This window comes from Boleophthalmus pectinirostris, unplaced genomic scaffold (genome assembly GCF_026225935.1).
Source record: "Boleophthalmus pectinirostris isolate CB_2022bp ecotype Guang Dong unplaced genomic scaffold, ASM2622593v1 HiC_scaffold_2, whole genome shotgun sequence".
NCBI lineage: Eukaryota > Metazoa > Chordata > Actinopteri > Gobiiformes > Gobiidae > Boleophthalmus > Boleophthalmus pectinirostris.
Window position 1 is genome coordinate 7,333,328 of NW_026571152.1, and position 72,089 is coordinate 7,405,416.

Below are 72,089 nucleotides of genomic sequence, written 5' to 3' on the forward strand. Positions count from 1 at the left end.
TGCAGAAGTGCCAACATTAAATAACAACTAATACCTGGTCAAGAGCACAGACTGGGTTAGAGATATTTAATGTCATTATACTTTTTGTAACTGTTTAAATGTCGATTGAATTGATTATGCTATTTTTGTATTCTATGTTTTTGTGGTGGATAACTCTGCCACCACTCCAGAGTGTCAGTATAATTTAATTTCATTTTATTTACATTAGGTTAATTACCTTACACATAATTTAATTCCTTTATTTAGACTTATATTCTAATTTCGGTGCACACATTTTAGTTAATATAAAGGGTGAAGTATAGTTCTGCGTCGACTCAATGCGCACTGCCGCCGTCGCCTTGTCGCCGTCGTTTTTGATTTATGGATCTGCGTCGAGGTCTGTGCATCGCAAAGTAATTCACTGCCAATACGCTAGGGGGCGACGATATCTGTCCATTTATAAATACGGTCTGTGTGTATGACCCGCAGACGTATAATCTCTGAAAAGTTTAACATGAATCATCACTAACGCGAAAAAAGCACAGAACAGACTCACCATTAGTACAATATCCCTCTGTCACAGATGAACACGCATATTCCACTGAGTCATGTCCTTTTTAAGTCTGAGAGAAGCTGACCCGTACCAGGAGCGAGCCGTTTTATGAGCGCTTTGTTTATGCAAGTTAGTCATGCGGTTTTAAGTTTCGTTTCTGTAAAACGTAAACACATATGCGCAAAGCGTCATTAAACACATTATTTTTCAAAATATACTGAAAAAAAGGAAAGCCGACGGGAAATGTAAACAGAGCGGTGGTACGGAGGACCAATCACAGCTCTTATCGTCTGTGTCACTTCCCCTGCTGTCTGCGTCGTTTTGAAGTAGTTAGAAAATTTCGGAGGTGCATGTTGGTCGACGCAGAGGCTCTGCGTAGAGGGTACATGTCGATGCAGACTCTCTGCGTCATTACGCAGATGATTTGACGCTGGACCGTAAATTGGCCTTAGGTCTGATTTACTTACACTTGTTCTTTTTATTTTTTTGAGCACCGGATGGAGGACCCTTGGGAGAGACCATCATGATTTAACGAGGGTTTTACTAAGTTAGTTTGTTTAGTTTGCATTTAGTTTGCTTTAAGGTCACTTTATTATAACTTATTATTTCTGGATTATAATTATTTGCCTTTTTGTTACTTTGATTAAGTTAGTAGTTTAGTTAATTATTTAGTTTAATTCCTCCCTCTTGTGTTCAGTTTTCGTTGGCCCTCATGTATTTCAACACCCCTGTTCCTTTGTCTGGTTGGGTTAGTTTTGTTCTGTTCAGTTTGATTTAACCCCAGTTACCCCAGTTGGGCCTGGCTTTTTTTTTTTTTGGTAATAATTTGCCTAATTTGAGCCTTTGTTAAATTATACCTTTTTTGACTTTATTAAATTTTAACTTATTTTTTATACCTTCTCTTTGCCTTTCTGTTTGGTCCACTACAGTTTTGTGTGTCTTATAGACTGCAGATGGAAATTTGCTCCGAAAGCTAGAGTCTTGTACAAAGCATCTCTTCAGTGTTTGCTTGATTAATGCTCTTGTACATGGTCCCTGTAAAATAAACTAAATAAACTGAACTTTATCATCAAGATAAAGCCCCTCTGGTCTCTAAAGAGTTGTGTAAAGAGCTTACAAACTCAATGAGGTGAATAATTAGGATGTTCGGAATACATAAGGTAAGTGAGGAATAACTTAGGGCCACTGCAAACTGATTTAAATGAAGTAGTTCTGTTTTTCACAGTTTGAAAACAGTAAAAATCACCTTTCAGTTCAAGTGCCATAGAAGAAGTGATTTAACCATAAAATTAACCACCTATACCACTTTATACTTTTGTTTGGAAGATTACCCCTCAAATTACCCTCATTGCGCTTACATGCACGGCAGTAAAACTGGTCAACTGGCCCATTCCAATTTAAACAGGACACTTTTCTGGCAATACAACCACCTACAAAATGGTTGAAAGAGCAGAGAAATATCAACTGCTGTTTTGACGAAAATAAATCCCCCAAATCACAAACCAATTTCGTTGCAAGATGGATTTAAACATTATCCAAACTGGTTTTCGAAACATCAGCTGGGGCTAATGCGTGTAAGCCACCAGCTATTGATACTTTGCAGATGATGAATGTGATGAATGTTATCAACACTTTTTGGGGGCGTGATGCTAGCTGGAGGCACTGCTCTGTCTGAAGATCGGTAAAACAAGTTAGACTTTAATCTGAGTGTATGGACTGAAACTATGGACTGCAACACTTCAGGTCTCTTCATGATGGCGAGCTTCCCAGATCTGCCTGTGTGGTAGGATAAAACACACCTGCACACATCCTACCATGGACCACTGGAACTTATAATTACTAGGACTATTATTCTTTTGGATTCAACAGCTGCTACGACTGGGGTTTCTTGCCTATTCCACATCCCTTCATTACGACATGCCTCTATTTAAACGTGCCGGTTTTCCCACTTTTTTAGTATCACTTTAAACTCAGCATAATCTAAGCACTCCAAAGAAAAACAAATCACATGAGGCAAAATATAGTTAAAAGGCCTTTATTTAGATGACCAAAACCAACATGTTTCGGGCAAACTGGTCTTCATCAGGGCTTAGTTAAAAACAGGGCATGGGCATGGCCTTAAACATACCAACCAACAGTAGGGACTGGGTTGATGAGAGGATAGGTCTTAGACAATTCATGTCGGTGTTCTCCGCAGATCGCCTACATGACGAAATGCATGAAACAGGCCCATTGCATTCGAGATTAGATATTTTCCCAAAGTCTGGCCTGTTTTTTTTTTTTTTAATGCATTGACTGTTTTGCCACTGTCTGATATCCTATGTGGACAAAGTATTCTCTGATCAAGTTTTGCATCAGCCCAAGCATTATGATATGGGAGCAAAGCAAAGATAATAAAATATTATTATGTCAGAAAAGCGGAAATGTTTGAAAAATGGCACCACCTACTCTGCTCAATGAATTTCTCCTCAGCGACTAGGTTCAGAATCAGAATACACTAGACAGTTCAAAAAACCAGTTTAAGTGAAAGTTTGGGCTTCCGCCATCAGCGAAGAGCCATACATAATTCTGTTGTTGGCAACGATTCCGAGATGGAATGATTTAAAGAACATTAAAGCGAATGTTTGGTAAATTCAAGGGGGAAGCCCTATCTACTTTAAAACTTAATATATCTGTTGAGGTCATAAGGTACACTAAGACTACATGAAAAAAGCAATACGTCTCTGCCCTCTGCAAACGAAGTAGTGGGCACGTCTAAAACACTTATGGGACACTCGACTATTAGACGTCAATGTCTAAATAGCGGCATGTTGGAATAGCAGCATGTAACCGCTTCGATCAATAATACAAATACTAAATACCGTCTATTATTATTTTAAAACAATCTGACCATAAAGAACTGTCATCTCACCTTTTTGCTGAAAATCAAACTCCTTAACAGGACCATACACACTCGTTTTGATCACAGGCTCCTGAAAATGTGTTTAAATTCATGTTATTCTTTTTCTTGAGTTTTCAGACATTCTTAAAACTTTTTTTTGACAGTGTTTGCCAGTGTTTGCATTGTGTCACCATGGTAACTCCTAAACATTCCACCATTAGAGAGAGATACATGTAGAACACCCCCAGCGGGATGTCAGTGCAGAGTATCAACTGAAGCTGATGGTAATGTTACACAGGCTTTCTACATATTGGCGCCGTTTTAGCAGAGAGAAGAAGTGAGGGTGCTTGATGTAGAATTACACAGTGAAATCCTCTTTGTGCAGAGACAGTGGTGTTCTGTGCTCTGTGTGCTCCATGGGCCTGCTGAGATTTCACTGCACAGTTCTACGAGTGCAGAGCTCCAGTTTAGAGACAAGACCAATGCACCACATCTGCCACGAATGATAGGTTTAAGTAGAACAACATGTCTTTCTCTAGCAAGTCCAGATTGATATGACTGGATTTTCTACATTTTATTTTCCGTAAACGCAACTAAACTGTGGTTTCATTGTGGTGACTCTTCCGGTTAAATGAGAATCCCATCCATTTCAAATGAGAATTTGGGAAAAGTTTCACTCATAAAATATGATATAAAGTAGATTGATTTTAGGGATGCATCATGCAACAATATGGTTTTCCCACGATTCGATACGTTTCTAGATACACGGGTCACAATATTTTGATGCGTTTAAAGATGCAAAAAAATTATCTGCTAATGAGTATAATATAATAACGCTATCCTGTTTATGAAACATTGCATACAATACATTACAGTACGACTACTGTACAGTTGTAGTTTATATGTGAAGTGTTTAGTTCATTTGGTTCAATGATTTACAGCTCTGAATGTTTATTTAGTGATAATAAGAACAGAGTGTCTCAGGTTATTTAATGTTTTATAATATAGCCGGTCTACTCTTAATATATACTGTAGAGGAGTTACACTATCAGACTTTTCCTTCTTTGATGATGATTTGATGGTTTATTTTTCTTCTGAGTCTCACTGTGTGCACTTGCTTGTGTCCGTGCTGCTCTGCCTCCTACAGTACGCAGCTCCTCCCACACTGCCCGGCTACAGTCTGTGACACCCTGCACTCTCCCATCTTCTTACTGGACACTAATCTATGTTATGTTACATAGAATAGTAAATAGTTACATAGATAGTTTTCTGTCTAAAACTTATGAGACAGAGTCTGAGAAAAAGATCATGTATATCCCAAGTCGCCAAAAGCAATTCTAAAGTATTTAAAAGTTCATATTTTCCTGGATCTAGCAACGTAATATAAAAAAGTGACTGAAAGATAAACCCCCCCTCTGTTAGAATACTGTCACCGTTTTCCTTTTGGACCACAATACATGACAACACAGTGCACAAGGAAGGATCGAACGAACACGTGTATCGAATCATGAGACCAGTATTGAACGATTCAAAATTATATTGAATATCGTTGCATATTTTTTATCTAATTGATTAGTGTAAAATGTTCAAAGTTCATGTGCCCCAACAAGTCGACGCTGCACTTTCTGGAAGGCTTTAAAACAGTTTTGCATTGAACTTATTTGCTATCAAGGTCGGCTGCCCCATGTAATTGAATTCAACCTCTATGACGATGGCGACTCCTATGGCGAATTGTGGAATAAGGCGAATACAGAGGGATATCAGTCTGGTCATCGCTCTCTTCACCACGCCTTGAGCCAGAGCCAAACATATTCATCCAATCAGATTTGTTTATTTCACTGATGCAGGTGAAGCAAAGGAGCTCATTGGGCACCCATTATTTTAAACAAACTCAAACTCCTGTCACGTCAGATGAACAGATTTGAATCCTTCACTTGTTATCTGCTGAAATCTGATGTGATGTTTGTTTATTTGTTTTGATATGGGTCATGCCTGTCCCCGATTGGCTAATCCACCTGTCAATCATACCCATCTGAACTCGGGGAGGTTCACCGGTGACCAGACTCACATCTCGGTAAAGTACTGGAGAAGTGTGTATTTTGGAGGCAGAAGATGTATTCAAAATCAGGAAAAATATGCGTTATGTTTTTGAGTAAAATTATTCACGAGAGTTCCTTCAACAAAAGCTTTTTTACTCTGACGTCCTATGACAGCACCAACTACAGCTCCGTGCAATTCAGTTCGACAAACAGGAAGATATTGTCTAAAGCAGTTCTATCACCCAGAAAGAACTGAGCTCCTCCTGTCAGGAAAGCCTCTCTTTGTGTCTTACCAAAATCTGTCTGTTCAAAGGGTTTTGTGCAATTAATCTGTGTTAATTAATGTGTAATGTGTAAAGATTTCTTTAATTAATCACAAGAGTTAATGTGTTAACTTTGGCAGCCCTAATTTATTTATTTGCATTGACCATTTGTCTTTGTAATAACAACAGTCAGTGTCAGTATCAGAAGAGCACTGCGGCTACTCACTCAGGACTCACAGCAAGAAGGTTCCAGGTTTGATTCCCAGGTCGCCTTTCTGTGCAGAGTTTGCATGTTCTATCTGTCAGGTTACCCCAGCAGCATAGAAGGATGGGTCAAATGCAGAAGATAAATTCCCTTATCATTACCATACTTTACCTAGAGGTGGTCTGTAGTAGGAGTAGGGCCGTACTGATACCGACGCTGGTATTGAATATCGAACACCTATCCAGGAAATGTGGCTGGATCAGGAATCAGTCGATATCCTGGTTGGACCTATTCATACAAAGATGTTCAGTAATTACTTGTGTAATAAATAACACTTGCATCAGAGTGCCGCACCCAACGGATACCCTCAAATAGTTGCTGAAATGGGCGGGTTTTAACGTTATGGAATTTTATGGGCGGGTAGTGATTACACAGAGGCGGATCAGGTGAATCAAATGAACGACGAACGGGAGAAATTACTTGATGCGCATCTAGTGCATCCGCAGCCCCGGAAACAAGTGCCATTTTCCCGGAACGACGGCAGATCAGGCTAACAGAGAGACTTTAGTGTGTTTATTACATAAAAACATCAGCGGAGGCGGCTGCGCTCCTGGTTTAGTCCTGTTTAGACCTGGTCCAGTCTTGGTGTAGTCCCAGCGATTGGCTCAGTGGTTGTGGTGTTTATATATTTATGCTAATGACACTGGTTTAAACCTGGTTTAGTCCTGGTTTAAACCTGGTTTAGTCATGGTTTAGACCTGGTTCAGTCCTGGTTTAGACCTGGTTCAGTCCTGGTGTAGTCCTGGTGTTCGGCTCTGCGGTTTGCGGCGTGTATATATTTATAATCCGCTAATGACGCGACGCAGGTTCAGTTTTGGTTTTGTCCTGGACTATTGGGCTGTCGGACTAATGGGCTGACCCTAATTTATCACAAGCATGAGCGGGTAATGGGTGGAACGGGTCCGGGCGGGTGCGGATTTAACTTTGATTTAATCACGGGTTAACGGGTGGGTGTGGAGCTGTACTGCGCGGGTGCCGGTGGGTGCCGGTCTCCAAAAATGGACCTGTGCGGGATTCTGATTTACATACTACAACTGGATCAATTTTGTAATAACTGTGGGGTTTCTTTGAGGAAAAAAAAGCCATTCTCAGTCATTACGCTCGTATCGGCTAATGTTGGGCAGATAATTCAAGCCAAAGTATCAATGTCGGTATCAGCAGGAGTAAAAGTAATTGCGCTAGGACTTGAGGTGTATGAATGAACCATTACTGAAACCCCCTGTTGAGCTGCAGTTGCTGTTTTATTTACAATAGCGCGGCCCTAATCTCAAGGCAAACTGTTGACTCTTTCCCAAGGTCCCGCGGGACTCTGTACAAACCTGTTTTCTTCCCACACAGCAAATGATGAATGCACTATTTCTTCTGACACCAGCTCTTGATAAGCCAACAGAAATTGCCTTTCCTTCGTCGCTACGTGCACGCTAGAGTAAATACGGGCTAAAGGTGACTTAATTAATAAGCTATTGCCATGAAGGAGCAGTGACAGCCCCAGAGTTACACAACAGGAGCTGGGGAAAGGAACAGGTCCCTAAGCGTTCTGCATTGGCGTGTGGGTGGGACTAAGGCTGGCTCTGTGCTGTATATATATATGTGATTTTATGTGTTTTTGTTCATTAGTTATGGCCACCTACACTGAAGCACGTCAAATTCAATGAATACATGAAATAGTGGATCATTAAAAAACAGGGTATTGATGAGCTCGGAATGTTTCACAGTATGGCAATGCACACATCTATTTATAATGTATTTAATTACCTGGTTTTATAACTCAGAAATACCTTAAAGGTGCTCGATCTGATGTCTTAATCTCTTCTTGGACTCGAGCACATTTGGACTCAGTTTTGTCTCGGTTTTGATGGCGCTCGGTCTCGGTCTTGTCTCAGACTCAAGATCTGACACTCAACGACTCCCATTGTATTTCATTACAGACGGTGAATGTGCAGAGGCTGCTAAATATCACTCAAAACCAGTAAGACAATGTAACTGTAAATGTTATGAACTTGGAAAAAAAAAACACTTGATTAACATTGAAGCTGTTTTCTGTAAAGTCTCAGTGGAAGTGGGACTAAAGAACAGGTTCTCAAACTGTGGGTGAGGGTCCAAAAAAAGGCCGCAGAGTGTTTAAGTACAACCGATTTTAAGCCTAAATGAACATTAATCAGATCAAATGGAGATAGATTTATTAAAACATTGATATATATGTGCCAAAATAACTGTAAAATACAAATAAATGTAGAAAATGACAAAGATGGTCTTGATTTGGTCCCGATGGGCCTTGGTCCCAGTCTTGTCTTGCTATTGACCTTTAAAAGTGTTGGTCTTCCCCTGGTCTTTGGACACTGTGGTCTCGGACTGGTCTTGGTCTCGATTAGTGCGCTCTTGACTACAACACTATTACTGTCTTAAAACATTAAAAAAATAATCATAATAAATCGGAACTAGTTCATTTTTAACAGTTTAGAATGGTCCAAAGTTCTTCCTCCGTAACTCCTTAACTACGCATTCAGAGCATCCTAATTATACACAGTGAGTTTATAAGCACTATTTACAACTCTCAGAGACCAGAGCAGAGTTTTTTTGTGTGTGTGTGTGTGTGTGTTATGGTAATGCTAACAACTAGCATGCAAACTGCACAATTCCTGACTCTCAGACAATAAAACGGTCATATTTTCATCTAGCGCTTTTCCACCTTTAAGGCACTCAAAGTTTTTCAATAAAGAACTACTCACCCATTCACACACCAGTGTACACAAACACTGGGGGCGGGTTGGGTTAAGTAAGTGTCTTGCCCAAGGACACAACAACAGCATTTATCTGTGGGAGCTGGAATTGCAGCGCCAATCAGTGGGTTAGTAGATCTGACCTCTCAACCAATGATGTTTTTTATTTATTTATTTTTTTATGTCGAGAGCGGGATTCGAACTGCCAACTTTCAAATAAGTGGACAGACTGCCGCACCATGCCTCATACTGAGTTGCAGACAGCCTCCAGCCGACTAATTTGGACCTCAAGACCTAGATATTGCTCAAATACATGAATAGTACACCATGCAACCATTAAAGGTTCACAAGGTTCTTACTGTGGGTGAGGTTGCATAAGTCTCCACAGATCCAACGTGTAACTTAGTCTTTTGGTGTCACCTGCTTGATGTTTTTTTTTTTTTTTAATGAAACCTTCGATCCATGCTAATAAAATCTCCAGCGCCACTTCATCCACTTGTTTCTGGGTTTGTGTTTTGTTCGTCGGTGAGGTTGTCAGCACAAAATAGCTGCTTCTTTATATCTAAAAATATCTTAAAAGCTTCTTTTCAGACAGAAAATTATAGTGGGAGACATGTTTCCTTTACGTTGACTCTTCTCAAGTAAACTGCAGTGGTCTTTCAAAACATGTCAAACATCACATTTACATTTGTCTGTAAATTCTATACCTGAGATTCAAGGGGCAATATCCATACAAGTGTGTAAGACCTGTGAATGGTACATAAGACCGTCCAGAGAGAGAAAGAAGACCTGGTGTGCTTTATCTGCTATATTTTTATAATTTATAACACTCGTGGATCATTGTGTTATCATTTTAGAAAAACTGTGGTGACACATGTGGTTTTGGGTACTCTGTTCCTTTACCCTTGGTTGCTTGCCACACCCTATTTAAGATGGCACCTGAGCTGTCACTCGATTTGATGAAGGCCTAGTGCTGAAATGTTGTATGTCCTAATAAATCTCACATTTTGCAAGCAATGCCGGACATACACTGTGCAGTATTTTCGATCGTTTCACTCAGCCCCGGCTCAAAGTATACGACCAAATTGAAGGGTTTAAAAGTTTCACAGCTCGTGGAACTACTTCAGCAGTGCGAAACCCTCCCGAGAGGTGACTGGATTTTAGACAGGTTTGATATTCTTGCAACCTATGATTGTCGACTGGGAGCTGGCCATGATGTAAACACGACAAAATATTTTATTGCAAGTGCCTTTCGTTTAGACGGTAAGGGCGTCGTGAAACCACCCTCCAGAAGTTGAATACACTCCGCCGTAGCTTTTCTGTCTACTTTGCCCAAGACGCAAAACTCTGGCCAGATCTGCTCATGTTGCATACGCGTTTACGTAACATACTTACAGTACACAGAAACAAACATGTCGGATGACGTGCATGCCCAATCGAATTCCACACACTTTTGCGTCACTGTATGAACATACATTTCCTCCCGAAAACGCTCATCTAGACGTGGAATAAAAAGTGAAGACACAATGCCACTTTTGCGTCTTCTGTTCAGACCGTCATCATATAAACGTAGCCATATACTACATGAAGGATGACACATGATGAATCCAAAACTCAGATCGAAAAACAGTCATAGGAGTGAAAAATCAGCTCAAAAAGGGCCAAAGATCGCACAGTGTACATCCAGTTTAAGGAGGTGTGCGGGATTATTCTCTATCTAAACTAAAAGTGCAATGTCCTGATCTTCGTTTTACTCTAGATAGGAAACAGATGATAAGACTGTGTAAAATTAAAAGTGCATCGTGTAACTTTTCTGGTGCAGGATCTTTCAAATGCTTTTCAGTATGGTATTAAACATTTCTATCTTTACAGAGACCAAACCAGACCAAGTTACAGGTCAGATCTGTGGAGAGGTGACCCCGCTCACAGCCAGAATCCTGATGTTATGTTATTCTAGGTATTTTTGAGCTATAAAACCACTTGGAATTAAATAAATGTAAGGCACAGCTGTTTAAAGTCATACTGTGGAACATTCTAGGCAGAGTAAAGATATATCTGTTGAAAAAAGCAGGGGATGGATCCTAATCCATTTGTTCATTTGTTTTTAATATAAAACCAAAAATAAGAAAACGAAAAAAAAAACAACAACTATTTCCTCCATTATTTGTCTCCAAAACCAAAATGAAAAAAACAGATAATGATCTGTTTTTTCAGTTTTTGATTTTGTGTTGTGTTCGATGATGGAAAAAAATGGGTAACGGCCGTTTCCCATTTCTGTGACTTAAACTGCGATGCCGGACTGAACCAGGACTAAATCAGGACTAAACCAGGATTAAACCAGTCTCAGTCCTGATCTCTGTCCTGGTCCCGGTCTGGTCCCGGTCTCAGTCCAGACACTCCTGGATCAGTTCTGGTTCAGTCCTGATTCAGTTCTGTTTTAGTCCCGTTTTAACCAGGGTAAAATTCAATCCGGTTGTCCAGATCCAACCCAGGTTTTCCCCCATGCCACATGACTTGTCTCCACCCCTGTCACCACCCATCACACCGCCCACTTCACCAATTATCCAATCACACTTGATCAGTCAGAGTATATAAGGTCCCTGACTTGTCTCTGCTCAGTTGTGGGAGAGAATCAGGGGACAGAGCTTTGAAGGTCACAACATCTACACTTTTCCATTTCATATTCTCATGTTTCACATTTTTAACTTCACACTTCACACCTTTTTAGAACCAGACCTGTTGTTTGACATTGTCATGTGTGCTGGACATTTCAGTTGAACCAATACTGAACTGGTAAGTTGGAACTGAAACTGATTTATTGATTGATTGATGGTTTTGTTCTTGTTAGCTTTTCATGCTAGTGCTAATGCTAATGATAGCATGCTAATGCTAATCCTAATGTCAGCCATTTTGTCTGGGCCCATGTAGCCTCTGCTAATGCTAGTTAGCTTAGCATTAACATGCTAGCTGTTAGCATGCTAATGCTAACATGTGCTCCACATGATCGGTTGTGATCTTGTTACAGATTGTGATTTATGAACTCTTTTAATGTTAATGTTAATGCTAATGCTAACCGTCCAACATGACTATGTTCTAAGAGGCATTTCTTTTAATGTGCACACAGGCCAGGTGCCCAGATTTGGGTTTAATTTGATGGTGAGTTAGGAACTGTCCTTTTGAAAGAACTTGGGTCTGGTAGGAGGCTAACCACCTGTCCTCTCTCTCCACCTCCTCCAGATACCTCCACCTTAACTGTTCAGTCAACTGCGCTTAATGGACGTCATACACCCTCATCATAACTAATGCTGGACTCTGATGTAGCTTGGACTCTGTTTTCCACACTGGGCAAACAGACCCGGTTCTCAAGGATGTTTAACTGATTGAGTTGCTTGATTTTTTTTTTTTTTTTTTTTTTGATTTGCTGCAGCTGATGTGTATTTTGTGTTATCTCACTTTTTTTCCCTGTATAATACACATTATTTTTCAACTAATCCGTTGTCTTAATTTGCTGCCCCTGCACTCATGTAGCCTTACCTAGGATCTTCTGATCATCCAACTCTGCTAATTACACACATTTATTATTACAATTATTACACATTTATTACATAGTATTAAGCAAGCACTTGTTACATAAGGCAGAGCTGTTTAAAGTCATACTGTGGAACATTCTAAGAAGAGCAATAATATAGCTGTAGAAAAAAGCAGGTAATGGATCCTAATCCATGTATCATTTGTTTTTTAATATAAACCCAAAAATAAGAAAACGAAAACAACTATTTCCTTATTTGTCTCAAACCAAAACAAAAAAAGGTCATGATTCATTTTTTAAGTTGTCTGTTTCCTGTTTCTGTGACTTAAACTGCAATGCAGCACTGAACCAGGACAAAACCATTACTAAACCAGGATTAAACCAGTCTCAGTCCTGGTCTCTGTTCTGGTCCTGGTCCTGGTCTCAGTCCAGACGCTCCTGGATGAGTTCTGGTTCAGTCCTGGTTCAGTCCTGGTTCATTCCAGCATTGCAGTTTAAGTCACAGAAACAGTCGTTATCCGTTTGTTCCATTATTCATTTTAACACAAAATTGAAAACTGAAAAAACAAATCATTACCTGTTTTTTTCATTTTTGGTTTTGGATACAAATAATGAAGGAAATAGTTTTTTTCAGTTTATTTTTGCTGCCGAATGATACACGGATTGATTCTCTACCAGAAAAGTTAAACAATCCACCTTTAAAGATCAGATTAAAGTCTAGTTTCAGAGCTTCAGACAGAGCAGTGCCTCAGTATCACACCCCCAGGGAACGTTAATGATCAGCTCCAAAGTATAAATTCTGGAAGCCGAAAACCAAATACAAATTCGCAGAATTTGTAATATATCTCTCCGTGCAGCTCCTTCAGTATATACACGGCGCTGCTTCGAGATGCTCGGCTGAATCCACTGTTCAAACGCCCCGAACTTTGTGCTAACTGCAGAAATATGTCTTCCACCGAAATGCCCTTTTCACATTTTCTGTCTCATTTAAAACACGCCCGAGGAAGATGGCGCCCGCTAACTCTGTATTTGTCTACACTGTCAGCTGCAGAGCCAGTGTTGTTTTCCCCCCTCATCTTGGCTCTTGCTCACATGCATCAAATCGGAGAAATGCTAAGACCTTTTCTGGGGCTGTTAGCATTTTGAAGAAACTGCCTATTATGCAATGTGTTGATGCTGGAGGCTCACAGGGCTTCCATATGATCCTCTGGCTCGCGGGCTGCCAGGAGACCGGGTTTTGGCTCTGCTGTGGCCACGAGCGCACATTTCTACAGCACAAAATGAGCTAATATTTCCATTTGGTTACAGATTAGCGGCTGCTGCAGTGAGGAAGTAAACAAAGAGGCAACACCGAATGGGAAAATTGGAAAGTTGAAGGCGCCGTACCTGATTTTTACGGTCTTAAACACGAAAATATTTTAAAACTGTTTGTCTAAGAAAACATTCCGGCATTCAGCTCCCTTCCTGCGCAGTATAATTTCGTCATTAGTTAAAGTTTTTCTACATAATATTGCTCAACCTGCAATGTTAATTAAACAAAAATGAGAGACGGACGTTAATATTTAAATCAAACATGACATACGGAAACGAGCATCAACTCTTTCCTCCATGAAGACGACATTTGACGACCCTCCTTGTTTCCTTAATGATGTGTTTTGACACCTCAGCTCCATCACTAAAGATGTGATTTGACGACCATTAGAAATGGTTCCTGTTTTTCACATGTGAATAGAGGCTGTGATAGTTGGGGGCCACTACAATCCATACTAGGCTGACCAATAGGATTCAAGGATACGTTTTCGCCATTTTTTTCCTTAGTTAATCGAAGTAGTAACGATGCAAACATGTGCAATGGAAAGATTGCAGCGCTGCAGCGCACAGTTTTAGAAATAATGAGGAGTGGACGTATTTTATGGATAAGTTTAGAGAAAGTGACTTTTATAGATTTCAAAGTGATGATGAAGTTGATTATAAAGTGGAAAACAGCAACAGCGGCGGACTTTCGGAGAGTGAAACTTACGAAGGGTAGAATGCCGGTGATGCATCTGTATGGAGTCCTGCGATATCAGAACAAACTATCCAGGCTTTATACTCAATTATGAACCAAAATTGCCCCGAAATCTGTATGTTGCTCAGGCGAGTCCTTTGAAATATTTCAGTCTTGTTTTTTCCTAAGATGCGATGTATAACAGAATTGTTACAGAAACAAACGCTTCTGTGGAGCTCTGCACATGAGAAACTAGCTAAGATGACAAATACTGGACACACACTAACGGGGAAGAGTTTTATTATTGTATTATTATATTATAATAAACAAAATGAGTTGAATAAGTTAAATGGAAAAAATGAATTAGGTGCACACAGGTATAAAACAGGTAAAACAGGTGTATACTTGTCTATACTGTATCTGGTGATATGAAATCTGTTTAAATATTTTGACAAAGTATATTTTTATTTTTTTTATGAATATAGTACACAGAACATGCATATATATCAGGTGTGGAATGTAGTTTTTTGTTTTCGATTTTGCACCTGACCAGGTAAACTCTCATTTTCAGTGAGCTGTTATAAACCTGTAAATGAGTTGAATCACATTTAAACATCCATAAATAAATAGTTCAGAGTGTAAGGTTTTCAGAGATACCAAATATGTCTGTGTTTCAATTAAGTTCATGAGTGTGAAAATCATTTATAATCACTCGCGGAAGTCTTTTTTTTTATTTATTTTTTTTTTTAATGCAGTTATGTTCTATGGGCAGCCCTAGTCATACATGTATGGGTTGTTCCTAGTAGACATCCAAGGGAGAAAGAGTTAAGTCATCTTCATCACTGTTCTGTTAATGTCAATGCCAGACTGCATCCGAAACAATTTAAAGGTTTTATAGAGGATTTTCCAAGAAAAGAGAAATACAGCGACTGTCCTTTTTCAAATGTTGCGCGTGCGTGACACCCCCCCTCCTCCACAGCTCCCTAAGCAGAAAAGCCTTCTCCTGCCTCCTTACGTTAGACACTTGTTTACAGCCGCAGTGCATTCAGAATTGCTGAACGAATTGTTGTTGAAGTGATCTCTCCAAGTCATTTAGTGACCAAAGCATCAGTCTTAAGCCTTCACCTGCTTCAGTTGCGCCATCGCCGGAAGGAATCTCCAAGAATCACCTTAGTTTGGTTTTACTCCTTTTCTCCTTCTCTTCTTCTTCTTTCAGCGACCACAGAAACTGACTTTCTTTTGTGGTGAACTGGTTGTTGATTCTTGTCTGCCATCGCAACAAACTTTGGGCTAAGTGTGAGGAAAACACAGTTCAAAAAAGTCACTGAGAACCGCTGCATTCATCGAGTAAATGCCGTCTTGTGTATGTGGAATGCGTGAGAGGCGTACGTAAACCACGTAATCCCAGGGAACCAGTGAGTTAGTTACACTAGAAACATAGGGAGTTTGATTGACAACAGCCAGTAGAGAATGAGCTAGCCACTTTATCTGATGGTGTCCACAGTTGATGGATTTTCTTTTTTGTGGTCATCATAATTACAAGGCTCTGCTTCAACATCACTTCTCTGTTACATCACAAACCACAAAGACATTTAGAAAGATGCGATTACAACTTCTGGGGTGTAGTTACCGACACTGGGCTCGCCAACCGACTTTGATAAAACCCACTGAAGTAAATGTGATCAGCGGTAAAATGAAGACTGCATATGTATGTGCTGTTTGGAATCATCTGGAATTTGGTGCCTCATCTCTTCTAATCACATGTATCCAGTGTGCTCGGAGTTGTGTGTCAGTGGGGAAATGATGAAAACTGAGTTATGGTTGAAATTGTTAATTGGCCGAACATAACAGAACACTACAATGACATGGAGATGAAGAAAACTGGGACATTGTGCCGGCACAATAGCAAACAAAGCAGAGAGTGAACATGTCTGTCAACGATCATTGTCGTTTCTGTGAGATGAACTTGCAAATTAAAGTCCCGAATCCTGAGTCCAACCCTAAATGTCCCAAAAATGACACTCAAACAGAATACTGAGTAGTTATTTTCTGGTAAACATTCAAAACTGTAGATAGAGAGGTTGAGTCAACGGCACACAGCCCCTGACGGCTTCTAAGCTGTGACGTCTAAAACCGTGTGCACATACAAAGCATCGAATCGCAGCTCCTGTGGCCAACGCTCTGCTGAAACATTCACTTGAAGCTGCTTGAGACACACGAATTACACGCCCTGTTCACAAGGCGTACATTTGCCTTGGTCGCCTCCTACGTCATAAAAGGGAAGAGCGTCTGACTGAAGGCGTGGGCAGACAGTGCACAGCAGCAGAAAGGTGGAAAACCAGAGAGGTACGGTCAGGGGAGGCACCTACAACATTAAAAAATGTCAGATTTTGTTGCAAGTTTTACCTATTTTTAGATCATAAATGTTTTCTCAGCTCAAATTCTTTCAGTTGTCTTAAAAAAACACTTTGTAATTGTTAGCTCCGGCTCCGCTCTGGGTCTGATTGGTCAAAGAGATCGAGACCGTGCGCACTACTGAGCGTACTCGGTCGATGCAATAAAAAATGCAAAGTTTGTATCGTCTACATCCATCTCGACTGCTTTGTTTACTGTTGTGCTGTACCACTTAAAGGACTCAGACAGGCGCTTGAGTTTGACGTCATGGCTTCACAGCTCTTTATTGATTGGCCGGTGCGCGGTCTACAACTTTCAAGCTTCTTGCAAACCGTCTAATGTATTCCGACTCCTGAACTAGTCGCTGGAGAGAAACGAATTATTCAGTATAATTATTCAAACATGCTTGGATGACTTATAAAACCTCTTCAGGCATGTTTTGATGAGAGAAAAGTGTGGAGAAAACATGGAAGAACGCTCGATTTTGCATAATACCCAATCCATAATACCACCTTTTTGATTCAAATGATTCCCTCTTTCGCCGTACAAATGATAGAAACAGAGTTAAGTTGTGATATATTGCTTTATTGATAGCGGTCAGGTTTTCCGTTATAGATTCATGTATATTTGAGTAGCCTGTCGATTGTACACAGCATTTACAACAGCGGTACGTATTCAGAGGGTCTCCACAGGGGCCGCTCATCAGACACAGTACCCCAGTGAGGAGCCCAGATGGACCCCACACTACTGCAAATATATAGATCTGACACCATCTGTGACTCTGGAACCCGCAGACTTCTACTAAAACTTTATCTATGGGGTGTAATGCAGGATTTGTGAGTATAGCAAAAGTGGACCGCATTGAAACACGGATAAAACAGACGTAAAGACTGCAGCAGCTCGTGACGCAGAGAAAGAGTGAGCATTTTGTTACTTTGCAGCTGATTTCGCCAACATTTGAAGCTAACTACACACACTACTGTGTTAGAAGCTCTCTTGCTCAAGTTAGATCAGAGGTTTATTTTAACACAGTCTGACCAGGAAGAGCTGACTTGGTTGGATCTAAAAGCTTAAACAAGTGTCTCATAAAAAATGCAGTCACAAACTCGCCAGCATTAGCCAACAGTTTTCGCAGTAAGTCACTCTCATCTTTTTGTTGAAAATCAAAGACCTAAACTGGACCATGAACAATCACAGGCTCCGGAAAATGTGCATTTTGTATTTTTTTTTCTTGAGTTTTCAGACAATCTTAATACTTTTGTGGCAATGAGCGCGTATACATGCACATCAGTATCCCGGTTATTAGCCATATCCTGGTTATGTCAGTATTCGGGTTACTGCGTATACACCCACACTGAGAAACTGAGATACTCATATTCATGTACACATGATCAAATGGAGTATCCCGGTTTCTTGACATAATCTTACAAATGCACAAGTGCAAACATTAACCTAATTTAAGTTAATAAACCAGGAAAAATACAAACAGGAAGCTCGGGAGGTTATTTTAATAGATTCATGGGTTCTAACCAGCGGTACGGAGCTATAAGGTATCCCACAATCCACTGCACAGATCAAACCCAACGTGTAGATTTTTTATTAAAATATCCTGCATAAATAAACTCAGCTTTATAACTTATGAACCATAACCACATTAGCCCGTTTGATGATATAATTCAGCTTTGTCACATTTGTTTACATTTTACTGAAACTAAGACCGCATGGCTAATTAGCATAAACTGTTAGTAGTGATAAAAAGAGCTCGCTCCTTGTGCCGCTGATGTGGTTCAGCTTCTGTCCAGACCAAAGGACACAACTCAGTGGAATATATGTGTTTTTTCTGTGACAGAGGAGTGCCTGATGATGGTGAGTGTGTTCTGTGCGTATATCGTATAGGAGATGTTTCATGTTTAACTTTTCAGCGATCAAACGAGTGCAGATTCCTGTGCAGGTTTAGCGCAGTCATTTCACTCATGTATGGTCACTTTATTTATGTTGCTGTTGTAGTGGTGAGAAGACTGAAAAGTGTGTCTTTTGGACGCATGTGCACTCAAATTTATGTTGCAGTAACCGGGATACTGTGTATACATGCCACAGTATCCCGGTTACTATCGGAAAATACCAGCTACAGTAACCTGGTTTCTCATAACTGGGACACTGAAACCGTATACATACACCATGACGAAACCGGGATACTCAAAAAACCCGATCATAACTGGGATACTCATGTGCATGTATACGCACTCAATGCCTTCTAATGTGTGCACTGTGTCACCATGGAAACTCTTAAACATTCCACACTGCAAAAAAGTTTGACCAAAATTTAAGATATAAACACTTAAATCTATAGAAAATGACTTAAAAGCGGTGAAGTTATTTGTCCATGCTGCAAGATCATTTTACTGAACAAGTTATCTTAATATAAACTACCTCTGGACTAGAATGAAGCAGTCTGTGGTCTCTTAAGTAGATAATAAATCTGAAAATAAGATGAATAACCTGATATAAGTTTTAAAATCTTGGCCAGATCAGAGAAAGTGCACCATTAGAGATACTGTATATGTAGAACACCCCCAGTGTGATGTCACTGCAAAGTATCAATAAGGCCTCACCCAGTCCTGCGTTCCATCGAGGCCCGTGTGGCAGGCACATTGATTTTACAGACTTTCTAGGTCTTATGGGACTTGTGCTCTTGCAGTCAGTGTGCAGTGTCCAGTTACCTGGAACATTCCATTAAACCAGTCTATCTATTTATTCAATTACAGGTGCTCTGTTGCTGCAAAATACCTTGACAAAGTTACTTTACTGTGAGCATGGTCCATAGATCTGACCTGTAACTTGGACCTCCGCCAAGGACTACCCCCATTTTTTATATAAATTGCGATAAAATCAGTCTTCTGGATCAGATCCGGATCAGCCTTTGGAATATGAAAGAGGATCCCATTGTCCATCCCTGAGTCAAATTTCATGGGGTTTGGTCAATAATTAACCGAGATATTGAGAAACAAAATTTTTGGCCCCATTTACCACAATGTTAACTAAAATTTCAAAGTGATCCAGAATCCAGGATTTCTTCCGGATCACCCCCAAAATGAAATCAGTTCTTCCTTTTCACATTTCCAACAAATCCTGAAAATTTCATCAAAATCGGTCCATAACTTTTTGAGTTATGTTGCTAACAGACAAACAAACAAACAAACAAACAAAAAAATACAAACAGACAACAGACAAACGCCGGCAAAAACATAACCTCCTTGGCGGAGGTAATAAATACTGTGTATATATAGGGTGGCCAGACGTCTCGAAAAATTTGGGACAGTCCCGAATCCTGAATCCAACCTTAAATGTCCCAAAAATGACACTCTGTCAGAATACTGAGTTAGTTATTTTCTGGTAAACATTCAAAACTGTTGGTAGAGAGGTTGAATCAACTGCACTCAGCCCCTGACGGCTTCTAAGGTGTGACGTCTAAATCTGTGTGCACATACAAAGCATCGACACAGCAGCTCCTGTGGCCAATGCCACAGGAGCAATGAAACATTCACTTGAAGCTGCTTGAGACACACGAATTACGCGCTCTGTTCACAAGGCGTACATTTGCTTGGTCGCCTCCTACATCATAAAAGGGAAGAACGTCTGACTGAAGGCGTCTGACAGTACACAGCAGCAGGAGAGCAGAGGGGAGACAGGGAGGTGGAGTACCAGCGAGGTACGGTCAGGGGAGGCAGGGGAGGCAGTGCCACAACCAATTTTTCCTCTACATTATGTAGTTCAGCTCACTACATCTGTCTTTAGCGCGGATGCTCCAGGTTCAAGACCGCGATTTGTTCTTTACATTTTTAATTTGATGAGTTTTCTTATGTTTGTAAAGAAAACACATAAAAGCTACCCCCTCTTCCCCGTCCCCACACCGGAATTTAAGCCAAGCTCATCTATCCTCCTATGTATATACATATATAATGTATATACATATATACTGAACATGCTGGCTCCTGGCTCCAGGGCTTGTCCGGGTGGGTGGAGAGTCCCTGCCTCAATTGGAGAAGTTCAAGTATCTCGGGGTCTTGTTCATTAGTGAGGGGAGGATGACGCGTGAGATTGACAAGTAGATTGATGCAGCGTCGGCAGTGATGAGGTCGCTGTATCGGACCGTTGTGGTGAAGACGGTCTGACGGTCTTTGTTCCGACCCTCACCTTTGGTCATGAGCTCTGGGTAATGACCGAAAGGACGAGCTCGCGGATACAAGCGCTCGAAATGAGTTTTCTCCGCAAGGTGGCTGGGCGCTCCCTTAGAGACAGGGTGAGGAGCTCAGTCACACGGGAGGAGCTCGGAGTAGATCCACTGCTCCTCCACGTCGAGAGGAGCAGCTGAGGAGGCACGGGCATCTGCTCCGGATGCCTCCTGGTCGCCTTCCTCGAGAGGTGTTTTAGGCATCTCCCACTGGAAGGAGACCCCAGGTACGACCCAGGACACGCTGGAGGGACTATGTCTCTGGGTTGGCCTGGGAACGCCTCGGGATCCCCCTGGAGGAGCTGGAGGAAGTGTCTGTGGTAAAGGAAGTCTGGGAGTCCCTGCTCAGACTGCTGCCCCCGCAACCCGGCCCTGGATAAGCAGCAGAATATGGATGGATGGATGCTGGCAACTGTACAAGCAGTACAACCCTCCATCAGAATAGAGCGCCTTTAAAGAATATGATCTCACACTTATTTTAGTGAAAAACACATAAATAAATAAATAAAATACAAAAAGCAGTAAGTACATAACTCTAAACATAATAAAACTCCACCCTTGATGTTACACTCCACAGATTCTGCCGTTTCCGAGCTTTGCAAAATGGAACTTCTTTTCACAGCGACGTGATCTGTCATTGGCACATTTCGCATAAATGCCGTTTGAAAATGGCCTGTCCATTACTTGAGGAAACAACTTAAATCTCGACATATCTCTCAGACGTACACATTGCGCCCCCTCTGAGCTCCAGTCTCTTAATGTTGGCTCCATGCTTGGTTAGCTGCTGCAGACTGTCCCCTCTGGTATGGGACTACCTCCCTATCTCAGAGCAGCAGACATGCACTGTGCACTGGGCTCTGTGTCAAACCCACACGGCCTCCTCCTGCTTAAGTAATGAGAGCCCTGATGGAATATTTAAGCACCTAATTAAACGGCTCTTTGCAATTCTGGGAGCATGTAGTACTTTAAGTGGAGAAGGCATATGTACTTGAGAGCCATACATTTAGTGCAAGAATTAAAGGGTTAACAGCTTTCTGACAAGAGGTAACATTTTGATCCAAAGCACGTGACATTTTTAGTTAGGCACCTCACTTTTTCATTGCTTAGTCATAACATACTCAGGGTGTAGTGGGGATTTTTAAAGTGGGGGTACGCGGTTCGTAATGTCAGCAATGTGATGAATCTCGCCCACAAAAAAAATAAAATAAATAAATAAATAACTCACTTTCAGTACAAATATGAAGGTGACAGCCCAGTAAAAATCATTAATATTTGATGTTTTTTTGGGGTTTTTTTACTCAAAATGATGCGGAATCATGTTATTAACTTTAACGCCGTTCATAATCACCTACAGAAATAAATCATACTACAACACATGAACCAGGACTGAACCAGGACTAAACTAACCAGGACTGAACCAGGACTAAACCAGGAATAATCTTGGACTTGAGACAGAGAGAGAGTCCGTGGAGCAGGGTGTCCGCAAAGCATGATGAGGTGCCACTCGGACCTAGTTTAGTTCTGGTTTAGTCCTGTTTTAGTCCTAGTTTCAATCCTGGTTCAGTCCTGATTTAGTCCTGTTTGAGTCTTGGTTGAGTCTTGGTTTAGTCCTGGTTTAGTCCTACTGGTTCAGTTTTGGGTTCAGTCCTAGTTTAGACCTCTTTTTGTCCTGGTTTAGTCCCGGTTTAGTCCTGTTTTAGTCCTGGTTTAGTCCTGTTTGAGTCCTGGTTTAGTCCTGGTTTAGTCCTGTTTGAGTCTTGGTTTAGTCCTGGTTTAGTCCTGTTTGAGTCCTGTTGTTTAGTCCTGTTTGAGTCCTGGTTTAGTCTTGTTTTAGTCCTGGTTTAGTCTTGTTTTAGTCCTGATTTAGTCTTGTTTTAGTCCTGATTTAGTCCTCCCGGTTCATTCCGGGTTCAATCCTGGTTCAGTGCTGGTTTAGTCCTAGTTCAGTGCTGGTTTAGTCCTGGTTTAGTCCTGGTTCAGTCCTGGTTTAGTCCTGGTTCAGTAAATATCGCAGATGTGGATGGGAGCGGGGACTGAAAATTCTGTCCTGTGCAGACCTCTAGTGTAATGTGCATTGAAATGGAGCAAAGGATCATGGTCTATGTAGTTCCTTCTGTTTCTTTAAGCTATTGCAGCACCATAACAATGAATTTAAGCCATGGATCTATTAAAATAACTGGATAGTGTATTGGTGCTTGTAGCTGCCTCCAGTTGACGTAGCGACACTCATCTGTATTTCAGGTGAAAATATCTCCTGGGCTGAGACAAGATTTTTCTCATAGAGCTCAATGTAATCTCAAACTGCTGACAGGACACCTATAGCTTTCAAAAATGTTGGATTTTTTTCAAGATTTTTACCTATTTTTAGATCATAAATGTTTTCTCATGCGCCATTGATTTGAATGGGTGGCCATTTTGAAACCCCGGGGCTTGATTTAAGCAAAAACACTTGAGATTCGATATATTGTGATGGCCAACAATATTATTGAGAGTTTTGACGATACAATATGACGATATTTCTGTTTTTGTTACATCCGATGACTTAGTGATCGTGTCTGTCTGAAAAATTTGTATTACTCAAGTTTTAAACAATGAAAAACAGTCAGTGAAGCAGCAATAAAAGGATCCATAAGTCGCCTATGGGCCTGGTCAAGCAGAAGTAAACAGCAAGGCCAAAAATTCAAGTTAATGCATCTGATATAAAAATGTATTGAACAGATACATATGTACTCTAGTTTTATGAAACTGTTGACCTTTTTTCTGTATACCATTTTTGGTTCTAAAGTTACATACGTTTTAAACAGACCATGTATGAAACATGGAACTAAAATTATTTCCCAAATTTCAAAGACCCAAAAATCATGTAAATAAATGATGTATTTCATCATATCTTGTGTTATTCGATCTTTGAACTGTTGATGAAGGTACAGGATTAAAGAAAAAAAACAACAAGTATTTAAAATGATAAAAAATTGCTTGGAAGGACTGACATATTTTATAGAAATAGTTTCCTTTCATTTTGAAGTAATATTAAAGTATTCGGAAGAAAAAAGTTGACAAATGATGTAAAATCATGCACCTTCTACTTGTTTGCACAATTTTCCCTCTGTTACTTTTCCCTCCGTTACCATGACCTTTCTTAATAAAAAAATCTCCTTACTCAAAAAGTAAGAGGTTTTTCAACCTAATCTTGTACCATATGGTAGAAAACTATATGAAGCAAATATTCAAACCAGTTTGTTAAGGATATGTAAGTGAGAACCAAGAGTTATCACTGTTTGGATTTATTGCCCAAAAAGTGCTGCATATTTCATTCCCTCTGTTACCGACATGAGTTTTAAATTTTTTTGTCAACAACTTGAAAGAATATCACAGGTTTAACTTGACCCTGTTGGAGTGTAACTCTTTCCTACATTCTGATACTTTACTTATTTCAATAGTCCCTCTAGTTTCTGAATAAGAGACATTTGAATGTAAAAAATCTGCCCCTGTTTCCCTCCGTTACCACTTGACCGGACCCATATTTGGATATTAAATGTAGCCTATTTCTTTTTCTTTTCAACATTCAATTGAACCAGCAATATTGGAACAAAATAGTCAATAAAATAATTACAAAAAGTTTAGAACTTATGTGTATTCAGTAAAAAATAAATAAAAAATACAGGAAGTGCTCCACTGCTTTATCAATTGACATCACAAGGTGGAGGTGTGTGTGTTAAACATGTGTCTATGAAATAAAACACAACTCTAGGTCTGTTTGTGATGAGGAAACATTATAACAAAGATCAGAAAACGGCACAACATGTGCCTTTTAAAGCTCAGTGTAGAGGCACAGAGAAGTAAAATAAATGCAGAGAAAGTCGATAAACCAGAAGTGTCTTGTTTACTCTGGCTGGACCTGGACCAACCAAACTGAGCTCTGCCAAAACGACCCCAAGAGTACTGTGCCCATGGAAACAGGGATTAGGTAACTTTTCAGATTCAAGGACCACCACCTGCTCGTCGCCATGGAGATATTATTGCTTTGTCTGGAATATTCCACAGTATGACTTCACCATCTATCTTTCATTTAATTACATGTGTTTTTATTTTTTTTTTTTTTTACTTTTGTTGCAAGAATAGACTGTATATACAAATGCACATGGCCCATTTCCAGCTCCATCGACTCTGGCTCCAATTCACTTTGTATTAGACTTAGACTTAGACAAACTTTATTGAGACACAAGGGAAATAACTTGGACACGGTAGCTCACAATACATATAAAAAAATAAACAGTAAAAATATAAATGGTAATAATCAATTCTAAATAAGTAGCAGAAAATAAAGCAAGAGACTGGTGTCAAATAAGACATAATTATATAAATGTAAATGTACAAGAAAAATAGAAAAGTAATAAAATATAAAATCACATCTTTATACAAGAGGTCATAGGAAGACAGAGCAACAATGATATGATGATTGACAGGACATAGCTATCAGTTCCATAAGGGTGAGTTTTTGTACAGTTGTAGGGAGTATTATCTGTTACATAAGGGTGAGTTTTTGTACAGTTGTAGGGAGTATTATCTGTTACATAAGGGTGAGTTTTGTACAGTTGTAGGGAGTATTATCTGTTACATAAGGGTGAGTTTTGTACAGTTGTAGGGAGTATTATCTGTTACATAAGGGTGAGTTGTTGTACAGTTGTAGGGAGTATTATCTGTTACATAAGGGTGAGTTGTTGTACAGTTGTAGGGAGTATTATCTGTTACATGAGTTGTACAGTTGTAGGGAGTATTTCTTACATAAGGTGAGTTGTTGTACAGTTGTAGGGAGTATTATCTGTTACATAAGGGTGAGTTGTTGTACAGTTGTAGGGAGTATCTGTTACATAAGGGTGAGTTTTACATAAGATGTTGTATGTAGGGAGTATTATCTTTTATAAGGTGAGTTGTTTGTATTGTACATAAGGGTGAGTTTACATAAGGATGTTTGTACAGTTGTAGGGAGTATTATCTGTCCTCTTAGTCTGGTGAGTGGGTCAGTGGTTGTACAGTTGTAGGGAGTATTATCTGTTACATAAGGATGAGTTGTTGAACAGTTGTAGGGAGTATTATCTGTTACATAAGGGTGAGTTGTTGTACAGTTGTAGGGAGTATCATCTGTTACATAAGGGTGAGTTATTTACATAAGGATGTTGTACAGTTGTAGGGAGTATTATCTTTTACATAAGGATGAGTTGTTGTACCGTTGTAGGGAGTATTATCTGTTACATAAGGGTGAGTTTATTTACATAAGGATGTTGTACAGTTGTAGGAGTATTATCTGTTACATAAGGTGAGTTTTGTTGTACAGTTGTAGGGAGTATTATCTGTTACATAAGGGTGAGTTTGTTGTTTGTACAGTTGTAGGGAGTATTATCTGTTACATAAGGGTGAGTTGTTGTACAGTTGTAGGGAGTATTGTCTGTTACATAAGGGTGAGTTATTTACATAAGGATGTTGTACAGTTGTAGGGAGTATTATCTGTTACATAAGGATGAGTTGTTGTACCGTTGTAGGGAGTATTATCTGTCCCTCTATAGTCTGGTGCAGTGGGTGAGTTGTTGTACAGTTGTAGGGAGTATTATCTGTTTATAAGGGTGAGTTGTTGTACAGTTGTAGGGAGTATTATCTGTTTCATAAGGGTGAGTTGTTGTACAGTTGTAGGGAGTATTATCTGTTTACATAAGGGTGAGTTGTACAGTTGTAGGGAGTATTATCTGTTTATAAGGGTGAGTTGTTGCACAGTTGTAGGGAGTATTATCTGTTCCATAAGGGTGAGTTGTTGTACAGTTGTAGGGAGTATTATCTGTTTATAAGGGTGAGTTGTTGCACAGTTGTAGGGAGTATTATCTGTTCCATAAGGGTCTTCTTTGTACAGTTTATGGTTGCAAATGGACAGGATAGCGTGTCTGCCTGTCTTGTGTGTAGTGTCAGTACAGGCACAGCTGGGAGAGACTTGCAGAGTAATGCTGTTTCTTACAGAGGAGGCCTAAAAACACTGTGCAGGCTTGTTCTTACCATTCCACCCTAACACACCATTTAACCTTCTTTTGACAGTTTTAACCTTTGGAATTCTGCTGTATCTGAAAGTTAGTGTTCAAAAAGTAGTGCCGCAGGGAAAATTAAAGCCTAGAAAGCTGGTTAAAATTAACTACCTGCATAATAAGGTTAACAACAAAAGAGGTGTTTTTTTTTATGCAGAAGGTGGGTCATAATTTCAGTTTTAGTGTGACAACTTCTTTATAATTTAATCACCTTAACAAACTACCCAAAAGTTTTCAAACTTTCTCATAAAACATCTGCCTCTTAAAGTGTTGCACCTGATTTTTCCTGTCTTAAAAACTGACGCATTTCAAACAGTTTGCAATGTTCCAAAGTTATTCTTCACGTACCTTATGGATTCCGAACATCCTAATTATTCACCGTGATGAGTTTAGAAGCGCTTTTCAAAGTGGGATTTTACTGTCATGGTGATACTAACAACAACTAGCATGTTAACTTGCACTGCCTGATTATTAGACAAAAAAATTGCCACATTTTTATAAAACGTTTTTCCAACTTCAAGGCACTCAAAGCACTTTAAATCGAGGAATCACTCACCCAATTCATACGCCAGTGTACGCAGGTACTGGTGATGAGGTGGGTTGAGTGTCTTGCCCAAGGGCCAGTGTTGGGGAGTAACAGATTACATGTTCCAGAGTTACGTAATCAGAGCACAAATTATGAGTAACTGTATTCAGTTACAGTTACTGTTTCAGTGAGTGGTAATTGGATTACAGTTACTTTGTTGAAATAAATGGATTACACGATGGTATTTTCCTGTTTTCACATATTGGACAAAATCCCTTTTTTTTTTTTTTTCCTGGTAATTTCACTAATTTCCAGGTCACTAAACCAGGTCTAAAACCAGGTCTAAACCAGGTCTAAACCAGGTCTAAACCAGGTCTAAAACCAGGTCTATACCAGGTCTAAACTAAGTCTAAACCATGTCTCAAACAGGATTTAACAAGACTAAACTTCTTCTATCAATAATATTTTTAATTTGGTTCAGTAAAGTCTGGGCTTTTTATTTTATTTATATTTTATTTTCTTTTAGCAGACAAAACTTTTTATGTTACGATATCCTAGTCTCTCCACAGCAAATCAAGTAATCCAAAGTATTCAGATTACGTTACTCACTTTAAGTAATTTAATGGATTAAGTTACAAACTACATTTTGGGGTATGTAATTTGTAATCTGTAGGGGAATACATTTTAAAAGTAACACTCCCAACACTGCCAAGGGCACAACAGCAGCATTCATTTTTGGGAGCTGGAATCGCGCCACTAGTGGGTTAGTGGACAAACGCTCCACCAGCTGAGCTACTACTACTGAATTAGATGTAAACAACTGTATGGGAGATTTACTGGTTTTTAAAAAAATATCCCAAATTATGACCCACAGATGTTTAACCTTCATATTATGTGTTTAGGATTGGCTCCACAAACTTGTCATGTTTATTGCTCAAAGTCCTTTCAGCGGACACGTTTTTGGGGTTGAAAAATAGACATAGACAATAACATTTGTTTATTTATTCTGGCTGAGAAAACTTGATCATTGTGTCAGTTTTTGTTTCATGTGGATAGGCTGAGTAATTACAGTGAAATGAACCATAAACCAGGTCAACAAATCCACCACAGAATTGTGATCGTAACATTATAGAATCCCAATAGTTTAAACTAGGGATGGGCATTCAAAGAAATTTTCTTAATCGATCGTCGGAAGAATTAACGATCAATTATCGATTAATCATTAACATTTTTATATTAAAATGATCATCATCATTATTACTATCTGCACTACTAATCTGCATAAATAAATTCAACTTTACAACATATAAACCATACACTCTAGAGCCACATCAAACCGTTTGACATTATAATGTGTTTAATTCAGTTTTGCGCAACTCTCACAGAAACAAAACTTAAAACCGCATCACTAATTTGCATAAACTAAGCGAAGATAAAACTACAGCTCTTGTGTCGCTGATGCGGTCAATTTCTGTCAGATTAAAAGACATGACTCAGTGGAATACAGGTTAGTGTGACCATATTTGCGTTTGTCAAAACCAGGACACCGTACGGGGGGAGGGAGGTGGGGACTCGTCATCGACATTGCGCGACTCTCACCTGGCAAAACTTTTTCCCACTGGACACTGAAACATATGTGCTGCTTTGTACACTGTGCACATGGACTCACACTTGTCCCAAACGCAACGGAAAGCGTGGAATTTCTTGTACAAGTCATCGTTAAATACACATTTGTGCTTCGGTACATTGCAGACTGACCGACTGTTTGTGTCTTGCTCCTTCTGAGTGCAGAGAGACACATGTACGGACCCCTGTTTGGTCTACGCTACGCACAGCAACCTACATTTGGTTTGTCGATTAAAATTAACGTACTCGATGAAATTCTTAATGATCAATTATCGATTAATCGACTAATCATGCCCATCCCTAGTTTAAACTGAGCTGGAGGCCAGGTCAGAATCCTTTGGTAGAATGTGCTGTTTACTGTATTTTTCGGACTATAAGGCGCAATATCAATAATGTTGGATTCTCTCATTTATTTTCATACATAAGGTGCACCGGATTATAAGGCGCATTAAGCAAAACAAACGGACGACACTTGAGACTGATCCCTTAGCCTCCATCCACGATTCATTGGCAGATCGTGGTTTTATTCATCCGGCGTTGCCTCCCTGTCGTGGTGAATGTGTGTTATGAATGTGAATGTGGGAGGATAATTTAAGTTTGTTTTTTAATTTCCTACAAGGAGGACTCAAATATATATTGAGTAATAATGTGTTTAATGCAGCTTTCCGCAGATTTGTTTATGTTTTTCAGAAATGAAAGTTAAAACCACATGACTAATTTGCATAAACTATAAGCTCTGAAAAAAACAGTGTGCTGATGCGGTCACTTCCTGGCAGACTTACTCTGACAATCCATCAAGCAGTGGGGCTTCGTAGTTTACCAAAGTCGTACTAAAACATTTTGACAGATTTTTGAGCACCGTGTACCACATAAAACCGGTTCGAGGTCAGAAAGCACAACCAGAAATAATACATAAGGCGCATTGGATTATAAAGTGCACTGTCAATTTTAAGTGCACCTTATAAATCCGAAAAATACGATAGCTGTCAGATGCAGATTTGTTGACCTGGTTTATGGTTAATATCTCTGTAATTACTGGGCCTATCCACATGAAACAAAAACTAGCACAAAATAATATGCATTTTCTGGAAGTGTAAATAACAAAAAACTAAAAGAAATATATATCTTCAGAAAGATAGCACATGCTATTTTACAAGGCCAATATTACCCAATTTTCTGATCTATGTTCTAATGTTGTTTCCTCATCACAGGGCATTTAGGCTGAGTTCTTATCTCAAATAGAAAACACTCCACACACCTTCACTAGAATCATTTGGATAATTTCAGCCATGGAATTGCCAATCTACTGAACAAAACATCAATGGAAGCTGATACCACACCATTATGAGCTTTGGAGATGTAGACAGACTAATACTGCAGCATTACTCAAACATGCGTGAATGAAACAAAACACAACTTCAGGTCTGTTTCTGATGACACCAATACATTATAATTACAAGATCATTACAATTACAAGTCAATTTTACACGACACAGGACCTTTTAACCCTTCCAGACCTGGCGGATTTGTTTTACATAACCGCGCACAACTTTCCAACCATAAAAGATAGAAACTGTAAAGCTGACAGTTGCAGCTTCCTGAGCATATTTCCGACATTATCCGACGTCACACACAAAGCTGTGTAGGGAAATCGAGTGTCCAATAGGAACTTTGTTTTCCGCCAAACTCATGCGCTCCATCCATTTTGATTGGCCCAAACTTTGCCAAAGAGTGTAGTGAGTCAAAATGGTCGATGCTCTGAGCATCTGTGTTTGTAACAATTGAAAAAGTCATTCTAAGTGCAGTTATTTCTCAAATAGATGGCAAATTACACATCTTGGTCTGTGTATTTGCGCATCCCTTGCTATTTTTATTTGAAATGTTTATTTCAGTCAAAATGTACAAATCCAAATGTAATAAACATCATGGAAATGCAGGAAGTGATGTGGCTCTGTGCCCTGGACCTGACAGGAAAGTAAAGTAATGCAGCAATTGCACTTTTTTTTTTTTTTTGTTTTGAGGTAATAAGGATATTTTTAGTTTACTTACAGACTTGAGATTTTGCACTTTTGTAGCTAAGGCCCTAAGTAATGCATTTTTTATGTCCAAAAAGTTGTATATACATGTTTGCTGTGTGTTTTGTATGAAAGTGTGAATTTTATTTTATTTTCTATTTATTGTCTTTCTTTCTTTTTTTCAATTTTATTTTGGTCATATAGCTTTTATTACAGCCATATGACACAACTACATATATAAATAACAGATTGTACTGAAAAAAAAAAAAAAAAAAAATTGTATAACACTTCATTAGGGGATAAAAGATAAAAGGGGAAGTTTTAATAACAAAATTAAAAAAAAAAAAATACATTTGAGGAAAAATTTACAAAAATCATCTAGATCTAGAAGGGTTAAACTCCAGGAATTCTAAAACGCTGTGTTCCCTGGCATATCCTTGACTGAGAGATTCACCGATGACCAGACTCCCATCTTCGAAAATATTGGAGAAGTGTGTATTCTGAATCCCAGGGTTTGTTTTCTTGGCTCCCTCCATCTTAAAAGCAGGCTTCCAATAAAGTCCTTTGCTCGGCGTCAGAGGGGTTAGCGCAGCACACTCGAGGGCCTCTCTGGTAAACATACAGTGTATTCCACTTCTGTGAGTACATGTACGACTAGGCCACAGAGCTCCAAACACGCGCGGATAAAAGGTTAGACAGAGAGATGTATTTACAGACTGACGCTCCGGATGGATTTGAACTTTTACTGGAAAACTGCAGGATTTGGAGGAACTCGGGAGACTAAAAATGTCAGGTGAAGATTGACTGATGAGAAAAACAACACTCGGATTCCCATGAAATTTCACACTGCGCTGTGCTGTTATATGGGAAAGTGGATAAGGGTTTTTTGTGGTGTGTTCGGTTAAAAAGCAGCAAAAGTGAAGCGTTTCAGAAAATACTGCTTTTTCATAATACATTTGATTATTAAAGGTCCCATGTTTCACAAAATGTACTCTTGTGAGCTCCAGTGTTATAATGCAGTTACTAAGGATGGGACGAGACACAATTTCCACAATATAAGACGAGATACGAGATTGAGTCCACGAGAACGAGAAAAGACAAGATTTTAGAACAATTCCTAATACCGTATTTTTTGGACTATAAGGCACAATATGAATAATGTTGAATTCTCTCATCTATTGTCATACAAAAGGCACACCGGATTATAAGATGCATTAAGTGAAACAAATAGACGACACTTGAGACTGATCTCTTAGTCCAGGCGTCCACGATCCATTGGCAGATCGTGACGTAATTCTCCCGGTGTTGCCTCTCTGTCTTGGTGAATGTGGATTATGAATGTGAATGTGGGTGAATCCGCGTATCATTCGTTTTTCAATATAAAACCAAAAATAAGAAAATGAAAAAACAACCATTTTCTTCATTATTTGTCTCCAAAACCAAAATGAAAAAACAGAAAATGATTCATTTTTTCAGTTTTCGATTTTGTGTTTAAATCAAGAATGGAAAAAACGAATAACGGCCGTTTATGTGACCTCCGTGACTGCGATGCCGGACTTTTGCACCGCATACGGACTGAACCAGGACTGATCCAGGTCCGGGACCAGACCGGGACCAGACCGGGACTAGACTGGGATCAGAGCGGACTCCGAGCCTCCACAGGATCCGAGCCTCAGCTTCGAGCTCCAGCCCTGCCGTGGGCTCTGAGCTTCCGGTCTGGTCTGTGGGGTTTTTTTGGAAGATTCAATGCGTGTTCTAAAAAGAAGCACAGGAGATGGAGAATCCGAGAGAACAGGCCACTTTATTTCAGCATTTCCATTGAGAGAGATTCAAGTTGATTACCAAGTACAACTGCCACCCCGGACGACGTCTCTGACCAACTCAAAATCAGGGGTAGCTTTATACTACATCTTGACAAAACATTAACTTGTTGATTCAGCATATACAGCAAGAAAATGAACAATACTGCTGACCCAGTGCACCTTATCATGGGTGGGAACATGCCACGGGGTCCACATATGTCAGTTTTTCTGCTTCGTGGCACTCAAAGTCCAGAAAAACATGTTCTTTATGGCACTCCAAGTACAGAAAAAACATGTTATATAGACCTATAGATAGTCATACGTGTTTTCCACCCTGTTGTCATTCCAAAGGCCTGTGTTGTGCAAGTTCACACTTTTCATGAACTAGTTCAAAGTTCAGTTCACACTTGTTCAAAGTGAACAATTCACGTTCATAGTTCACAATTTTAATTTTGACCTAGTTCAAAGTTCAGTTCATTTTATATTTAGAGGAGATCTGTAAATGAAAGGCTGCTTTTATTTTTCAAACTGACTTCTAGTTTACAACAACTTTACAAGATACACTGTTGGGCAAGTGACTTTAAAACTGTAATGTTTTATTTATGACTTGTTATTGTCATTTCAAAGTCATTTGTTACATTACAATATTACTGTATTTAAAATGTAAAACATTACACGACTATTGCAGCACTTTTAATTTACTCTCACCAAAAAATGCTGAACTTTTGCGCCGTATATGGACTGAACCAGGACTGAACCAGGACTAAACCAGGTCTAAACCAGGTCTAAACCAGGACTAAACCAGGACTAAACAAGAACTGAACCAGGTCTAAACCAGGACTAGACCAGGTCTAAACCAGGACTAAACCAGAACTGAACCAGGTCTAAACCAGGACTAAACCAGGTCTATACCAGAACTGAACCAGGACTAAACCAGAACTGAACCAGGTCTAAACCAGAACTGAACCAGGACTAAACCAGAACTGAACCAGGACTAAACCAGGACTGAACCAGGTCTAAACCAGGAATAAACCAAGACTAAAACAGGACTGAACCAGAACTGAACCAGGTCTAAACCAGGACTGAACCAGGACTAAACCAGAACTGAACCAGGACTAAACCAGGAATAAACCAAGACTAAAACAGGACTGAACCAGAATTGAACCAGGTCTAAACCAGGACTGAACCAGGACTAAACCAGAACTGAACCAGGACTAAACAGGACTAAACCAAGACTAAACCAGGACCAAACCAGGACTAATCCTGGACTAGAACTTGGAATCTAGGACCGCCCCTGAGTGAACCCCGAGTGCGATCGGGCATCAGCTGGTTTAGCTCGGTGGAGCGCGGACTTCTGCGTCGGTCCTTTCGCTCAGGATCACGGTCTACGCGGGCGCACCTCCGGCGTTTCACCGCTGCTGATATCGCGGTGATTTTAGCAAATTTGTATGAAGAAAAACGAAAAACCCACCATTTCAATCCAGGTTAAAAAAAGCATTGTGACGCGCGTTACTGACATATGTACCAAGTAAAATAATACGCGCGCGGAGCAGCACGTCCTGTGCGTGTAGATTTCAGAAAATAGGATCCATCCTATTTTTTGATCAGATCCACATAGACTGTTAATTAGTGCTTTGAAATTTACTTTTGAAATCCTTGCGTTTGCCGTGGTCAGCCTGTACAGAAGGTAAATACAAGCAGCTAAACGCGCCCAGTCAAGTTTGATTGACTTTCCCATTGAGAGACACAAGAGCCCGTACGTTCCGCTAAAGCTGCCGGTGGAGTCGCCTTCACGTTGACACGTGGCTGTGGTTTCGCGAGGTGAAGTGCGAGCAGATCGTCACTCGTCAAATTCCGACGTTTAACTGAACCCCAACAGTGACGTACGTCGTTCATCACACATAATTTGAACAAATTCACGTTCAAGTTCTTGATTTACAAAAGTGTTGCGTTCAGTTCAAAGTTCACTGAAAAATGAACGTGTTCAATGAACGTGTTCTTTTGAACTCGTTCATGTACAACACTGCCAAAGGCCATAATATTGGGTGAATTAGCATGACCAACACGTAATATTTCCCACAGGTCCTGGCTTGGTCTCGGTCTCAGTCCCGGTCTAGTCCCGGTCTGCTCCCGGCCTGGTCCTGGTCTGGTCTCGGTCTCAGTCCCACTATGGTCCAGGTATGGTTTCAGTCTCGGTCTGGATCTCGGTTTGGTCCCAGTCTGGTCCCGGTCTCGGTCCCGGTTTTGTTCTGGTCTGGTTCAGTCCGTATGCAGTGCAAAAGTCCGGCATCACAGTCACAGAAGTCACGTAAATGGGAAACAGCCGTTATTCGTTTTTTCCATTCCTCATTTAAACACAAAATCAAAAACTGAAAAAACAAATCATTATCTTTTTTTTTTTTATTTTGGTTTTGGAGACAAATAATGAAGAAAATAGTTTTTTTTTTTTTCATTTTCTTATTTCTGGTTTTACTTACTGAAAAACGAATGAACGAATGATACACGGATTGTGAGTGGATAACTTAAGTTTGTTTTTTTATTTCCTATGAGGAAGACTCAAATGTACACTGAGTAAAAATGTGTTTAATGCAGCTTTGCACACATTTGATTACATTTTACAGGAACAAAAAACGTAAAACCACATGGATAATTTGCATAACTATAAGCCCTGAAAAAACGGCTTGCTCCTTGTGCGCTGATGCGGTTCAGCTTCTGTCGGACTAAACGACGGTCAGTGGAATATGTTTGTTCTTTCTGCGACAAGGCGATGGCGGTAATGTGCGCTGAGTCGACGCAGAACTATACTTCGGCCTTTACTCCACGAGGACCTGACTATGGTAGCCATAATGCTCCAACAATCCATCAAGTGGTGCGGCTTTGTAGTTTACCAAAGTCGTACTAAAACATTTTGACAGATTTTTGAGCGCCTTGTGCCACATAATATCAGTTTGAGGTCTGCCCCGCCACTGGTTATTACTAGCCTGGCATTAAAGTTACCTGTCTCTATGGAGAAGCAGGTGACGTCTCCAGGCAGATCTGTGGAGAGGTAGTATTTGTCTGTTTCCTCAGTGGATTTTTTTATCCTTCATCTAAACTTTATATCACACCTTCAACTACATTCCCATAAAATAAAAGTATAACATTTTCCTGTGTGGATATCAGTTGTGACTAACCTAGACCATCAACCAATATATCCATTTGCTCAAAGTACCAAGATGTAATTTTGTCACTTCAAGGATCAAGGAAAGAGAAAATTCACTTCTGTCAAGCGGTCATGAGTTTTAAAGTGAAGATATTTCCCCAGTCCCCCCAGCTTCTTCTTCAGTTCAGAAACCACTTTTGTCCAGCTGACAGAATTGAATTTCCTTTTGCTATGGATATTATCAGTACATTTCTCTGTATTTTTGAGCAATAAAACCACCTGTAGTTGAATAAATGTAAATTAGAGCTGTTTAAAGTCATATTGTGGAACATTCCAGACAAAGCAATAACATCTCCATGGAGACAAGTAAGGCTACGTTCAGCCTGCAGCCTGAAGTGACCCAAATCCAATTTTTTCGCCCCGATTTGACCTGTATCTGATCTTTTAATGACAGTCTGAACGACACAGATCCGATTTTTTTTTCTCAAATGCGACCCAGGTCACTTGGATATGTGCTCCTAAATCCGATACATATCCGATCTTTTGACATGTGACTTCAGTCTGAACGGCCAGGTCGCATTCATCCCACCTACATGTCAGGCTCGGAGTCTAATCTAATCTAATGGAGGGAAAGCGAGGTTAGCAAGTTCATTAATATTTGGGGGGATCGCTGTAATCAGGAAAAATTTGAGGGATTTTGGAGGGAACGTGGTTTTTGAAATGATTGCCAAAGAAATGTCCGAGCGCAGCTGCAATCGGTCCTGACTCCAGTGTCAACGAAAAATACAGACTCAAACAAACGAAGCGGCCGTGGACGTGTAACTTGTCCATTTTACCAAAAACTGGACCGTATTGTGGGAGACAAACCCAAGCGACTTCCGTAAACACTGAGCATGCTCGCTGCGTGTGGCTCGTCGCGTTTTCCAGTGCACATGCGGGACACTTTTGAGGCGTTTAAAGTTCACACTGGAGATCACATACAAGTCGCATTTAATTGGAAATTTGAACAACCTTGCAAAAAAAATATAAATAAATAAATGGATTTCACACAAAAAATCTGAATTGAGCATTAAGCATTTTTTTGGGGGGGCTATCTACCATGTCATTGTTCCCTCAAAAACATGCCTGAAAAGGTTTTAGACGTCATCCATGCATATTTCAGTAATTTAGCGATTTCTCCTGGGCCCTATTTGAACTTTTCTCCCGGTGAGCTGTAACATTCTGTCCAATGCTCGACCCATACGACAATTCTCTGTAAATGTACAAAAACATGATTAAAAAATGATGTGCTGCAGTTTCACTAGTACAATGCACTCTGACTGTGTTGCGATGAAGGGGGAGTGACTAAAAGCAGAGAACAAAGGGAGGGGAGATTCAGAGTGTCAAAAACAAAAGTTAAGGGTGCATTGTGTAACTTTTCTTGTAGAAGGTTGTCTGCTCGTCTCCATGGAAATGCTATCGCTGAAATGTCCCACAGTACAACATTAAACATCTATCTCCATGGAGTCAATCAGGTGAAGCTACGAGGCCAAATAACAGGTCAGATCTATGGATAAGAGACCCTGCATGAATAAGAATGGAAGGAAGAATGCAAGTTTTTCAATCCCTTGTAATTTAATAAATGCAGGTAATACACTGTATGTTTAATGCAATACTGTGGAACATTTTAGGCAAAGCAATAACCTATCTATGGATACGAGCAGGTGATGGACCCTCCCCCCACAAAAGTCACACCGTACACCTTTAATATGATGATTTTGGTGAACATATAACAATAAATCTGATCTGAAGATGTTGTAACCAGTTAATACCTCATGTAAATACTTTTTTTTTCATGCTTCATTAAGGTTAATTCATGTGTAGTTCTTATAAAGAGTACCGTGATTTCTACCTGGTTGCATATATTCCCTGTAAAAATAAACATGTATTCTCACAGTAGTTCGTTTCAGATGATACTTGATATTTCTTTTGCATAGAGAATTAAGAGTGCGTTGCTAAGCACTCCCCCGCTGCGCTCCTCTCAGGGAGTCTTCTGCTTATTAAAACATGTCCAACTGAATACAAACAAATACACCGAGGCTTAACAGCTCCTCAATGGGCTATAAAGCAATATGCAAAACCAGTGTGGAACGTGAGCTCTTTCTGGTATCGGACTTCTCTTCTTTTACTGTAAACTTGAACTAAATATAAGGATGATTGTCAGAGCTTCTCTCCTTTTTGCCATAAAATATTAAGAATCAGAATTACCGTATTTTTCAGATTGTAAGGCGCAATATCAATAATGTTGAATTCTCTCGTCTATTTTAATACATAAATTGCACTGGATTATAAGGCACATCAAGCAAAACAAAACAGATAAGTCAACTCATTCACAATAACTCTCAAGATTGCTCAGTAACACATAAAATACAAAACAATACACTCACTTTTTCAGTTCATTCCTCTTCCACAAATCCATCAAATTCTTCTTCTTCAGTGTCTGAGTTTAACAGTTGATCGATTTCGGCATCAGGCTCAGATCCTTCCTATCATTTTCTGAGTCAGTCTCATTGCTATTACTTAGCTGTTCAGTGAGGATTCCGGCCTTCGTGAAAGCTCGGATGACACTTGAGACTGATCCCTTAGCCTAGGCGTCCATGAGTGTGGCGTAATTCACCCGGCGAGGCTCCTGACTTCGGTAGCCGTAATGCTCCGACAATCCATCAAGTGGTGCGGCTTCATAGTTTACCATTGTCGTACTAAAACATTTTGACAGGTTTTTGAGCACCGTGTACCACATAAAATCAGTTTGAGGTCATTAAGCACAACCAGAATTAATACATAAGGTGCACTGTCAATTTTTGAGAAAATGTAAGGATTTTAACTGCGCCTTATAGTCCGAAAAATACGGTAATGGAAAACACATAGAAAACAGCCGCTCTTTCTCACAGATGTATGAAACCTTAAATTACTTCCATAAATAACACCATGCAGTCTAAATGTTACAGGTAGAAATGTGCGGCCAGCTCATTAGATGAGAATTACTGATAAATATGAAAATACATACATCTTGAATATGATTTTCTTTGGGGTCCGGTCAATCGTTTGAAGGTCCTATGTTATGCAAATTGACTCTTGTGAGATTTAAGATATGTTAGAATGTTACCTTCTCAAAAACGTTCACACGTTTGAGTAACTCATTATTATTAATGTGTCTACATCTCCAAAGCTCAAAATGCTCTGTTCCACCTTGTGATGTAGAGTATTTTTCAGGTTTTCAGCTTTTGTTTTCACCCAAACCGGGACATGAACTTTTTGGCAGCACAGGACATGAAGACGTGAATTGAGATGACATTCTCAGAATAGTGTTCAGTCAACCATCTGGTCTTAAATTCCACCAAGACCAAAGAGACCATTTTGGTTTTCAGAAAGAAGTGCATCTCAAAATCCAGCTCTTCAAATACCTTGGTGTCCATCAGAGTGAGGACTCTCTTGGTCACGAAACACCTCAGCCATTACTTAACACCTGCAGTCATCATCAACAACTTAAACTAAACCAGCGGGACTTGAAGCTGATGTTTCACTACCAGCCAGGGAGCTTCATCAGGGCTTGTGTTGGTGACTGTGCCTCTCTTAAGGCCGTCACACACTAGCACAGCAGGCATGTTCAAACTATGGTCCATGGGCCAAATGTGGCCCTCAGACAAACTTTTCTTGGCCCCAGGTGAATTGGCCCAAAATACCTTGCATCAGTTAAAAATAAACTTATTACTGCAAGTTTTTTGAAAATCTACCTTGATAAAGCGTTAGTGTGTGGTTTTAAGGATCATAGCATGAATAAAGACAGATAGCTCATTCTAACGTGTTAAACATGCACATATTTTCAATTATTCTGTATTCAGCACGAGTCTCCGGCTCTCAAGCGGCCCTCTACTTCATCTGTGTTTAGATACGTGGCCCTCTATGAAAAAAGTTTGGACACCCCTGTACTACAGGATTTTTTGGTGTTAAACGATTTTTAAACGTGCAAAAAAAAGTGCACACCACAGACAGGAGGAGAATCTGGTGACACTTAAAATCTCCAATCTCAAAGACTGCTGTGAGATATGTCTGCAGACACTTGCTTTGAGACTCTTAAGTGGTCAAAAGATCAGAGCCCTGCACTTCTAATTTACATAGAAGTCAAAACTGTGTTATTATTGTGAAATGTGGTGCAAAACTTCAGATTGCTTGACTTTGATTTTTAAAGCATAAAAGCTTGGAGATAAAGTCCACAGTTAGTAGAGTCACTATGGCTAATCTGCAGCTTCACCTCGACCCGTGCGCTGTGTGGATGTAAACAGACACACATGAGGAACTACTCTCACCTTTTTACTTTCAAAGAACGACTCAAACTGGATTAAAAGTGTTGGTTTGTGGACGGGATGTCATTATTGTCATTATCACTGCAGAGGACTATTTCTATGGAGAATGTGGATGAGATGCTGTAAATAAATTTACCACTTAACAAGAGGTGAGGAATAAAGTCTTTTCGCTATTTTCGCTCTATCCCGAGTTTGTATTTTGCGTCTCTGTGTCCGTCACTCCTCTGCCCCTGACGCTCTGTTTTATTGGCTGCTGCTGTAGCATTGCTGATGTTTGGTGGTTACGATTTGACAGTGACACCACACGCACGAGGAGCACAGCGGCTTCAAAACCGCATACGAAGACAAAAAGTCGGGTCACGCCTCCTCAGACTCGGGGTAAAGAAATCGTAGTCAAAATCTGGCAAATTCTCCTGTAGAGTGTAGCGGCCTTTAGATATAGATGTCCCATCCTTCGTACGCCCAGCCTCTTGATCCTGTTGGTTTGAAAGAGGGGCGAAGGAGGTCGTGTGTAAAAGATCTCTGAACGGACACAGCAGACTGCACTTCCAGCTCCGTCACACCTGGTACAGAGGCATACGAAGGATGTCCCGGGTTTTTTTTGGCGCCCTCACAAAAACTTCACCCCCCCAGCTGTACGTCTAATGGGTGTCACAGTCATCAACGCAAGCCCTGATGAAGCTGCCTGTCCGATGGTGAAACGTTGGCTTCTAAAATGATGTAAGTCCAGTTGGTTTAGTTTAAAGAGCCCATCTCATGCAAAATAATTTTTCAGAGCTTTCTACTTTCTAAGAGTGATGTGTGGACCTTGTATATGCCACTGAAGTGGTTTTTAAATTGATTCTGTGTTGTTTTTTTTTAACAAATTACAGCTTATTTCTGCCACCCTCCCACATGACAACGAACTAAAGCTGCTACAACGATGACGCGGCCAGTTACACCTTTGATGGGTTTGACATAGCAGAAAGTGCTTCGCACCCACCCCCTCCCCGCTCCACCGCTTCCCCCGCCTCCACCCCGCATCGGCTGACAATTCCAACATGAACACCTAAGCAAAAGTGACAGCATAAGCTCATTGTTCTACACTGCAATGTCCATGATATGATAAGTTTATCTACTAGTGTTTATTAATACTTTACCAATTAGTAATATTCAGCTGATGTCGACATGGTGCTTGCGCTTTGTGCACCTCCAAGTCCTCGTCCGATTCCGGGTCCAACACATGCGGCTGAATGCGCTGTATCGCCATGATGAATAAAAGTTTATTCCTACCACTATCAGGGTGCATGCCTGTCTCCCCCTCCCTCCCTGAGATGGGCGGAGGAAGGGCGGCTCACTCAGAGCCTACGTCACATTTGGAGGGACGGAGCCTGTGCTTTCTCTGGACAGACGGGGGATGAGCAATAGCCGGTCTTTCATTGTTCCTGGTCTGTGACTGTCTCCAAGAAATCAGTAAGATTTCATAACTATTGTGTAATTGATGTTCCAAAACCCAAATTGTGCTTGTTTATGTGCAGAAGATACAATGTGAAAAGAGTTATTTTGCATCAGATGGGCCCTTTAACTCGCTGATGAATTACCTCAGCCATTGTGAAAAAAAATAAAATCTCTACTGCGGCTTTACTTCCAAACTCCTCTCCACGCCGTTTCTCTTAAGTACTTGTGAGTAACAACATGGAAAGAACTCGAATGGTTTCCTTTAAAAGAAAATGGTGGTTGAATTCAATACTGCGTGCGAGTTTCAGTTTCTGCAGACAAAAGAACACTGCAGAGAGTCGTTAAAACAGCTGTAAAAATAATTGGAACCCACCCGACCCAATGACAGACACGGCCACTTCACGTCACCTGAGCAGAGCAAAGGCAAGAGTCTCAGAGCAGTCGCACCTGCCACCCTGCTGTTTGACCTGTGACCCTCAGGAAGGAGTTGCAGGTCCATGAAAACACATACTGCAAGACTAAAAGAAGCTATATTTTCTTTCTATTTGAACTGGCATAATGATCTTGATTGGTTATTTATTTAAGCGATATGGTGTCAGATCGCCCACATGATGAAATGAACGAAGCACAAAGGGCCCATGCAGCCTCCGTTTTAGATTAGATATTTTCCTGAAGTCTGGCCTGTGCTCTTTTTTTAAAATGCATGACTGTTTCCCACGGCGATCAGTTAAGACATTTTCCCACTGTCTGATATCGTCTGTGGTCAAAGTATTCTCTGATCAAGAGCTTTGCATAGGCCCAAGCATCTTATGATTTTTTGGAACGTAAAGTATAAAAGGCTATCACAATCCGTGTATTGATCATTCATTCGATTTTCAAAATAAAACCAAAAATAAGAAAACAAAAAAAACAATTTTCTTCATAATTTATCTCCAAAACCAAAATGAAAAACAAATCATTATTTGTCCTGGTTTAGACCTGGTTTAGCCCTTTTTCATTTCTGGTTTAGACCTGGTTTAGACCTGATTTAGACCTGGTTTAGACCTGGTTTAGACCTGGTTTAGTTTTCATTTCTGGTTTAGACCTGGTTTAGACCTGATTTAGACCTGGTTTAGACCTGGTTTAGACCTGGTTTAGACCTGGTTTAGACCTTGTTTAGTCCTGGTTCATTTCTGGTTTAGACCTGGTTCAGTCCTGGTTCATTTCTGGTTTAGACCTGGTTCAGTCCTGGTTTAGACCTGGTTCAGTCCGTATGTGGCGCAAAAGTCCAGCATCTCAGTTTGAGTCACGGAAACAGGAAACATTATCTGTCTTTTCCATTATTCATTTAAACACAAAATCAAAAACTGAAAAAAAAAAATAAAATAAATAATTGTTGTCCGTTGTTTTTTTTTTTTTTTTTTTTGGTTTTGGAGATAAATAATGAAAATAGATAAATAATGAAAATATTTATATTTTATTTATTTATTTATTTTTATTTTGAAAAACAAATGAACGAATGATACACGGATTTATCACATTAATATTATTCATGTCAGAAAAGCAGAATGTTTGAAAAATAATAAATTGCTGCTACTCCGACAATGAAAAAAAATTTAAAAGTCGAAGTAGTGGGATGCTTGAAAAATAATGTTTACGCCGCTACTCCGACAATTAAACATCAATGTCTAAATAATGGCATGTCGGAATAACAGCATGTGACCCTCTGTTCTTCCCTCAGACTGATAACACTTCCACCTTGTGATGTCATGTGGTAATACAGGAAGTGCTTCACTGTGTTTTTAAACTCCATACACCTTCACTAGAATCATTTGGGTCATTTCCGATCTCGACTGATCAAAAGGTAAAATGTAGCTGCGAAGATGAAAACTACCACTACATGACATCACAAGGTGGAACAGAGCATTCTGAGCTTTGGAGATGTAGACAGACTAATAAAAAAGGATTACTCAAACACACGTGAATGAAACAAAACACAACTCCAGGAATGTTTTTGATGAGGCAACAACATTATAACATGATATAAAGGGATAGTTTGGGTTTTTTGACATGAATCTGTATGGCATCCCCGTGAGCAGTGTCATGCATCCACACTGACTTACCCCCGAAGGCGTCTGGTGAGCCGAGATACTGGCTGTTTTCGGTGCTGACGAAAGTAGTCCGGCAAGTTGGCTGGGGACAGTAAAATACAGCGTCTTTCTTCTTAAAACAATAAGTGTTCAAAAGAGTGATACATTTGCATCACAAAACCATCGTCCTCCAAAAAGTCAGACCTCATAATGGATTGGCACTATTTTCTCTCTGTTTGTATCACTGCGCCCTGCCGCCAGGTGACAGCCGCGCCTGGTTCACAGCCTGGATAATCAAGAGTCCGAACCATTTTTTAGATATATTCTTATGTATCTTATACAAACTTATATACTTATGGCTCTAGCTCTCACGTTAGCTCTTTCACGGCGCAGCGGTCTGCGCATGTAAACACTGCCGAACAACTGAAGAAAGCGATGGATCCGTGCGCGGCTGTCACATGGCGGCAGGGCGCAGTGATACGAATGGAGAGAAAATAGTGCCAAGTGATTATGAGGTCTGACTTTTTGGAGAACAATGGTTTTGTGATGCAAATGTATCACTCTTTTGAACACATATTTTTTTAAGAAGAAAAACACTTTATTTTACTGTCCCCTGCCAACTTGCTGGACTACTTTCGTCAGCACCGAAAACGGCCAGTATCTCGGCTCACCGGACGCTGTCGGGGGTAAATCAGTGTTGATGCACAACACCGCTGACGGGGATGACATGCAGATTCATGTCAAAAACCAAACTATCCTTTTAAAGCTCACAACAGTCCATTTTGCGTAATATTTGTGTGTCATAAATGTTGCGTTTTTCATACGTAGTATGTTTGTGTTTGTGTACATCAAAGAGAGTGGCGAATTATAATGTCATTTTTTAAAATTTTCTCATTCAAAATCAGTTGAAACTTTCATTTGACAAGGTCGACATGTTAAAATCAAACACTGAATTATGAAGTCGCTCTTAGCTTGCTAGTTGTTGATTGCCCCTGAGAATTATGCACTTATAAACTCATCGCGGTGAATAATTTGGATGCTCAGAATGGATAAGCAAAGTGAGGAATAACTTCGGAACACCGCAAACTCAACTTGCCTTTTCGTATTTTTAAAGGCGCATTATGTCACTTTTCTGGAAATGCTATTACGTTGTGCGGAACCTTTCTACCTTCATGGAGACCAAACTAGACAGGGTTACAGGCCAGATCTGTGGAGAGGCGACCCCACTCACAGTCAGAATGTCTGTTTTTCTAGGTATTTTTGAGCTATAAAACCACCTGTAATTGAATAAATGTAAAGTAGTTTAATGTTTAATGTCACACTGTGGAACATTCCAGGCAGAGCAATGACGTCTCCATAGAAAAAAGCAGGTGACGGACCCTCAACCAGAAAGTGACATAGTGCACCTTTACCCCATTGGCCAATTAGCTCCTTTACCCACTTCGTCTTAAGAACAATTCTGAAACTCACAGGAGCTTTTTTTTTTTTTTTTTTCTCTGAAGCTACAGTGAAATTAGCCTGACTTTTCATTTTTGTCTTAACATACATAATTCAGAATATATTAGTCTATACGTGGCTGCTGGCGCTCGCTGTACCGTATGAATCGCCCCGAGGAACGAGCACATGCGAAGAAAAAGCAACGGATTTTCCACTGAACTGCAGATATATGAGAGAGGGAGGGAGGGAGAGAAAGGAGAGACAGAGAGGAGGAGGAGAGATCAGGGGTTGGAGAGAGAGAGGGGAGAGGGGCAGAAATAGAGAGAGAAGGGGGATAGAGAGAGGGGGAGGGGGAGGGAGGGGCCAGGGAAAGAGAAAAAGAAGGAGAGAGATGGAGAGAAGGGGAAGAGAGGGAGAGAGAAAGAGGTGACGGAGAGAGACAGAGACAGAGAGGAGGGTGAGAAAGAGGGAGAAGTAGAGTGATAGAGACAGAGAGAGGAGAGGGAGAGAAACAGACAGGAGAGGGAGAGCGATAGAGACAGAGAGAAAAAGAAAGAGTAGAGAGAGAGAAACAGACAGGAGAGGGAGAGCGATAGAGACAGAGAGGAGGGGGAGAGAGGGACAGAGAGAGGGAGAGAAACAGACAGGAGAGGGAGAGCGATAGAGACAGAGAGGAGGATGAGAGCGAAAGAGAGAGGAGAGAGAGAGAAACAGACAAGAGAGGGAGAGCGATAGAGACAGAGAGAAAAAGAAAGAGTAGAGAGAGAGAAACAGACAGGAGAGGGAAAGCGATAGAGACAGAGGAGGGGGAGAGAGACAGAGAGAGAAAGAAAGAGGAGAGGGAGAGAAGCAGACAGGAGAAGGAGAGCGATAGAGACAGAGAGGAGGGGGAGAGAGGGACAGAGAGAAAGAGAGAGGAGAAAGAGAGAAACAGACAGGAGAGGGAGAGCGATAGAGACAGAGAGGAGGATGAGAGCGAAAGAGAGAGGAGAGAGAGAGAAACAGACAGGAGAGGGAGAGCGATAGAGACAGAGAGCGAAAGAGAGGAGAGGGAGAGAAACAGACAGGAGAGGGAGAGCGATAGAGACAGAGGAGGGGGAGAGAGACAGAGAGAAAGAGAGAGGAGAGAGAGAGAAACAGACAGGAGAGGGAGAGCGATAGAGACAGAGGAGAATGAGAGAGAAAGAGAGAGAGAAACAGACAGGAGAGGGGGAAAGATAGAGACAGAGAGGAGGGGGAGAGAGGGACAGAGAGAGAAAGAGAGAGGAGAGAGAGAAACAGACAGGAGAGGGAGAGCGATAGAGACAGAGAGCGAAAGAGAGGAGAGGGAGAGAAACAGACAGAGGAAGGAGGGGGAGAGAGATCGAGACAGAGAGGAGAGAGAGAGAGACTAATTGAACATGTAGCCTATGGCCACATTTGCTTTTAAAGTCTCACACTAAACCACTGTAGATAGTTTCACTTTGGCCAGTTTAGAGAGAAATAACTGTGGGTAAAAACGCTCTTTAACACACTCCCATGTATAAATGTATAAATGTATAAATGTGTAGACTGTGATAAAAGACGCTGGCTGCATGGGAAATTTCACTGGAGTTAGAGCAGTTTTCTTTTCAGTTTCAGTGTTACAGCCGCGGGAGTGTCTTGCTCAGGGACACATCAACACTATGACATTTTACACTGTCAATAAAAAAAACATCAAATATTGTTATAGTGTATATCCCATGTACTATACCAGGACTAGTACAACCACCTCACATTAAATTAAAGGTGCATTGCGTAACTTTTCCGAGGGTCTGTCAAACGCTTTTCTCCATGGAGATATTATTGCTTTGTCTAGAATGTTTCGCAGTATGGCATTAAACCTTTCTATGTTCATGGAGACCAAACCAGACCAAGTTACAGGTCAGATCTGTGGTCAGAAAACCTGCTCTTCTTTTAGTATTTTTCTAGTAATTTTCTAAATGTAATGTAGAGCTGTCAGTGTTGGGAAGGTTACTTTTAAAATGTATTCCCCTACAGATTACAGATTACATACCCCAAAATGTAGTCTGTAACGTAATCCATTAAATTACTTTAAGTGAGTAATGTAATCTGGATACTTTGGATTACTTGATTTGCTGTAGAGAAACAAAGATTAGGAAATGTTCACATAAGACGTTTTGGCTGCTAAAAGAAAATAAAAAGCCCAGACTTTACTGAACCAGATTAAAAGTATTATTGATAGAAGAGGAGAAGACATGAATTAGTCCTGTTAAATCCTGTTTTAGACCTGGTTTAGTCCTGGTTTAGTCTAGTTTAGACCTGGATTAGATCTAGTTTAGACCTGGTTTAGTCCTGGTTTTAGTCCTGGTTTAAACCTGGTTTAGACCTAGTTTAGACCAGGTTTTAGACCTGGATTAGATCTAGTTTAGACCTGGTTTTAGATCTGGTTTAAATCCTGGTTTAGACTTGGTTTTAGTCCTGGTTTAGACCGAAGTCTCTTTGCTTAAATGCATGTTATATAACAACAACAGCCAGAGGTGGGACTTGCAAGTTGTGATTTAGACACGAGTCAGACTTGAGTCATTCTTTTTAGGAGTTGAGACTTGACTTGATAAAATGGACTAAGACTTGGGACTGGACTTGGACTTGAAGGTCAATGACTTGGGACTTGACTCGGACTTGAGGCCTGTGGCTTGAGAAGACTTGATGCTTATGTTAAAATATATATAATTTTAGAAGATACTTTTCTCTTTACAGTTGATAAATGTGGTGCTGAAATTTACAGGAACAAACTGGAACATGTCCCTGCCACTTCTCTGTTACTTTGGATGTAACTGAAGTACTGAGATATGGTGTCCTCAAATGTACTACAGTAATAAACAGTGCTTTACATTACAATACAGTACCACAGAGGGAACTACATAGAACATGATCCTGCCATTTCAATGCAGACTACACAATAAAATAATTGTTAATAACGTTTACACTTTTAAATCTGAATTATTTCTGTTCTGACCGTAATGATTCACACTAAGATCTTGTCAAGACATTTTAAAAGGAAAATAGCATTTCTACAATTCTTATATACTCATATACCATGACTATTTAAGTACAATTTAGCTTAAAAGTCATATAAATAGCAAAAATTTAAGCTATATTTGGTACTTTGGTTTAAAGACTTGAAATGACTTGAAGCTCAAAGGAGACGACTTGGACTTGACTTGGACTTACGGACCAGTGACTCGAGACTCGACTTGGACTTGCCTGTATTTGACTTGGGACTTGACTTGGACTTGACTTGGACTTGACTTGGACTTGACGTCAAAGGCTTGAGACTTACTTGAGACTTGCAAAACAACAACTTGGTCCCACCTCTGGCAACAGCTAATAAACATAGGGAACTACATAGACCATGATCCTTTGCTGTTTCAATGCAGACTTCATGAAGAAATAACTGTTATAAGCATTTTTAAATTATTATTATAACAGTACCAAAGGATTGTCAAGGCACTGTTAAAGTAAAACAGTATTAAATATTAGTAATTATTATTTAATATCATCATTATTATTACTACTACTATTATATTATTTATTTTATTATTATTTAATCATTTATTTTATACTTCTTTTTATTTTCTTTTAAGTACCTTTTACATTTATATTAATTTTATATGTCTGGGGAAAAAAAAAAAAAAGAGATTATAAAAATAAGTTAAAAAAGTTGCATATTCACAATTGTCTCCTTATTGTCCACAAAGTATCGCAGTAAATATCGTACTGTGAGATGTATATTGTGAAAATATTGTATCGAGAGATTTAGATATTTAGATACATCCCTAATTCCAAATATCCTCAAAGATTTATTGAGTGCTTTTCACAACTTTCGGAGGCCAGAGTGGAGTTTTGCTGTTAAAACTAGTGCTGTCATGCGATTAAAAAAATTTAGAGATTAATTAATTATGATCTGTAATTAATTAATCTAATTAATCTCATTTTAATCTCACCTAAAAATTGCTGAGAAAAGCCTTCAATTTGAGGTATTTTCATTTAAATTCATTATTACATTATTGTGGCAGATCAAAAGACTGATATAGATTTTAAAAAAGTGACTTTATAAAGTCATTTATTGTTTAACAAATCTCTCCAATTTGGCTGTTGAGCCCAAGTCTCCATGAAATAGAAAACTGTTTGCTGTAAAGTAGCAAAGACGAGGAAATTTGAACATAATAACTTTTTGTCTACTTAAAGACAATAAAAAGTCCAGTCTTTCCTTAACCATATTAAAAATATTATTGATAGAGAAATGCTTTATATATGAGATCACTGGTTTTAGTCCTGGTTTTAGTCCTGGTGTTAGTTCTGGTTTAGTCCTGGTTTAGTCCTGGTGTTTTAGTCCTCATGTTAGTCCTGGTGTTAGTCCTGGTGTTAGTCCTGGTTTAGACCTGGTTTAGACCTGGTTTAGACCTGGTTTTAGTTCTGGTTGTAGTTCTGGTTTAGTCCTGGTTTAGACCTGGTTTAGACCTGGTTTTAGTTCTGGTTTTAGTTCTGGTTTAGTCCTGGTTTTAGTCCTGGACTGGATTAGTCCTGGTTTTAGTCTTGGTGTTAGTTCTGGTTTAGAGGCGCACAGGAGGAAGTGCGGTTTACGCCACGTACGCGAGAAAACACGATCCACACGCGGCTCACGGGAGCACGTCGGTGTCCGCGCAGTGTCTACGGAAGGAAACGTGGTCCACGCGTTCTCAGGTTAATGACGATGATGAAGGTGTGTGTTGTGTTTGTTTGTGTGTTTGTGTGTGTTTGTGTGCGTGTCCCCTCATGTGGCAGGTCACTATAGGACAGTAGTGCAGACATCATGAGTCTATGCAGGTTGTTTTCAGGCGATATTATATTTTGTTATTTTCTTTTATATTTCACGTCGGGAGAATAATTTCCAAGACACGAATGTGTTTTTTACCTGTGCACTGCTGCTCTGTTCTACTGGCTCTTCCACCTCGTCCATTGTGCGACTGATGCCGCCAACGTTAACATGACGTTTACTTACGCTGTTACTGCGCGCGTTTTGTGTGGGTTTCCGGCAATGAGTGGAATTACCAAAATAAAAAAAATTATAAATGTGTTTTGTGTGTGTGTGTTGTTGCCCCAGCAACGCATAAAAACAGGTTTTATAATAAAGAAACTCACATACAGAAACACTAAAGTGATTAAAAATGAGATTAACGCGATTAAAAAACATAACGCGCTAAATATGACTGTAATTAATTAATCGCAATTAACGCGATAATTTGACACCCCTAGTTAAAACATTTTATAATTTGCTGCAAACATCACAGAGCAGGAGTCATTTTGACCTCAAGAGATGCTTATACAATACATCTGTTCTCAAAAAAAAAACTGGGTGCCGGCTCTTTAACACAAATGAAGTAATTTCATGTGTGTTAGTGCGATCCAGAGCATGACTGATGATGTGTTGTTTCAAACCACTGTCAGGACAACAGAGCAGAAAACATGGTTCATAATGCGAACAAGAGTCTGTGATGACTTTGCCCTGCACCAAACACCTGCACCCCACCATCGCCAATCTCCATCTGTCACTGTCTTCACCAATGAACAACAAAATGTACAACACAAAGTACATCTAATCCTATTACTGATCAGAGCTTTCCCCTGAGATCTGCTACGCTGGAAAAACAAACACAATTTAAAGGTCTTTTAATACGCAAAATTGACTCTTGTGAGCTTTAAGCCATGTTAGAATGCTGTTAGTTCATCGAAAACAGACCTGGAGTTGTGGTTTGTTTCATTTACATGTTTGAGTAACCCTTTATTATTACTCTGTCTAGATTTTCCACCTTGTGATGTCATGTAGTGGTAGTTTTCCAGGGCTAAAAATATCCAAATGATTCTGGTGAAGGTGTGCAGAGTTTAAAAACACAGTGGAGCACTTCCTGTATTACCACATGACATCACAAGGTGGAACAGTGTTTGAGGGAAGAACTCAGCCTAAATGTGCAGGGTTTTTGTGTTTTACGTGTGTGAATGAAACAAAACACAACTCCAGTTTTTAGATAAGGAAACATTATAACATACATCAGAAAATAGTGTAATATGATCACTATGCAACTTTTCTGCTTGTTTCTATGGGAAACCTGCTTTGCCTGGAATGCCCCACAGTATGGCATTTAAGTTCTTTCATTATTCTTCTCTTGTGGACCTGGGTTCACGAAATCATTTAGTAAAGCCAGTTGTTTCAAACATAGGTGTCCAAATGGACCCTGATCTAAAATTTTATCAGAAAATGTATGCTGTTGTGAAATAAGTTTTTTCCCAGCTAAGATACGGAAGCCAAGAGGGGTCACAACAAACGCAAACGCCGCAACAAATACAAATGCGACAACACATCAAAAAAAGCCACAACGGAAAGTGACCGCGGGACTCTATTTTAATGCAAACGCCGCAACAAATACAAACGCCACAACACAAATGCCGCAACACATTAAAAAGCCACAACACATTAAAAAGCCACAACACATCAAAAAGCCACAACGGAAGTGACCGCGGGACTCTATTTTCCGACGGACCGAGCAAGCGGCAAGTGAAGAAGAAAAACTACAGCGTGAAAATTAAAGGAACGAAGAAGTTGGAAGCATAAGTAAAAGTAATTTATTGTTTTATTATTATTATTCGTTTCACGTTGTAGTTCTTCTTCTTCACTTGCCGCTTGCTCTGTCCATCAGAAAATAGAGTCCCGCGGTCACTTCCGTTGTGGCTTTTTGACATGTTGTGGCTTTTCAATGTGTTGTGGCTTTTTAATGTGTTGCGGCATTTGCGTTTGTTTGGTGGCGTTTGTATTTGTTGCGGCGTTTGCATTAAAATAGAGTCACGCGGTCATGTCCGTTGTGTCTTTTTTTGGTTTGTTGTGGCTTTTTGTTGTGTTGTCACATTTGTATTTTTTGCGGTGTTTGCGTTTGTTGCGACCCCTCTCGTCTTCCGTAAGAATAACTGGCCAAAATTAAGCCTATTTTGTCAGCAGAACACTTTGAAACTGTCATACATGCATTTGTGAAGATTACATTGGATTGTTGTAATGCATTTTACACTGGTGTCAGCCAAACTGCACTTTGACGTTTGCAGTGGGTCCAAAACTCAGCGGCTCAACTTTTAACCGGACCCCAGAAACACAACAGCATCTCACCTATTTTAGCCTCTCTCCAATCACTCCCAGTGACTTTTTAGTCAATTTTTAAATTGTTTTATTTACTTTTAAGTGTTTGCACGGCCACCCTGTAGTGGACCAAACAGAAAGGCAAAGACAAGGTATAAAAAGAAGTTTAAATTTAATAAAGTTCAAAAAATAAATAACTCAAATTGGGCAAATCATTAACAAAACTGGGGTAACTCAAAATCAAACTGAACAGAACAAAACTAACCCAACCAGACAAAGGAACAGGGGTGTTTAAATACTTGAGGACCAACTAAAGCTGAACACAAGAGGGAGGAATTAAACTAAATAATTAACAAAACTACTAACTTAATCAAAGTAACAAAAAGGCAAATAAGTGTAATATACAAAATAACAAGTGATAATAAAGTGACCTTAAAGCAAACTAAACAAACTAACTTAGTAAAACAAACTAAGCAGTGCCCGTAATGGAAATGAAATGAAATAATACTGACACTATGGAGAGCAGAGGTATCCACCACACATATGCCCCCTGTCGCACTCTGACGTCAGCAGACCGGCTTCAGCTCGCTGTTCCAAAGACTAAACTTGAGCTTTGTGGGGACCGTGTGTTTTCTGTTGCTGCCCCACGACTCTGGAACCAGTCGCTATTAGAGATTAGTCGGGTGGAGTCTGTACCTGTTTTTAAAAACACACCTTTGTGAGATGTACATTTCTTGTTGTTGAGTATTTTATTGTTTTCTATGTTTTTTAGTAGTTCTATTGTGTTTGTATTGTGTATAGTGTTGTACTGTGATTGTCCTTGTCTATTCAATGTTTGTTTACAGCACTTTGGTCAGCTGTAAAGTTTTTAAAGTGATTTATAAATAAAGTTGGTATAGAGGCTTTGCACCGTCACTTGTCCCCCATGGCAAGAGTACCTACGCCGCCATGACACCGGGCACACTATGCCATTGACTTCAGTAGCATCAGAGAAAATTACTCATCAGGAGCTCAAACAAGGGAATTATCGAAAAAAAGATGCAGATTATAGCTAGCAAAAATAAACCGCGAAGAGATTTCCAATAGTACCATCAAGACACCCAAAGTTTCATTGAGGTATTTGCTATTTAAATAGTTTCATAGCTTATTTAATGAAAGAAGCACATTTACTGAACAAAAATTTCATTAATTTATCCAGGAAAACCCGCACTAGTTTACGATTCAACGAACCCACACTGGGCTCCTACGATCAACATGGCGCACGAGTCGAAGAGTCTGTGAGTCGAACCTCGAAAGAATCGGCCATGAAAAGATCCTCTCGAATGTTAGAAAGATCTGCTCGCAAAAAGCGATTAATTCTGGAAGACATAGTTGTGGATAAACAAGGCAATAAAGAAAACATTGGTCCTGCGACGAGTGACATGTTTATATGTGCGCTGGGAGATACAGTTTCTACTGCCACTCACACTGCAAATGTTTTCTTTTTACATTTTAGTTCAGTAAATGTGCTTCTCTCATTAAATAAGCTATGAAACAATTTAAACAGCAAATACCTTGATGAAAGTGACGTGAGTGTGTCTTGATAGTACCATAGGAAATCTCTCCGCGGTTTATGTTCTCTAGCCACAATTCCTGTCTTTTTTTCGATAATTCCCTTGTTTGAGCTCCTGATGAGTAATTTCCAGAGGAACAGTGAAGAAACAAATCATTTTATCCTGTTCAGAGCGTCAAGAACAACCAAATACACAACAAAACCTGCCCATGTTTCTCGGATGCTACTGAAGTCAATGACATAGTGTGCCCCGGTGTCATGGCGGCGTAGGTACCGTTGCTATAGGGGTCACGTGACGGTGCAAAGCCTCTATAGTATGGTTTGGTATAGTAAGGTTAGGCATGGAAATAGAAAGTTAAAACCGTACTTCGGAACATTCTTCATGGAGATAGATATGTTTTATCCCATACTGTGGAAGGTTATCGCTAAGGGAAGAACATTTTCATGAAAATGAGAATGATGAGGCTCTCTTATAAGTCAGGTAAGAGTCAGGTTTGTGAGATACAAGCTCGTTCGGTGCAATAAACACAACCAGAATGAAAAAAAAAAGCTTTCATTTAGTATATTTGACAAAAAAAATGTCAGAGTGGGGCTTTAACTTTTGTAACTTTACCTGCCTGTTACTTGCTATGGATTTGTTTTTTGTTTTTTTTCTCTGCTATTCTGACCAGGCTTGTTTCTGTTTCTGTTTCTCCGTGAGTAGTTGTGATCTGACGTCTGAGCAGTTGAGTTGGAGGATTATAAAAGGTAAAACGTGTATTCCAAAAGCAGACAGTCAGTTCTAGTTCTAGTGGCTGTGTGCTGAACTCAAGGCAGATTCTAATGAGGAGAGATCGCTGCTATTTTCCCTCTCATCCCAGTGGGGCACTTCCTCCCACATCACTACTCCACTAGAAGTAGTCCAAAAAGTACCGATTCTCTTCCCAAAACTATTACGCAGTGGGGTTTTCAATATATTTACATTATTGTTTCATATTCTCATTGCAGTAATGCGTTTCTTATAGAACAAATATTTGAGCGATACTAAAAGATGCACTGTTAAATGTATAAGTATGTCGACTGTGATCAGAAACACTTTTCAATGTTACAAACCAGTGGAGTGTCTTGCTCAGAGACACATATACACTATCAAATTGCTACCCCATCAATTCAAAAATTAAACAAAAACATCCATCAATTTGATTTTGTTCATCTTTTCCAGGATGATTTCAGCTTCCACTTTATAGGTGACATTTTGAGCACTTTTGGCCACTTAAATATTTGGTTTTGTGCTTTTTGTGTTTTGTTTTTTTACCCATTAATATTAGAACGACTGTATTTTCTGCACTATTGGACGCACTCTTAAGCCTCCAACCCCATCAAAAAATGACCCGCAATCCAGAGCGCCCTACACGCGAATCCACTCGGGTGTCACAGTACGACTTTAGTAAACTACTAAGCCGCACCACCCGCAGCGCACGCAAACACACACACGGAGCAGACAGCGAAAAACACCCGCAGACACACTCATCACTCCACGCTGACGAGGAACGGAACAGAGGAACGAACCGAAAAAGCGAGTGCAATGTGCCACTTCTAGACACGACTGAACAACTGAGTCACTGCGAACACGTCAACAATCCAGCGGTCCCAGACAGCACCCTCCCTACACGCCACAACTGAACAACGCCGAGAGTCACCGTGAACGTGACAAACAAAGTCCCACTTACGCATCCAACTGTTGTGTTTCGGTTAAAGTCCGGTGCGGGTTATTTGTGAAACAAGTTCGAAAATAGACCATTCAATGACAGTGCGCCTTATAATCCAGAGCGCCTATAGTGCGGAAAATACAGTAATAGGAGCACACAATATTAAAATAAATAAATAATTATGTATATATTATAGTCATTTTAACTTATTTTATATTGAAAAAAATGCCTTGTGTTGTTAAAAGATGAGTGGCACTGAAATTTTATCATCTTAAAAACATGAAAGGCAGAACTAGTTCATTTGAAATAATTTGCAGTGGTCCGTTATTTCTCACCTATCTTACTTATTTTACGCATTCTGAATATCCTAATTAATCACTGCAATGAGTTTTTAAGAGCTTTCACAACTTGACATGACAGTAAAGTAGTAAAGTAGCGTAGTTGAAAGTTGTGTAGGTGAGAGTGATGGTAATAGTAACTATTTCACACTTTTCGAGATGCTCAAAGTCAGTGTACAGTTTGGTGCATTGTTCATTCATGCCACACTCTATGACGGTAAACTGCTCAACGAAAAACAACGCAAAATGAGGAGTGAATAGGCAGTTTGAATAGGCAGTAGTATGGAGTAAGAAAGCTTTCTGAAATATCTGTGTGCATAGGATAGAAATCTGTGCATATTTTCTGTAGTTGAGCATAAAATAAATATTTGTAAACTCTCAAATGAGTCCAGTTGTACATAAAATATATTGTGTGTATTTTATCCATCAGAATACGAATTGAAAAGTTACAACGTCAGGAATTATAATCACGAAATGAAATGCAATGGAGCTCTACTGTCAAAAATACATCATCACTTCAAAGGCATTATTTATTGAGCAGAAAACTGAATTAGGACCGAACAAGGACTGAACCAGGATTGAACAAGGACTAAACCAGGGCTGAACTAGGACTAAACAAGGACTGAACCAGGACTAAACTAGGACTAAACTAGGACTGAACCAGGACTGAACCAGGACTGAACATTCTACTGAACCAGGACTGAACAAGGACTAAACTAGGACTAAACTAGGACTGAACCAGGACTGAACCAGGACTGAACAAGGACTAAACCAGGACTGAACAAGGACTACACCAGAATTGAATAAGGACTACACCAGGACTGAACAAGGACTAAACCTGAACTAAACCAGGACTGAGTGTCAGGACGGATCCAGAGGTGCGCCTGTGTAGACCATCGGGTGACCGCGGGCAAAAAGACAGAGCTCTACGCCTCACAAAGCTAAGCAGCCTTTGCCCGATCACACTTCGCGGACACCCTGTTCCATGGGCTTGGGCTCTCTCTCTCTCTCAAGTCTAAGATTAGTCCTGGTTTAGACCTGGTTTAGACCTGGTTTAGACCTGATTTAGTCCTGACCCGCTTGTGTGTAATCACTACCCGCCCGCATATCCACCTGTAAAATTCCAGAATGTTAAAACTCGCCCATTTCAGCAACTATTTGCAGGTACCCATCCCACTGCAGAACTCTGTTGTAGGCACAGCTATTCTGCAGCAGACGGAAGCAATAGGCCCCTCCGACCACCACACACACACACACACACACACACACACACACACACTACATTCATTCTAGAAAATATTTCTGTCTTGTCTAAGTTTTCGGAATTCATAAACAAGTCAACTCGTTTGAACAGTTCTTTAATGTAAACGATCGGGACCGGATCTTATTTTTTAAAAGCACCAAATCTCTTTTCCTTTCTAATTTGTATTCATTTTTATACTGATTAATGCTGAACAAGTGGGAGCTTTTTTAATTATTATGATTGTCATGCAAAGCTTATTTAGATTATGCTTAATTCTAAATGGTAAACACACTCCCACTCTCAGTTTGAACCATTTAAACAGATCTGAGCCTCGGCCATTTCTCTGTGATTAGTTTGTAGGTAAATTACTTCTCACGACTGCTTTGACTTTGTTTAAATCCAGGCTCGGAACAATTCTGTTGAGCTGTGCATATGGCTGAGCGCTTTTTACTCTGCGCTCTTCTGTTTTAATGTTCGTTTTATGATGATTTATGTTTTGATGTTTTGTATTGTGATTTTAATGTCGTTCTTATTCTGTAAAGCACTTTGATTTACTTTGTGTGTGAATTGTGTTATACAAATAAAATTGCCTTGCCTTCTGTCATGTAAATAATAGGGCTGGGCAAAAATTTCAAAAATATTAATCGCATGTTATATGTAAAACCAATTAATGAATTAAAAATATAGTATAGCACACTTTTATTGGAAATGTAAATGAAAGAGTCATACATTTGTTGTGCAAACAGCATTTCTTTCAGAGGGACCCCTTAGAGTCTTTAAGGTATTCTGAAGGCTCAAGAAAAAATATTGAATGAATTTTTGTACCACTAATATAAGTAATAGTAATGTGAGTGAGCAATAAACACTACACTAGTAACAATTTCTAGATCATTGTTATAAACTTGGACTAATATTTCTTGGGAAACAAAGGGTTAATATAATGGAAATGGACCAATCACAATTTTTCTTCTTACAACAGTATCTGGGTAAATCACTGACTTCCCCTGCAGCACCGAACTGAAGAAACACCTGCAGGGCTTTCGGTGGCTGGAACGAAGTTTGAGATTGACAGCTGTCTGAGCCAATCATATTTCATTGAGTTATGGGCGGGATCATATCACGAAATCTTCCGGGCCTTCGTGAAAACCCTCTGATAGCATTATGTAAGCGAGACCGCAGCGACGAAAACCGCACTGGACACCTCGATTTGCCTGCGGCCCAGTTGGAGCTGGAGCCTGGACATGTTGCATCTCACGTGGTCAGAAAAAAGTGAAAAAAGTGTCAAGAAAAGGCATCAAACTTAAAGAAACGCTCGTGGTGGACTCTTTTAAAATAAAAGCCAATTTGCAACAGACATTTACAATAAAAAAAATAAAAATTACAAAATAAAAACTGCGATTACGGCTTTAAAATAATTGTCGGCTATAATGACGCAAAATTAACGCGTTAACGTGCCCGGCCCTAGTAAATAAATACAAAACGAAAAAGTCTCTTTGACATGAACGCATCCAAAAGATTCGAATCCCATGAAAGAGCTGAAAGTCCAGTCACTAGTACCGCCTGGTAGTTTCCCATCTAAGTACTTACCAGGCATCTTTAGTTAGACACCTTTAACTAAGAAAGAAAGACAGTTTGCAAAAGTACTTAAGTGTTTTGTATTTTCGCTGTAGCTTTGACCTCAGCAGTTCTTACATAACAAATCCACTTGATTATGCGGAAAGGCTAAAGAAGAAGTTGCGGGCCTTGGGTGAGGTTGAAGTAGGTCAGATCGACTAAAGACAATGTACAAAACACTAGGTGAAAAGCGTAAATGTGCCTGCAAGCTCCAGCAAACAGACATTTTAAAGAGGTGGCGAGGAGCCCGACCCGCAGCTGGCTCCTCTCATTTGTTACTCATAATTTGTTTTCTGTGTTTGTCGAGCAGATAAAGTCACAAATAGACCGGCTTAAATATTACATAAAGCAAAAACCCAACATGAGCGCGTGATGTCGCAGAGGATAATCAACTTGTAATTGCACAAGAAGTTTTAGCAGCGGAGGAGGAGGAGGAGGAAGAGAAGGGTGGAGATGTATGCTCACTGCTCATTCTGTCCAGCAGGGGGCGAACTGTACCACAGTAAGGTTAAAGGTCCTATATTACGCTAAACTGACTCTGGTGAGCATTTAGTCATGTTGGAATGTTGTGGCCTCCTTAAAAACAGACCTGGAGTTGTGTTTCGTTTCATTCACATTCATTTGAGTTGTGTTATTATCGGTCTATGTCTCCAAAGTTCAGAATGCGCTGTTTCACCTTATGATGTCACGAAGAGGTAGTTTTCAACACTGAAAAAAATAACTTATGGAGATAGTAAATTATTTATCGTATTTTTCGGACTATGAGTCGCACTTTTTTTCATGGTTTGGATGTTTCCTGCAACTTACTCCGGTGTGACTTTAATATTAAAATGTTCACACTGAAGCTGCAAGAGGTGTCAGTATCTGCTGCTCCTATTACTCCTGTATCACTGTCACTTGGTTCTACTGCGCATGTCTCCTGCAGAAAGAGCCTCTGTTCTGTCTGTATCATGTCAGTCGATCGCACCATTACTTCTGCACCACTGAAAATTGAAAATTTAAACAAACAACTGAGAAGACTGAACACAAATGCAGCTAAAAGTCATTGGAAGTCACTGGATGGATGGAAAAAGTCTGGACTTCAGTGACACCGAAACCATCCAGTCAGGATTTAGAAAAGCCAGAATAATTCTAACTGGAACTGATGCTGAGTCTGACGACAGCTACACAAAAGAGGAAGTGGCGCTCCATTTACCTCCAGAGGTCACGGAGTTGCTCAGAAGTGACACCGAAGATGTGTAATAAGACCAGGCCCTACCTAAATGAATGGGGAGACACGAGTATATGCACTCTCCAATGACTGAGGGACAAAAAATAAATAGCTGAAACTACAACAAAACTTGATTGTAATAGTTGGAAATGCTCACGGTTTATTTTGAACTACGCACGCGCAGTGTTCACTACCCCACCAGTGTGGTGGCGTGGAGCACAATACTACAACATGATTGGAACGCCATTTATACAGTTCGGAAGATGATTGGCTTTTGGCAGCAGAACAGGTGGGATATGAATAACAGCAAGGTCATTCTCGAAAAAATGGCCAAGACATTCTCCCAGTGAAGGCTTGAGGTTGTGAGTTGTAGCCCAGCAGCTGATGACTTCAAAAAGAAATGGCCTGAGTTATTGTGTGAAGCTGAGGAAGGTAAATCTATAAACCTGTAAAAGTATTTGCACCACTGGGCAGTAGCAATTTGTTTTCAAAAATACTATGTAGTACTGTTCCTAATTGAATGCATGGACATACATGTATCAAAACTCCTGAATGTCACCTCTACAAATGATGTTACAGCCCCAGGACTTAGATTGTCATTTGTTCTGTGTGTTCTAAATTATTCTGCTGACACACCTGGATTCCTGCTGTGGGAGTCCTCGTTTGTGATTGGTGGGGCAGGTCGACGCCCACCTCACCTGCAGCCACCGCCTCCTATTTAAGGAGATTACCAGCACCTGCTCAGGGCTGCTGGTCTTGGTGGCCAGTCTGCCATTTTGTGTGTGTTTGTGTGTTTAGTTTAGTTCTGTTTTGTGCCTTTTTTGATTTGATTTGGTCACTCGATTCTGTTTGTGGGCTTATGTGGTTTAATTTGGAGAACTTGTGTTTAGTTTTGTGTGTGTCCCTTAATTTTACCACTTGTTTTTTGTAAGCCTGTATGAGCCCTTTTGTGGCCCAAAACACTGTTTATTCTGTTCTGTTTCTTAGTTTAGGTTGTTTTCTGTATATTTTTAGTCTTCTGTTAATTTACCTTTTACCTTCCTGTTAATTAAACATTATTTAATTTATTCCATTTTACATCTTGGTTTTTATTTTTGTTACTCCCCTCACCCCAACGAGCTGGGTCGTAACAGTTGTGTATTATTTATGATTCAGGATAATAGCATTTAAAATGTGTCCTGCATTTTTGGCCCACCCTGTAGATTTGTATTGTAAGTGTTGAAGTTGAAAACCAAAAGTTAAATTGGGAAGGCAAATCAGTAATCTTTTTTTTATTTTTTTTTATTTATTTATTCATATTTATTTGCATTACATATTTATTTTGTTCATTTCATTGTCGAAATGGCTTTAAATGCTCCACACAGAACTTGACCTTCCTTCACTTTGCATGAGACTATTTTTCCAAGCTCAATGAGTGAATCATTTGTCAGAGCAGATGTTCATGTTCAAACTTGATCCCCAAAAGTTATTACGCTGATGAAGGCCAAAGGAGGTGTCTTGGGGTGTTTGGTTTGTTTATATTTTTTCAGGTAAGTTCATCAAATGTTTCTCTCTCATATACATTCTATCCCATGCACAGTGTATATACTTGTGGTCTCAGTTAACAGGTGACCATATTAATCTTTGACACAATATTATTCTGTTTACAGACACAAACCAGTGAGAGGAGACGTGATATTGTTCTCTGCAGCATCATACTGTATCTTGACGTGAAAGTGGAAGAACTGTAGGAAGAACTTAACAATTCTGTCATCCAACTGCACAGGGTTCCTCTGCAATATGGAAAAAGAAATCAGGGTATGGAGAAATATTTGTGTTTGCTGGACTTTTGAGTCGTTTTTTAAAAAAAAAATTTTTTTAAATGTAGCCTAAAAATCCGTTAAAACGATTTCATACAGTTCAAAAGGGCACTCAGTAACTCAACCAATTATGAAGTGATTGTGAATTGAAAGTTAGTGCTGTGATTAAGCCATTTCATGAGTTGTCATCTTATTTCTTCACATAAAATTATGCCATATAACATGCTGTTGAAACACACTAGAGTGCAGGAATAATAGCATATCATTTATTAAAAACAACCCTGACCTTCGACCCAAGTTCAAGTTTTGGGTTTGAGCATTGCTGAATAAAATGGTGTGTTTTGAGCTTTTCTGGGTTTGATTTTAACTGATTTGTAAGTGTAAAGTAGCCTAATCCAGGAGTGTTGATATAAATGGGCTTTACTAAACATTATAATCTTGTTGGTGCCAATATACCATGTAATTTAAATAAATGGGTACCTATTTCTACGCTGAAGTCGCAAAGGTCTAATAAACTGAGTATGGAAAAAGTCTGGAATTTTGAAATGGAAAATGTGTAGGAACCTTGACTACATCACTCATCGATCTACATCTCAAATAGTTCATCCATCTATCCAGTTGGCATCCATACACCTTTCTACATAATCCATTTATTCACATTTAGTCACATCAAACTACAAAGACTATTGTTTGTGTTTGCATGCACTGATGATTTTTTGAAATGACATTCTCTAGTTAATGATAATTGTTTTTTAGCTTATTCTTTATGTACATTTTGCTCAGAGAATCATTTCACATTAATGTAGTTTTATTTTGTGTGTGTTTGTTAGTTTCTGCTTAGACAAAAAAAATTACACTTGAAACAGAAATAAAGTCCAGATAATTTACTTATTCCAAAGTCATTCTTGTACAAGGAGTCTGTGCTGACATTCCCACGCAGAGAATGAATATTTACGCCTAGAAAATGATTTTTATACGCAAACTATAGTGGGAGGTGGCCATGGTTTAGACTTAGTGCCTCTTCGTTGGTGCACAGGTCAGCCAGGCCTCTTGGCACCTTGCACAATCTTATCCGATTGTGACAAGGATCCACTCCCATCTCACTCCCCTTACAGGAGCGTCTTGCTGGTCTGATCAGGGTGAGAGTCGTGAGTCGGCATATCCCTGTCAATAAATCCTTGCTCTATTTAGTTAATTGATTAGACATATAGATAGAAATAGGTTCAGTTCATGTAAAAGATATTCTATCGCTGCATCCCTCATCTGTAATTCTAGCCCCTGTTTTTCTGGGTCATTGTAGAGTGAATTCTAATAGGTCAATAATAAAATATAGCAGTACATCAATAACATCATAGCAGTAGTTATACAACATCTAAGCCTAGTTTTTTATCCTAACATCAACACACTCTCAAGATACTGGTCATCCATGGTGCTGTTGGAGAGGATCCAGTGTCTGTATCCATCCTTAGATATTTTAGAGATTTTAGCAGGATGCAGCAGCACTGTGAAAGCACGCACACTGCTTATGGGCCTGATTTATGTCCTCAACCTTGCATACGCCCCAACACTACACTATACTTTTGAGATGTTTCAGAAACTTTTTCTCAAACTGAATGGGATGAAGCTGTCACCAAAAGTACAAGCTCCGAAGTTGAAGTTGCTGTCTTAAAGACTCCAATTCAGCTGCTGGCTCACTTCATCACGTCTTCATCTTGCAAAACACCCGAACGACTTGTCTCACTGCAGCTTGTCTGTACATCAACTTGTCAGTGTTGAGACAAAGAACTGTGATGCCCCCCCCCCCCTCTTCAGTTTAGACTCTAGATGAGATTAAACATGATCAGGACTTAGGGACATGGACATAACTTCAGAAGTGTTTTCTTCTACATTAATGTGGAGTTTTTTCCCCTTATATTTGTGTTTATATTTGATAAAAGGTAATGAAAAGGTTGACATTTGTTCTAAACTGTTGCCATCTTCAAGTGGAAATAAGACATTCAATGTAGTCTAACTAGTTTTATTTTTGTAATAAAAACTGCAACTACTATTTGTTCATTTAGATTATGCTAAATATACCCTAATAATTCATTTTATTTTCAGATTTTGGTCATTTTTGAGTAATTCTGTTGACTTTAAGATTTCCATGGCACAACTCAGGTCCAGTAGTCTAAGTGCTGACATAAGGTCACTTTTGCACTTTTTTATATAAATAAACACCATGCCAGTATTGTTTCATACAGAGAATATATTGAGAAGAGCAGGCGATATTGTTACAAACAGATTTTGTTAATATTTACTGTAAGAGGGACAGGTAGGAAATCTTGCTGATTGTGAGGAATTGTTGTTATGTCAGGATTTTGGTTGTGTTTGGAATGGGTACTATCTACCTCTGTCCTCTCGTCTCCTACTCCTGCAATTGTTTTCCAGGAGAGCACACATTTTATTTGGAGTATTTGTGAGTATTTTATACCCACAGTGGTGTAAACAGTGGTAGACTTTGCTGGTGTTAAATAAATGGTTGACCACCTCAGCCAGCAGCAGAATGTTCAGATATGAAGCGCTGCGTGTTATTGTGTGAGGTCCATGTATGGTGTACTTCAAATGGTGTGTTCTGACCTGTCTATTTTGCCTATTGTGTATTTTGGTTTGGCCTGCTGGCCCTTTAATTGAAAACAACCTAATGGTCATGTGCGGTAGTGCACACAGTAAAAAGAGGAAAAGCTCTGCTGGCTCACATGTGTTACCACGATGTAAAGAGTTCATGGAGGCATTCCCTGTGAATGACTGCTGTTATTTAAAGGTGTTCATAGGTGGGATGTGTTTGTTGGTTTCATTTGTGTGAAGATGAACTATTTACAAGTGAATTCATGTGCTAACATGTTCGGCTGCATTTGGGTTAGCATTAGTGTTATAAAATGTGTTTGCCATATTTCTTTCATTTTGCATATTATATATATATATATATATATATATATATATATACTGTGTTATGTTGTGACAGTTTCACACCTGCCATAGAAAATCCCATCCTGGAGTCAGTGACTTATTGTGTGGAGGTGTTTTACTCCTGGATAGTAGAAATAGGGTTCTAGGCCAGTACATGGTTGGTTTTCTTGAATCCACCTGAATGACTTTTACTTGTGTGTGTGTGCGTGTATATCTGTATTTACATGTGTGTGCGTGTATATCTGTATTTACATGTGTGTGCGTGTATATCTGTATTTACATGTGTGTGCGTGTATATCTGTATTTACATGTGTGTGCGTGTATATCTGTATTTACATGTGTGTGCGTGTATATCTGTATTTACATCTATCTATCTATATACATATATAAATAGATAATTAGTAGTTTTATTAGTAGTATTATTATTATTGGTAATATTTATCAAAAGAAAAGTGGTACCATTTGCATAATATTAAAGAGTAACTTAATGCAACTAATTAATTTCAAGTGTCAAACAAAAATGAATAAATAAAAGCTGCTTACTTATTATACATCATTAAATACTAGACATATAATATTTACTTTCATCACAGCAATGCAATTAATTATGACAATATTTTATATAATTTCACTTTATTTATTTACATAACTATGACTTAAAACTGACAAGTAAATTGTGCCTGATATTACAGTTTTGTAACATTTACTTAAAAACTACTAGTGCAAATTGTTACGAGGATTTTTTCTAGTAAATTTTACAAGTTATTTTTTTCAGTGAAGTTAGCAGCTGCCCTTTACATTTTGTTGAATAGAGTTTGGCAATTCTAGGGCTGAAATCATCCAAATGATTCTAGTGAAGGTGTATGGAATTTTAAAACACAGTGGAGCACTTCCTGACATGACATCACAAGGTGGAACATTTTGTTTCCTGTTTGAGAGAATCCTATATATGCAGGGTTTATGTGTTAAACATGTGAATGAAACAAAACACAACCCCAAGTATGTTTTTAGTCAGGAGACATTAGAGCATAGATCAGAAAATAGCGTAATATGGGCCCTTTTAGTGTCTTGCAAATGGACACAACGGGAGAATGTACGGCTTGTAGCTGAGACCAAACTGAGGAGAGGAAGAAAGTCTGTGCTCCATTCCGCTACTGTCTGAATTGATTGTGTAACTTATGACAGGGTTTCATGTTTTTTCTATAATTATGCGTATTGCTTTGTTGGTGGAATAGTGGACTAACCCATAGCTCCAGTCAAATGAAGCTCACCGAGGATGGCAGTTATAGGGCAAATTTGAAGCCAAGTTAGGAACAAGAAGTAATTTACGGATAAAATAGTGAAATAAAAACACCACGATCGTGTAGAGCGGGTTACATGTTAAGATAGTTTTTTTTTTTGTTTTTTTTTTTCAATACAAAGTGAATTGGAACCAGAGTCGATGGAGCCAGCAGCGCGTCCATGTTCACTTCCTATTTGCGCGACGACAAGCAGGTTCGCTGTGTCTGTTTCCATATACAGTCTATGGATAGTGCCTGTGGTCAGTATTAGTTTTACATGATAGTTTGTGAAGAAAAGTTGAAAATAATAAACATTTAGAATCTCTCTATATGTCAACAATTATTATTTGTCAAATCATAAGTACAGTGTAAATCAGACTACCTTTGGCACGAGGCAGTTTCACCACAGTTATATAAATACCTTAGCTCAGTTCTCAGTGAGGAAGTATAAAAAAACTAAGATTCAGTTTGGATCTTAGAAAAAGACAGATAATTGTTGCTGTTTGTTGCACTTAGTCTGCCAGAAAAACACTTATTTCAGCTGTTTTAAACTTATCATTAAAGGAGCTGTGTTGCCTGCGCTCTTACTGTTTTTTGTTTTTTTTTATGGTGCTTTGAGGAACTTTTCTGGTGGAGTGTCCGTCAAATACTTTTCTCTGTGAAGATGTTATTGCTTTGTCTAGAATGTTTCCTGGTGTAGCATTAAACTTCTCTATCTTGATGGAGACCAAACCAGACCAAGTTACAGGTCAGATCTGTGGGAAGGCGACTCCGCTCACAGTCACAATGTTCATCTATTTTTTATTTTTTTTATCTATATATATTTTTTTATTTATAACTTTTCTTATAAAAATCAAGACTTTAAACTTAACGCCACAGTACAAAACAAGTCAACATACTAAACTAAATTAATACATTATTAATAATTAGTTACTAAATATATATACACACACACATACATATATCTCACATACATATGGTTCCGGTCAAGTGGTAACAGAGGGAAACGGGGGCAGATTTTTGACATTCAAATGTCTCTTATTCAGAAACTAGTGGGACTATTGAAATAAGTAAAGTATCAGAATGTAGGAAAGAGTTACACTCCAACAGGGTCAAGTTAAACCTGTGATATTCTTTCAAGTTGTTGACAAAAAATTTAAAAAACTCATGTCGGTAACGGAGGGAATGAAATATGCAGCACTTTTTGGGCAATAAATCCAAACAGTGATAACTCTTGGTTCTCACTTACATATCCTTAACAAACTGGTTTGAATATTTGCTTCATATAGTTTTCTACCATATGGTACAAGATTAGGTTGAAAAACCTCTTACTTTTTGAGTAATGAGATTTTTTATTAAGAAAGGTCATGGTAACGGAGGGAAAAGTAACGGAGGGAAAATTACAATTTTTTTAGACTTGTAAAACACAGGTTTTACCAGATACTAACACCTAATAGTTTTAATTTTCATAAGTATACTACCCAGAGATGTAGATTAGTCAAAGATGAAGCTTGAAAATTAACCTGAAGAGGATTTGCAGATCTTTGAAATTTGGGAAATAACTTTTGTCCAAGGCCTAAAAATTGTACATGTGACATGGTCTGTTTAAAACGTATGTAAATTTAGAACAAAAAATGGTTCAGAAAAAAGGTAAACAGTTTCATAAACTAGAGTACATATGTATCTGTTGAATACATTTTTATATCAGATGCATTAACTTGAATTTTTGGCCTTGCTGTTTACTTCTGCTTGACCGGGCCCATATACATGCATGCATATATACACATACATACATCTACACATATATACATGCACACATACATACACATGTCTACACTTTCACTGCATATTTACACACAGTAATACAATACTATATAAAAAATATATATATCTGTAGGTATTTGTGAGCTATAAAACCACCTGTAACTGAATAAATGTAAAGTAGATCTGTTTAATGTCATATTGACGAGAATCACCAGCCCTCCTGCCTGTGATCGGCCGACTCTAACCTCCTCACTCCCACAGTCAAATCAAAGTGCCGGACCTTGGGGGACTGAGCCTTCTCCATGGCCATCCCCGCCCTCTGGAACTGTCTCTCCCTTCACATCAGAAACTCACACTCTCTAAACAACTTCAAAAAACTGCTCAAAACGCCTTTTCCTCAGAGCCCCTACACATGACCTCTCCTCATTAGTGTTTTGTGTGTCCTGTCCTTGTTTTAGTGTTACTTTATTTTGAAGTGTCTTTGTATTACCGTGAAAAACGCTGCATAAAACTTGTGTATTATTATTATTATTACCGTATTTTCTGGACTATAAGAGTATAAGTCACACGAGCCAACAAATACATAATGAAGAAGAAAAAAACATATATGAGTTGTACTGGACTAGTCAACAACTATAGCATAAACTTCTGTGACTTCTGAGCAATGCCACCAACTCTCGCCATGTCTTGCTTTTAGCCCATGGTTAGCTTTTTTGTTTTCTTCATTTTAGTTAGAGAATCCTCCGCTTTTCCTCAGTCCCTCACAAGTTTCTCGCTCACTCTAAACTTTCTTTCTGCTGCTCGATTACCTTTTTCGGCTGCATATTTCACTACTTGCAGCTTGTAATCTGCAGAATATGATTAACAGTTTATCGCCGTGTGATAAAGCAGGTTATGATGCTAAAAGAACATCAGTGAGTGGGATCTGTCTTAATGACCCATATGTGTTAAATGTAGGTGAGTGCGTAAATGACGAGAAGAAACATCTCAAACTTCAGTACCTGGACATCCACTCACACCTGATCCATGCATCTAGCCCCGCCCCCCGGAGAGCCTGAAATCTGCTGAAATCCTATAAGACACTGATATGATACAGGAGACATGCACAGTAGAGCAACAGATGTCAGTGTGAAAATAACAAACATGTGAAATTATATATTTTTAATACATAAGTTGCACCTGAGTATAAGTCGCAGGACATCATTTGCCCAACTTTTTTTTTTTTTAATTGAAAATCAATCTGTACCTAGTATTTTTTTTTTTTTTTACATTTGCCAAAGTAAACTTACGTGAGAAATTTCATGAAATTCTATTGATGTCTACTGGGTTCACCAAGAAGTTTACTGTCTGCAGAAACCTTCAATCTGAGCTGAAAATTCAGTTTTTCTTTAATAACATCCTTATCCTTTCTGGAAACTTGGATTTACCAAACCCTGAGCTGTACCTGTCACTGAGACACTATGGGTGACGTCACACTCACTTACTCCACTTTTTTTATACAGTCTATGATCACTACAGAAAGAGAACAAACTTTATGTGTCTCATTTCACCTTTGGCCTTTGTGGATACTGGATAATTATGAATAAACACTCAACATCTTGACAAATGTGCAATAGGACCATTTATATTCAACTTTCATTGACACCATGGCCCTAAATGCTTTATTTTTTAAGTTATTTGAGAAAAACAGATTTTTCTGCCAGAGCCTTATGGACACTGTTAGGATGGAATTTAAGAGGCTTGGTGGATCCAGTAGATATTATTCAATTGAGCTAATATTTCACAGATGTTCTTTTAATTGGTATTGTCACATTTTAAAATTGGGTACAAGTTTAATTTCTGACATTGGGTGCAAATGACACACCCTAAGAACCACCCAAACCATGAAAAAAGTGACTTGTAGCCTGAAAAATACAGTAGTAGTAGAAGTATATGTCATCTTTTAAAATCAAAATCGTACATATAGTTTCTTTAATATTCTACCGTTAACATCTCCATTCAAACTGTATTGTAGTCTTTGGTGTGTTTTGTTAGCGGGTTACGACTACCTATGCCAGTGAAACAGCCCATCTGCTAAAGCTCTATTTGACCTTTCGTTTATAGCACTGTTTATCGGCTGCTCCCGCTCCTAAATGATCCAAATGAACTCACTCCGGGACGATGCTGGAGCGCCGCGTCGGTCCATTTGGCGTCGGAGGAGCCATTTTGTGCTTAAAAAGTTCCGCGTTGGTGCTTTATGGAGTGCGACGTGAGCCACTATCATGAGGGATGATGTACGGCGCGGAGAGGTGCTTTTGACAAACGGACGTGTCAGCTCCTCTCGCCGTTTTCAGGCAACAATGACTTGACGAAAACTCAGTCACATTTTCGCTCAGTACACACACATTACAACAGCGCCGGGTTTGGAGTCTCATCTGTCTGTTACGCTTAAAGGTTGATTAATGGTTCTTAAAGGTAGTGTGGGTAAAAACTGCTTTGTTCCTTTTTTACTTTATTAAAAAAGGGGTATTATGCAAAATCGACTTTTTGGAGGTTTCTACCATGTTAAAATATTCCATCATCAAAAGTGTGAAGATGTTCCTGTTTCAGTAATTCAGCAATCTCCTGTAGTGTTGTAGTCAAGACCGCACTAATTGAGATCAAGACCAGTCCGAGACCACAGGGTCCCGAGACCAGGGCAAGACCAAGACCTCTGAGAGTCGAGACCGAGACATGACTGAGACCATGGCCCATCGAGACCAAATCAAGACCATCTTTGTCATTTTCTACATTTATTTGTATTTTGCTAGTATTTTGGCACAAATATATTAACGTTTTAATAAATCTATCTCCATTTTATCTGATTAATGTTCATTTAGGCTGCACTTAAACACTCTGCCCCTTTTTTGGACCCTCACCCACAGTTTGAGAATCCCTTCTATTTCCACTGGCAGTTTACAGAAAACAACTTCAAAGTGAATCAAGTGTTTTTTTCAAGTTCATAACATTCACAGTTATGTTCTCTTATTGGTTTTGCAGTGATATTAAGCAGCCTGTGCACAGTTACGGCCATAGTGAAATGCGATCGCACTCGTCAAGTGTTAGACCCCGAGTCCAAGTAAAGACCAAGACCAGGCGCCATCAAGACCGAGACGAGACCAAGTCCAAATGCGCTTGAGTCTGAGACAAGACTAAGACCCTAAAAAAGTGGTCTCAAGGCCGGTCTCGAGACCAAAACTGGTCTTGAGTACTAAGACTACATTCAGACTGCAGCCTGAAGTGACCCAAAGTCTGATTTTTTTTCACCTCTAACGACACAGATCAGATTTTTTCAAATGTGACCCAGGCCACTTGGATATGTGCTTCTAAATCCGATAAATATCCGATCTTTTTACATGTGACTTCAGTCTGAACGGCCAGGTCACATTCATCCCATCTAAACATCATCAGCAAGCGACAAGCGTCAGTATTTTGCACTGAAGTAGTCGGAAACTGCAGTAAATCTCCTTCTTAAAACAAATAAGCTGTACATGTTCTGGCTCCAGTACAACAACAACTTTAAAATGGCCAGGTGCCTAATGCTAGCATCCACGTTTAGGCGACTTCCGTAAACACTGAGCACACTCGCTGTGTTTAACTTCATCATGTCCTCCGATGCAGATGCGGAACACTTTTGAGGCATTTAAAGTTCGCCCTGTAGATCACATACATTCTTTCTGAGCCACAACTGAACAACTGAGTCACTGCAAACACACCGACAATCCAGCGGCCCCAGATATCACCCTCCCTACACGCCACAACTGAACAAAGACCAGAGTCACCGTGAACGCGCCAAACAAAGTCCCACTGACCCATCCAACTGTTGTGTTTCGTCTAAAGTCCGGTGCGGGTTATTTGTGAAAAAAGTTTGAAAATAGACCATTTAATGACAGTGCGCCTTATAATCCAGAGCGCCTAATAGGCCGGAAATGTGAACGACCTCGCAAAAAATCTGATTTCACAAAAAACTACAAATTGAGCTTTAAGCCTTGCAGTCTGAACGTAACCTAAGACACTACTCTATGGTGCTCTTTCAAACCCACCTTACAGTCAGCTCGAAGATTTTGCCTAACGTTTCACCCACAAGCGCACACCACCCAAGATAATTCTCTATAAATGCACAAAAACATGCTGCAAAACAATGCACTACAGTTTCACAAACCTGATGCGACGTGCAGTAGTTTCAT